General features: G+C 39.2%; 1 protein-coding gene and 2 pseudogenes across 2 annotated transcripts in view; all 3 read left to right on the top strand.

Annotated features, from left to right (window-relative positions):
- Window positions 1-6,127, top strand: part of LOC110295247 (UDP-glucuronosyltransferase 2B1-like) — an 8,555-nt pseudogene extending 2,428 nt beyond the window's left edge. The window contains exons 3-5 of the transcript XR_015046949.1: window positions 3,069-3,156; window positions 3,292-3,511; window positions 4,901-6,127. The product of XR_015046949.1 is annotated as a UDP-glucuronosyltransferase 2B1-like (transcript). The remainder of the gene's footprint in view (window positions 1-3,068; window positions 3,157-3,291; window positions 3,512-4,900) is intronic.
- A 5,588-nt stretch (window positions 6,128-11,715) lies between these two features.
- On the top strand, window positions 11,716-27,495 carry LOC110295246 (UDP-glucuronosyltransferase 2B31-like). Its single transcript, XM_021163732.3, has 6 exons — window positions 11,716-12,493; window positions 14,290-14,438; window positions 17,413-17,544; window positions 23,742-23,829; window positions 24,600-24,819; window positions 25,827-27,495. The coding sequence occupies exons 1-6, from the start codon at window positions 11,764-11,766 to the stop codon at window positions 26,104-26,106; spliced, it is 1,599 nt and encodes a 532-aa protein (XP_021019391.1). The 5' UTR covers window positions 11,716-11,763; the 3' UTR covers window positions 26,107-27,495.
- Window positions 27,496-41,625: 14,130 nt separating this feature from the next.
- On the top strand, window positions 41,626-66,380 carry LOC110288414 (UDP-glucuronosyltransferase 2B31-like; annotated as a pseudogene).
- Window positions 66,381-72,089: the final 5,709 nt, after the last annotated feature.

The raw sequence follows: 72,089 nt of genomic DNA, 5'->3' as shown, positions 1-72,089 counted from the left end.
GTCCTAGAATCCTTGTGAAGTTAAAATGACCTGGCCAATGTACGGGATTAGATTAATAAATGAAAAGAAAAGAGATAGAAAAACAGAAAACTGAAAGAACCATTGAAAGAACTACAGACTTAGATAAGCAGGACGATGACATGGCAGGCAGGCTGTTTTGGACAGCTTCATGTATGCATGTTCCACACATGGCTCTCTTTTAACCTTTCCACTTCCTTTTAGTCTTTCTACACTTAGGTTCTGCAGGGATTTTGTTTTTGTCTTTGTAGTTTCCACATACAAAAGAAAACAACACTTATCTTTCTGTTTCTGACTTATTGATTAATCTCCTGTTCTCTAAACTATAGCTATTTTCCTAAATTATTTAATAATAATAATATTTTTCTATCTGAGTAAAACACAATTCTGTATGTTTACCAACACTTTGATACACACTGATCAGTTGAAGAATATCTAAGCTAATTCTCTATAGGGGGAATTTTGAATAGTGATGTAATAAACATTATTATGTAGATTTTTTCACTTGCAATTATTTCCCTCAGATATCACCAAAGAGTGGCATAGGTTAACTGTATGTAACATATTAATGTTATTTATATGAACAAGCTTATTTATGTATTTTATCTCATTTTATATTTCCAAATATGATAAATGCATAAATGTTCAATATCCATATTATCTGAAGGAGCATTTTTATATTAGATAAATTTTTGTGACATTTGTGATAAGTGGATTATGATGGAATATTGATATATTTTGAATTGATTTTTTCTAATAGCTGAAATTATTGAAAGATTTTTCAGATAATTATAAGCTATTTGCATCTGAGGGAACAACTACTTTGGATCATTTGCCTAAGTTAATTGAATTCTTATATCTTGTGATGTTAGAGGTTTTTCTTAAATTAGTACACTCTCTTAAAAATTTACAAATATTACACAACTCTTTAGAGAGTCTCTTCATTTTGATAAAATTTTTGTTCTTCATAAGCTTTTGCTATAAGGTACTCCTATTTTTCAATTCCCAAGTTACTCCCAAGGCTACTGTGGTTATTTTCAGTACATTACTGCATTTTATTCTATGTCATGGAGTTTTCTCTTCTTTTTTTTTTCCTTTTTTTTTTTAATGCAGTAGAAACACATTACTTTTATTTAGAATGTACTAAAGATAATTTCTTTTTTTCAAGGTGAGAATACATAATTTTTTCAATTAATTTATTTATTTATGCCCCAGATGTTGCCTACATCGTGGTCCCCCTCTAAAGTTCTTCTCTATCTCTCATCTCCGTCTCTCGCTCCTTCCCTACCTTTCTTCTTTTTTACGTCCTCCTTGGCTGCTCTTCCCTCTCATTTCTCTCAAAGAAATCACAAAAAAAGAAAATCAAAGAAATGAACTTAAAAACAATAAGACCAAAAATATTTGAGCAAAACAAAAGGAAAGAAAAAGCACACAAAAGAATTAATATAAATAAATAAATAAATAAATAAATAAATAAATAAATAAAAGCATGGCATTCCTGGGCTTGGGGCCTAACTGGTGTATGATTGGTTTACCCAGTCACTCTCTACTGGGGGGAAGCTGATTTTCCCCTTTGTTTACAGATATCACTTGCAAATAGCTTCTTAGTTAGAAGTGGAAGTCCATGAACATTTTCTACTCTGTGCGCTGGAACTTCATCTGCCTTGAACCTGGGCAGGTCTTAGACATGCTGCTACAGTCTCTGTGAGTTTATATGAGCATCATTCTTATTATACCTGGTAGACCCTGGGATGTCATTCATCCCCTCTGGATCTTATAAACTTTCTCCCTCCTCTTCATGTTGTTTTGAAAATACCTTCTAATGAAACTCTAAATTTCAATAACTCTACTGACAATAATGTTTTTAATAATTTTTATTGGGTATTTTTCTCAATTACATTTCCAATGCTATCCCAAAAGTCCCCCATACCCTCCCACCCACTCCCCTACCCACCCACTCCCACTTTTTGGCCCTGGCATTCCCCTGTACTGGGGCATATAAAGTTTGCAAGTCCAATGGGCCTCTCTTTCCAGTGATGGCCGACTAGGCCATCTTTTGATACATATGCAGCTAGAGTCAAGAGCTCTGGGGAACTGGTAAGTTCATAACGTTGTTCCACCTATACGGTTGCAGATCCCTTTAGCTCCTTGGGTACTTTCTCTAGCTCCTCCACTGGGGGCCCTGTGATCCATCCAGACGTCTTTTGATGTTTGTAAACTACATTTACTCTATTACTTGATACTGATATCGCCTATTGTGGAGATTTTTTTTTTATTTTACAAAACACAAAGCATACAGAAAGTAAAGACTGACAGTTATTATTCCAGTTTGTGAAACTTTCTTGTACTTTAGAACTCAGTTTGATACTAGACATGAAATGTATTCAGGACAATTCAAAGCATATTTTCAATTTTCCTATTGACAATTATTTCTTTTTTTTGTTTTTTCTTTTTTTGAGACAATTTTTCATGGACAGTCCTTAATAAACTTTATCTGAACTGAAGTATAGTTGCTAGTAAGAAAGAAATTATTTTTAGAAATGGGAAATTATATCATGATATATTATGAATCAAAATAAACCTAATTATAATGAATAGCTGAAAGAACACAAAAATATAGGTAAAACTAAGTGGCTAAGATTTTAAAAGATGTAATATTGAGATTATATATAACATTTACATATATCCTATGTATAGGGTTATATATGAAATATACATAATCATAAACTATTACTAATTTAACACTTTTCCCAATAAGGATTATAACTCTCTAAAAATGTCATGTATACAAGAATTTGTCATTAATTATCAGATATATAAAAATAGTATAATTAAATGTCATGCTCAAGTTATTAGGAAGCCATGTATAGAAAATGTATTATTTATTTCAGTCTTTTAATATCTCTTACTAGTTTAGATTTCCCTTCTCTTAAATTTTATAGTCCATCATCTGAATAATGTTCAACTGAGTAATCTCAATTCTCTAGAATCAAAATATGCCAAAGCCTTGGATTTCTTTAATTAAATAAGGTAATGTCTGTGTGTAACAGGTTCTGTGGAGATTTGATGGTAAGAAACCAGACACCTTAGGATCCAATACTCGGCTCTACAAGTGGATCCCCCAGAATGACCTTCTTGGTAAGGCAAAGTTCCACTACAGGTTTGGGGCTATAGTAATATACTTATTTGAGAACAGCCTCCTTCTGAGTCTTCATATTTCCCCTCTCTTTAATATTATGATCAATAATTATGTAAAACTTCTTCTCACTGCAGGTCATCCAAAAACCAAAGCTTTTATAGCTCATGGTGGAACCAATGGCATCTATGAGGCGATCTACCATGGCATTCCTATTGTTGGTATTCCCTTGTTTGGGGACCAACATGATAATATTAATCACATAGTAGCCAAGGGAGCAGCTGTTAGAGTGGACTTCAACACAATGTCAACTACAGACCTTCTCACTGCCTTGAAGATTGTCATTAATGACCCTTCGTGAGTCTATTTGTTGTTTGTTTCCTTGTGTGAAGTTGTTTTTTTAAGGTTTTTCTTCTTTTCTTTTTTGTTTTGTACTATGTAACCACAAGACCAGCCATGAACTGATATAGGTCTGCCTGCTTCTGCCTCCTGAGTGCTGGAATTGAAAATATGTGCATTCACGCTTGGTGGTGAATAACTATTCCTTTAAAATTATTGATAGATGCACAACATCAGATTGATTTTTATCCTATTTGAAGGAGAACAATTTTGAATAACTTTGTGATATTGCATGTCATAAATATGTGCTTATTTTAACAACAAAGTTACCCTGAATTTAAATTTCAATGAATGAGACATGATAAGTCTTAAAGTATTCTATATACATAAATAATATCACAAATATATATCTATTGGTAACAAGGTCACTATTTCAAAATATAATAGAATGTACATAGTAATCACAAACCATAATATTAATGAAAGATTAAACATTTACCCATATTTTCTGAAGTTATAAAACTTTTGGTAAAACTTTGATTTCTATAATGATATGTGATATTGCATAACCAGTACTGAAGAAATGAGAGACAGTATTAAATTATTACCATACCCAGAGAACACTGTTGGTAGTTTCAAGGTTTTCCAATAGACAAATGTACCTAATGAGAATATCCAGAGGCAAAATAACAGAAAGTGCACCTGGTTCTTCCATACACAGTCTCCTAGTCCAGGAACAGATTTGCATTGCTTTCCATCCAGTCAGAAGTCTGCTGTAAATTCTGTTCAAGGAAGAATGATGACTTAACAAGTGTTTTCAAAACATGAATCTGATTATAAAAAGAAATTAAGAAACAGAGATAGAAGAGAAGAGGAGAAACCAAAACTAGAGAGGAGATATCCAGCATGACATATGACCCTGTAGAGTTTAAAAGAATTCAGTCTCCACTACTTGTTCTTAAATCTTACACACACACACTCACACATACACACTTTCTCTTGCCAATGTTTGAAATGTTGCTCAACTTCAAAATTCAAATTAAAAGTAAGTATTCTATGGGGAATAAAGCAAAAATAAGCCAACATGTGTAACTCAGGTACAGGTAGACACTGGTAAGCTCATTAGTTGGAGGTAAATACAGGACTTCATTAAGTACTTCAAGACCAGTGTCAACTAGTCTTGTTGACACCACCAAGTTCAGAAAAAAAAAACTGTACTAAACAAGACTGTTTCACTGACTTCCCTGTCACTCAACTGTCCTCCCTATCACCTCATAAAACATAGTACGGGAAGTTTATGCCATTCATTTTGGGTCTCTTGTGGGACTTTTCCCCAAACCAATAAATGTTAGGTAAGTCGGCAAATTAGCTCCTCTTTCATTTTAGTTGTATGCATTGTCCTTTCAGCTATAAAGAGAATGCCATGAGATTATCCAGAATCCACCATGACCAGCCAATGAAGCCCTTGGACCGAGCTGTCTTCTGGATCGAGTATGTCATGCGCAATAAAGGAGCCAAGCACCTTCGTCCAGCTCTGCATGACCTTACCTGGTTCCAGTACCACTCTCTGGATGTGATTGGGTTCCTATTGGTCTGTGTGGTAGCTGTGGTATTCATAATCACAAAATGTTGCCTCTTTTGTTGCCATAAGACTGCTAACATGGGAAAGAAGAAAAAAGAGTAGCTTCATGAAGGCTGAAGCAGAGAGTCCTGAGAGATGAGCTTCTGCCAGCTGCTTCCAGCAGGAACCTGTTGTCAGTCCCAGGTGTCTTCTCTCTGAAACAAGACAGGGTCAGGACTTCATTAAAGATGGCTCTCATAGATGCACTATATGTTGAAGGCATGCAAAGATTTATGCAAGATATACACTCAGGGCTCTAGAAGCAAAATTGTGTGTTCAGTTTAGAATGTTTTAATGTAACTGAGGAACTATACCCAACAACAATCACTGAGGTTACTGTAGTTCACAAAAAATTGCATAAGCATAAAGCCTTTGAAAAACCTCTCTAAGTATTAGTTAATTTTTTATGCTCTGTCTTCATTTAATGGACTTATTTTTCTTCCCTTCCTTTTTACTTCTCTTTCATCTTTTTTGTATTGCTCATAAATAATAGCGTTCAGGTACGGAACTTTTGAAATAGACTCACTTTTCCACCAATATAAGGAAAGCCATTGTTTCTGGTTATTTTTGGGTACAGCAAACTTCCAACAAATATTCCCTAAAGGGCCTGTGGTGGAGGCTACCCTCCTTCAATCAGAAGCCTTTTTCAAACAGTAATTTTCAAGCATTTATTCTTACTGCTCCTGACATAAATTCCAGTACTTGGGAGTTCTTAGGCTTGGCAAGATTATTAATTTACTTTCCTTCTTATCTCTTACTCACAACTGACCTAAACACTGTCATTCTCATTCTGCCTTTTGAAGTGGATTTAAGTTGCCAAATGTTCCATTCTCTCTCACTTTGAAAGTACACATCCAAGAGAAGATCATCTTTTTAAGTCATACCATCACCTAGCTCATGTTATATTTCGTATCTGAAATATCCCCCACAGACACACAATGTACTTTGCTGATTTTGTTTAATTCATTCATACAGAATTTCTTACCTTGATTCAATAAAATGTTAAAATCTTTCCTTATGATCACCTTTCTGCTTCCCACTGGCCTCATCCAATATGATTATAAGATACTTTGTGTCCTGTTATTTAAGTCCAGCTAGAAAATGTTTGTAATCCACCTGGGTTAGATTCAGTTGCTAACTTGACAAATCTTGAGTCATCTGAGAGGAAAGTCTGGCCTGTGGTCAAGTTTCCTGGAATAATTTAAATAATGTGGAGTGGAGAAGGCAGGGGTTGCTGGGTCGGGGTTTTGGGGTGAGGGGTGGCTTGGCATGCTGTGGACAGGATCATCCCTAGTAGATGGGTCCTGGATTGAACAAGAAAGCTAAATAAGGATTTGGCTCAGAGTCACCTGACAAAGAGGAGCTCTCCCCAACAACAATTATTGAGCTGAACTGTGGTTCACAAACTTTGCATAGGCATAAAGCCTTTGCAAAACACGTCTATCACTTACCTTTACAAATGCCAGGCCTGCTCTGACTTCATTTGGTGGACTGTTTTTCTCCCTTACTTGCTTTTTTTTTCCTTTTACTACTCATAAATAATAATGTTCATATGTCACACTTTTGAAATAGACTCACTTTTCCATCTGTATAAGGAAAGTCATTGTTTCTGGTTATTTTACGGAACTCAGACCTCACTCAATTCCAACTTTATATGCCAGTTATAACAGTTACTGCTCTTATGTAGCCAACGTATTTCATTTCTGTTCATGTTGGTAAAAATCCCAGATTCCTGTACATCAGAAATAAAACACCAAATGACATAGTGAGTGGTTAGAACCCTCATTTGCCCCTTCACTGACAGCTTATATCTCACTATATTAAGTTTCTCCTGGAAAGATACCATGCCTTAGTCATCTTTATTATTTCACTCCTTAAAGCAATGTTATACTTGGGGAACTTTTTTTTAATGAACCCATAAATCTAGTTCTATAATCCTGGTGTGCATTTTGAGCTGTTCATGGGTAGGATACAATTCTCAATATAAAATCAGATCTGTTCTAATCTGATATCCTAGCTAATTCAGACATAGCGTGATAGTGCTATTCTAGAAACTGGGAGAAAGATTCTAGACACAGTGTGATTTCTTCATGCTGACAAAATGCGTTTATTAAAAACAACAAACAAACAAACAAGTATTCTATCTCATGATCCTGAGTTGACATGATCACATGATGTAGATAACCTTTATGATGCCAAAATAAGAAAGAGAGCTGAAGCTGGCCAAGAGTTCTGTGGATTTAGAAACAGATTATGTCAAAATTCCAGGTACAGGACCTTGCTATAAAGGCAACACTGGCCAAACAAGAACTCTGCAATGAAAAGTCAACAGAATACTTTTTTCAAAGGGAGTAACTTAAGTTACAACAGAAGCAGGCTCTGGCTTTTACCAATACTTGGATATAAAACAATCCTGAGCTGAAACCAAAGTTCACCTTTTCTGAGATCAAATGGGCCTGCTGATGGGCCCTTTCCAAGGTTCACTTTAACCACCCACTTTCTGCCTTAATTAGTGTTTAATTCAAGGCTCCACTTATCTGGAATTTAAAGGCATATTGCCACTCATTTCCATACAGTAGTTTCTATTCTAAACAAATACCTTCATAAGAGATCCTAGTCCTCCAAGGCTCCTTGCACAGATTTACATTGGAGATACCAATTTTTAAATCTTATTAATGTTCTCACAACCTGTGTGTGTGTGTGTGTGTGTGTGTGTGTCTGTGTGTGTCTGTGTGTGTCTGTGTGTCTGTGTGTGTACTATATGCATGCTTGGTACGTAGAATATGGCACAGGATACCCTTGAACTGGGGTTATAGATGTCTATGAATCCTGGGAATCTAACTGAGTCCTATGGAAAGGCAGCCAGTGCTCTTGTCTGTTGACTGTTGAGTCAACACTCCAGACTCAGGGTTTGAAAGAAAACTTGTTTATTTAACTCTTTCTTTTCTTTCATTTGTACATCTTTGTGTTTGTTGACTTATATATTTGAAATAGAATCTCATTAGTGTTCTAGCTGTCATCAAACTCTCCCTGTAAGCCAGGCTAGCCTTGAACCCATAGAAATCTACTTGCATCTGCCTCCTGAGTGCTGGTATCAAAGATGAGTGCCATCTTATCTGGCTGACTTAAACTTCTTTTTTAAAATTTTTATGTAAAAAAATACAAATAAAATAAAACAGCAGCCAGGCACGGTGGCATATACCTTTAATCCCAGCACTCCAGAGGCAGAGATCTCTGAGTCCCAGGCCAGCCTGGCCTACCAAGGAAGTTCCAGGATAGCCAGAACTATACAGAAAATTCCTGCCTCAAAAACAATAAAAATAAAATAAATAATTGTATGTTATGTATGTACATATATGCACATGTATATATATATGAGTGACAAATTTTATATGTGTGTGTGTGTGTGTGTGTGTGTGTGTGTGTGTGCATGTGTGTGTATTTATATATTGAGTATTTTATATATAATATGTCTCTACACCACCTGTATCTCTGGTGCCCATGAGGTCTGAACTAGAGTGAACATACATGTAGGGAATTGAATTCCTATTCTCCGGAAATGCAGCCAGTGCTCTTACCCACTGAGTCCTCTCTTCAGCACTGAGTTGGGAAATTTGCATAATATAGTTTGATTATATTTAACTCTTCAGCCAACTTCTCCCAGATCCATCTCCATTCCCTAGGGACTGAACATTGTGTTCTTTTTTTCATATCAACCATGTTCAATGTTTACTACCCATATACCATGAATATGTGGCCTTGCACAAGAGTAGGATAGAGTTACTACAGGTAATATTTTTTAAAACAAAAAAATCTGACTCTCCTTCTCCCAGCAATACCAATTGCTAATCGCTCCCCAGCTAGGGCTCTAGCTCTAACTCTGTGGTCACCTGTTCTCTCCATTCTGAGATTTTCTCCATCTTGTACTTGTATGGGGATTTTACATGCTGTCACAGTCCCTAGGAGTCGATATGTGCAGATGATGCAGTAGTAAATATTTAATCTCAATCAAGGTTTTACCCTGCCTTTGATCATTCAGTTCCCAGTTAAAATACAAGCAACATTCATGTTTATAATAAGCCTTAATAATCTCTAAAGCTGGGCAGATATCTACCATCTAAGCTATTAGCATCTACTTCCCTATCCATAACACTGAGTTATATCTCACCATGATCCATCTGGGATGTTCTTAACTTCACTTAGCCATTCCTCTTGGCCATGTTTTGATGACTGACCTACCCCATGATATCTGCTCTTTTCTCCATCTTCTCTCTTCCTTCTAACCTGGGAACTAAAAATTCCACCTATCTCTCTTTTGTCCAGCTATAGGATGGAGGTATCTTTATTCACCAAATAGTAATAACTTGAATAACAAGGTTACATGGTTATATGGGGCGACGTGCTGATTCTCTCATCCCTGGGGGCAACCTTGGGATGCTAGTATATAGCATTACATACATAGCAAAAGACAAATCCTCAACAGAGACTGTTGAATATGAAAGAAATATCTTGCTTGTAGTTATTCACCACCTCTGTCTCTTACAAGCTTTCTAAAGAAATGACCCGAGGCTTGGAAGGATACCATGTGATATACATGTCCCATTTATGGCTTAGTGTTTCTTATGCTCTGCACCTTGGACATTTATGGGTTTCTATGCCAATAACTATCCACTGCAAAATGTTCTCTGATGACAGTTGAGAGATGCTTTAATGTTTGGGTATAAGTCATTAAGAGTCCATTTCATACAATGTTCATGTAACAGAAAATAGCAATAGGGTCTCATCTACATTGTATATACTGTTTGACACAAATTTATGACACAACATTGGTATCAGGCATCAGCTTCTCTTCTGAATCAAAAGAAGGGATAATTCCTAAGAGCCAATTACTTCAGAATCTACCCAGTGACCATTTGGACAATACAAATCATACATTTTATTTGGTGAATGTTAGAGTCCTTTTTTTTTTTTTACATATTTTCCTCAATTACATTTCCAATGCTAGCCCAAAAGTCCCCCATGCCCTCCCCCCCACTCCCCTACCCACCCATTCCCACTTTTTGGCCCTGGCATTCCCCTGTACTTGGGCATATAAAGTTTGCGTGTCCAATGGGCCTCTCTTTCCAGTGATAGCCGACTAGGCCAATGTTAGAGTCCTTTTAAAGAAAATTATACTTCATAGACCTAGTGTTGAGAGGTTGAATGTAAAATATACATTGAAGCAGCTGAATAAGCTGATCTATGTTATTTGGTTATTTATTATTGTTCATTTAAATACTGAAGCTTCTCTGTCAAAGAAAATTGTTTTTATATAACTTAGTTAACATTTAACTATTTTTTAATGTTATACAGCCATCAAGTTCAAAACTTGGAAAAGAAAATCCTGGTTTTTCTTAATTAAAAAAAAAAAACATTTAAATAACCACTGTCCTCAATATTTAAAAATCACACTATGCCTTGAGACGCTCTTCCCATTTCTAGTATGGCACTATCACGTTCTCTCTAAAATAGCTATGATAACAGAGGACAGTCCCGTTTTTACATTTAGAATTATATGCTACTTGTAAGCAGAATTAGAGAACTAGATTTTTTGATTCATTCAAAAACCATTTACTAAGTATTACTTTGTTCTATATAAAGATGACTAAGGCATGGTCACTGCAGGAAAAACAATATAGGGGAGTGTAAGCTGTCACTTCCAAACAAACCTAGTTCAATAAGTCCACAAAAGAGCGAAGTTAATAGTGAAATGCAGAAGGAAAATATATTCAGTGTCATCACTTTAGGAAGAGAGACAAAAGGAGCCAGTCACCCTTAACTCCATCTTTGGGATTCTTACAAGACATATGCATAGCTAAGCTTTCCCGGAATGGCATGGGACCTTGCCCACCATTAACTTGGCTCCTAGTCTCCAGAAATGTTAGCCTGCCCTAACTTGTAAATTGCCCTCCTGGATACAAATTCCTCCTCTGGGTGTCCCCAGAGATCAAACATTTCTTCTCCTAGCAGAAAGTTACTGGGGAAAGTCTTTCAATAGTCTGAGAGTCAAAGAGAAAAACACAAATGTCTCCATATCTCTTTACTCTTGCCAGGCTGACTTAAGCAGGTTCTTGATAGGATAGAGCTGGAGCTAATGGGAAGTCTAAAAGAACGGGGCTTATCTAGATTACAATATGCTCTAAATGTAAGTGCAGTGTGTTTAATTCTGAGATTACACTATAGACCTCTGAGCCATATACTTAAAATCACTAAGTAGTATGGTAACTGGTCGGTGTTGCCAATATTCATATGACAAAACACTGACCTATGGTATTTATATGACTGGACAGTTATGCCTTTACTTCAGGTTCTTTATCAAAGAAACTCCATTAGGAGAAAGAGAGAGTGAAAGGAAGAGAGAGAGAGAGATCTTACTTTTCACTGTTCTCCAAATACAGTATACATTCAAGATCACTGAGAATCCAGAGTCATTTCCCACTTTCACGTCTGCATCCAGGTTTTGGCACTTGCCCTCCAGAGGCTGTGACTATCCCATTTCTATTTGCTTTGGTGTGTAAAAGTTACACTTTAACTGACTGATTATTACTCTTTCTATATCTGCTAGAGCTGAGCAATCATCCTTTGGAAGGCAGGTCTGAAGTTAACCAAGATGCCTGTGAAAATGACAGCAGCCCTGCTCCTGCTCCTGCTCCAGCTGAGTGGCTTCTTTGGATCTGGGACTGGTGGGAAGGTGCTGGTGTGGCCAATGGAGTTCAGCCATTGGCTCAACTTAAAGACAATCCTAGACGAGCTTCTGAAAAAGGGTCATGAAGTGATGGTTCTGAGACCTTCAGCATCCTTATCTTATGAGGTTGACAACACATCTGCTATTGAATTTGAGACTTATCCTACATCATACTCCTTATCTGAGTTAGAGGAAATTTTCTGGGAATCACTCAGAAAATATATTTATGAGCTGCCAAAGCAGTCATTTTGGGGATATTTCTTAATGTTCCAAGAAATGATTTGGGTAGATACAAAATATTTTGAAAGTCTCTGTAAAGATGTAGTTTTTAACAAAGAACTCATGACAAAGCTACAAAAATCAAGGTTTGATGTGATCCTGGCAGATCCCTTCATACCCTGTGGTGATCTGCTGGCTGAGGTTCTCAAGATCCCCCTTGTGTACAGTCTCCGCTTCTTTCCTGGCTCCACTTATGAGAAGTACAGTGGTGGACTCCCACTGCCTCCTTCCTATGTGCCTGTTGTTATGTCAGAATTGAGTGATAGAATGACTTTCATGGAGAGGGTGAGAAATGTCATCTATATGCTGTGTTTTGACTTTTGGTTCCAATCATTTAATGAGAAGAACTGGAATCAGCTTTATACTGAAGTATTAGGTAAGTGCCCTGTTCAGTTGGGATTGCTGGATTCTCAATTTGCTGTGTCATTGAATGTGAATGTCAAAGAACAGGATCGACAGAGGAATGATTTGTCTCTCCTAAATAAAATGATGGAAAAACTAGAAAATTAGCTGTCAAATTCAAGCATTGTAAAGAACTTTATATTCCAGTGTCAGTTGCAAAACCTTGTCTATGAATTGTCAGCACACACCCACATAACAAAACTTTGATTATTTCTCTAAGAAATTACATAGGCCCAAGACATTTTTCCTTGTGTTTTAAAGCAACACTTTTACCTGACTGGTGCCTTCATTGTCATTACTATCTTTGTCATTTTATTGTATTCATGGCTATTATTATCATGTGTATGAACATGCACACTTGAGTCATGGGAGAGGGGGATTGTGCTCTGTGTTGCTTATGTAGAGGCCAGATTAAACTTTGAAGAGTTTTTATTTCTACCTCTGTGTATGTTCTTGGGATCAATTTAGGTGTTTAGGCTTGTATAGGGATTGAACTCAAGTCTTTAGCTTGCATGGAATACCTTTACCTTCTAATGCATTACACCGGCCTCTAAAACATATGCTTTAAACAAAGGCAAAGTCTTCATGACTTATAAAATACACTGAAGATTATACATACTTCTAGCATAGGTAAATATCTATCTATCATCTTTCTATTTACAATCAAAGGAGGACTTTTATATAAATTAATTTTTTCATTTATGATTTAAAAGATCTTCCCCTTTAACCTACTAAACTTCTGCACAGCTGTGAATATGCTATCTCTGCTCTATACAGAGGAAATATGTGAATGCAAAACATGGGGGAATCTAATTGATTTATTGGAGTCAGTTGAAATTGTGTTCAAACATAGAATCTTGAAATGTAGACATATTGGGTATTACTTAGCGTTTTACTGAACATACATGTCTCTATCCATAATTTAAGGCATATATGCATATTATCTGTAAACACATTTATACATACCAAATTATTAAACAATCAGTCATGAATCAAGAGCAAAATCAAAGAACTCAGGCATAATAAAAATTTCTCTATGAGGACAACCAGGGTAACATAGTAAAACACTGTCTCAATGAAATGCTGAAGCAGAATCCCCTTAAATGTTTGCACTGGGCTGAGATGTACACATCTTCCATCTCTGCAGTTGAAGTGAGGAGGAAGAGGATCTAGCATTCAGGGTGCACTGTAGCTTCATTGGTGACTGAGGAACCACTCTAGGCTGCATCCAACTGTCTCAAAACCAGACAGCACAAAATTCTCAGTTCATTTATAGGAGCACACATCAAGGTTCTAGCTGCTACATAGAACAAATTACATCTAGAGTTAAAGGGAAAAGTGTTTCCCTAAGTTAGGATTCCTAAATAATGGTATTTGACTGTATTTCAATGACATATCTTGATACTTATTGATCATAAATTAACAAGGTTACAATTGTGGTAACTTTTCACAGATACTCGTACAATGAATTTATATATCTCTAAGCATACCTATGAGAAGCATATATATTACAAATTTGTTTTCAAACATTACACACATACAAACACACCTATATACATACATACATACATACATTCATACATACATACATACATATACATACACAAACATACACACACACACATACATATTTTTTTCATACAAAGTACCATACTTGTAAACATCTCTGGCTGCATAAACAAAAGTGCTTCTAAAAGACTACCTGGCATAGTCATATTCACCTGATATTTTGTTATATCTTATATCTTCATTGCTCTGACTCCTCTTCAGGAAGACCCACAACACTCTCAGAGACTATGGCAAAAGCAGACATATGGCTCATTAGAACCTACTGGGATTTGGAATTTCCTCATCCTGTCTTACCAAATTTTGATTTTGTTGGTGGCCTCCACTGCAGACCTGCCAAGCCCCTTCCTAAGGTAAATATATTCCCGTTTTCTTACTTCTGGTGCCTTGCATTTGCAACATGAGTGATTATATTGTATTCCTTCAGAGTCTTTGTGTCAAACTCAGAACATCACAGAAATTTAGGTAAAAACAACAGCCAGTAGAGAGGCCTATTTCTGTTCCATCACAAGAGTCTACATTTCTTTTATGAACCCTGTGGATATCCAAGGGCAGGGACAATTAGAATCCTATTCAGCAAAGAGAAAATATAAGTGATTCAAGCAGAACACACAGATAACTAACAAGTACAACCCAGAGGTTGTACAACACAAAGAGCATACAGGGAAACAAGAGTGTGCACAGGCTTACCTAGAAACACCAACAGTTCTACTTTGAAGTTTTACTGTGAAGAAGAAACAGAATAGTGTAAATGTTACAGTGAGGGAAGGCCAAGTTGTCTGGCAGTAAAAGAGGAGTCCGTATATGGGACAAAATAAGGCACATAGTTTTGCTCATTTAACAAGGCTCAGTATCTCCTTGGTCTCTAAAACTGCTCTTAGATAATGTCTATAAATGAACTGTATATGCACCCTGCAGGTACAAAGGAATGTGATGTGATTTTAACTCACACTAACACTTCACGATGCAAAGAAAGTGAAATTTTTTTCTACTCTAGGAAGAGATGTCTCTGAAGGATCCTCCTTTAGTTATACAATGATGATGTTACATAAAAGATGACATGGCTGTTTTAAAATATAATTGGGATATATACAGTTATTGAGAACTCTAAAAAAAGAAAAGAGAAAGTAAAAGAAAAGAAGAAAAGAAAGAGAAGAGGAGAGGAGAGGAGAGGAGAGGAGAGGAGAGGAGAGGAGAGGAGAGGAGAGGAGAGGAGAGGAGAGGGGAGGGGAGGGGAGGGGAGGGGAGGGGAGGGCAGGGGAGGGGAGGGCAGGGGAGGGGAGGGGAGGGGAGGGGAGGGGAGGGGAGGGGAGGGGAGGGGAGGGAAGGGAAGGGAAGGGAAGGGAAGGGAAGGGAAGGGAAGGGAAGGGAAGGGAAGGGAAGGGAAGGGAAGGGAAGGGAAGGGAAAGAAAAGAAAAGAAAAGAAAAGAAAAGAAAAGAAAAGAAAAGAAAAGAAAAGAAAAGAAAAGAAAAGAAAAGAAAAGAGAAAAGGAAAAGAAAAGATTCCTAAATTTTATGCAGGCCAGCAGTGTTTACAGGAGATTGTCTTTACAGTAAGGGAATGGCAATGCCAACAGAAAAGACAGAGAGAGGTACAGAGTGAGGGTATGAAAGGTGTGCTGAGGCTGAGGTCAGTAGGGAGAGCTGGCCCAACATGCCCAGTGCTGCTGAAATGCAAACAGAAAAGAGGGGCCAGAGGGAAGTCTATGCATGATAACTGGGAATAATGGCCAGTGGATTGATGCTGCAGAAACAAATTTTCAACCATAGTCAACAACTTTTGATTCTTTTTCTTCTTTGTGGTGGGAATTGTTGTTCCTATAAACCAACTGCTTCATACTATTAGATACTTCTGTGCAGTTCAATACATATTTGACAAAGTACATCGGGAATGGAAAATATCTACACTTTTAAAATTTGTTGTGTATTTCAGAAGAGGAGAATTATGTTGCATTTTCAAAATAAAGAACTGATAATCATTTAAGTGGGTAAATACACAATTTACCTTGATTTGATACTCCAAGAAAAATAAAAACAAATCTCTTGAACTTATTAAGTGCATGAGAATGGACTACTCCTACGAAAATTAAAAATAGATTTAAGGTCCATGAATTCCACCCTTGAGCATGCATGTAGAACAACTGAATGAAGGGTCTCAATGAGACAGTAATGCAAGGATGATCAGAACATCACTCTTCCTCAAGGGAGAGGGGTCATTTGCATGAGAAGGGCCCCCAGAGGTTCATATTTGAATGCTTGGTTCCCAGCTGGTGAACTACTTAAGAAGGATTAGGAGGTGTGGCTTTATTGGAGAAAATATGTCACTGGAGATGGACTTTGAGGTTTCAGAAGCCTAAGCCGTGCCTGGTCTCTTTCTCTCTATCTGCAATATATGAATTAGGTTGAGATCTGGGCTTTTATTCCACTGACATGCCTGCCTGACTGCTAACCAATAATAAGTTAGTATATTAAACCCCTAAAACTGGAAGCAAACCCACAATTAAATATTTTCTTTAATAGATTGGTTAAATTATGCTATTTTCACCCAATATTAAAACAGTGGCTACAAAAGAGGGAAGCAACCTAGATATCACTAGAAATGTTGATAAATAAATATATATAAATAAATATGTATGCTTATATACTAAGAACCGTAACTAAGAGAGAAGCAACTTAGATATCACTAGAAATGTTGATGAATGTATATAAATATATGTATGCATATATATATGTATGTATTTACATGTTTACATGTTTATTTATGTACATCTACATAAATATATCTACACATTGCATATTTACAAATGCATAAATATATACATATATAGTGTGTCTATGTATGTGTGTATGTGTGTGTGTACAAATACAAAGAAATATCCAAACCTTTAAAATCTATGATACAGAAAAGCATAGCATGACTTTAATAACAGTACACTAAATTAACTGAGCTAGTATAAAAAAAAGAAAGAAAATAAGAAAATCTAATATAAACTATGTACACCAGTTGAAGTTCTATAAAGAGAAAGCAGATGTTTAATAGCCAAAGGAACAAGGAGGGAAGAGAACTTTGGATTTAATTTCTAAAAAACTTGTTTTTCAAGATGAAAATAACCCAGGGCTATTTGTATAACTAAGAGAAATGTAGCCTGTGTACAGTTGGTTACAAGTGTACATCTTATATATGGATATGTAGAGTTTTAAAGGACTTGCTATTCTGATCACTTCTGAGATTCCTCAATTTCCACCCATGAATGTTGGTGTCTTTTTTTTGTGTGCAAGTTGTTTGGTGCTGATGCTCTTTGTGACAGTCTAATATTTCATTAACAGGACATAGAAGACTTTGTCCAGTCATCTGGAGAACATGGTGTTGTGGTGTTTTCCCTGGGGTCCATGGTAGGTAGCCTAACCGAAGAAAGGGCCAATGTGATTGCAGCAGGCCTTGCCCAGATTCCACAGAAGGTGAGTTACAGTGATGTATCAGAGATACAGCCTCACTGAGATGGTCATATGCTCTTCTCCATCTGCTTGCAGATTCCTCCCGTGTGAAACTAAAGTTTCCTGATAGCTCTAGTTCATCCCTGATGTTACATAAGACACAGAGCTACAGAGGATAAATGTCAAATAGTAGATGATATTTTTGATTAATAACTCTTTCCTAACATTGGATCAGTAAGAGAAACACTTAGCAAGTGTTTGTGAATTTTGTGTTAGGGAGGTATTATAGGCAGGTACAAAAATCTGCTTTGTTACTTCTATTTCCTTGGAAGATAACTGAGAAGCCTCAGTGTATTCAGATCACTTTTCAGTTGTAACTAGGCACTGCATTGCCCCAGGAACAATGAACTATCTCCCAAAATAAGCGGTTGTCTGACAGGACAAGTGGCTTGTCTTTTAGGGCATGTGTTCCTCACCTAGAGGACCTGAACTTCGTTCTGAGCTCCTATGTCTGGCAGCTCATTTCTGCCTATAGCTTCATGCCATGGGATCCAAAGCACTCTCCTGGCATCAATTCTGGCACCAATATACATTTCCCATGCATATGTACATACTTGCACACAGACACACACAGAGACACACAGAGACACACTCCCTAACTTACACATAAATAAAATTAGTTCCCTTATCTTCAAAATGAGAATTGTGCTATTCTAGTTTATTTGCTATTCTTTTTTTAATAGATATTTTCTTCATTTACATTTCAAGTGCTATCCCGAAAGTCCCCTATACCCTCCCCCTGCCCTGCTTCCCAACCCACCCACTCCTGCTTCCTGACCCTGGCATTCCCCTCTACTGGGGCATATAATCTTCTCAAGACCAAAGGCCTTTCCTCCACTGATGGCTTAACAGACCATCCTCTGCTATATATGCAACTAGAGACACAATTGTGGGGAGTACTGGTTAGTTCATATTGTTGATCCTCCTATAGGGTTACAGTCCTCTTTAGCTCCTTGGGTACGTTCTCTAGCTCCGTCATTAGGGGCCCTGTGTTCCATCCAATAGATGACTGTGAACATCCACTTCTGTATTTGCCAGGTACTGGCATAGCCTTACAAGAGATAGCAATATCAGGGTCCTGTCAGCAAAAGCTTTCTGGCATATGCAATAGTGTCTGGGTTTGGTGGTTGTATATGGATGGATCCCTGGGTGGGGTAATCTCTGGTTGGTTCTTTCTTTCGTCTCAGCTCTGAACTTCGTCTCTGTAACTCCTTCCATGGGTATTTTGTTCCCCATTCTAAGAAGGAACAAAGTATCCACACTTTGGTCTTACTTCTTCTTGAGTTTCATGTGTTTTGCTAATTGTATCGTGGATAGTCTAGGTTCTTTAATCATATTATTATCGTTATTATTATTATTATTACTATTATTATTATTATTTAGATGCCTGTTATTTCTAAGCAAATAGAGAAAAAGAAAGAATATAGATTTGGATGGAAAGAGAGGGAAGTAAAGCAGTAGCTAGAGATGATTTGCAGGGGGAAAGCGCATAATAAGAACATACTGCATTAAAAATCTTTTTTCAGAGAAATAAAAAGAGAAAAGAGAAAAAAACATGTAAATTTTTACTATGGAGTTGTATCATTGGTTCATGCTCATTTGGGGTTTGTTTTGTTTTGTTTTTGTTTTTCTTAATCTTTTTTGTTTGTTTTTATTTTTAATTTTATTTTTTATTAATCATTGCATTCATTTACATCTCAAATAATCTCCCATTTCACTGTTACCCCTCTGAGAATCCCCCCACCCTATCCTCCTCCCTTTTGCCTCTAAGAGGGTGCTCCCCTACCCACCCACTCCTGCCTCACCCCTCTAGCTTTCCTTTTCTGGGGCATCAAGCCTCCACAGGTCCTGATGCCAGATGAGGCCATCCTCTGCTGGATATGAAGGTGGAGCCATGAACCAGCCCATGTATAATCTTTGCTTGGTAGTTTAGTCCCTGGAAGCTCTGACGGGTCAGGGTAATTGATACTATTGTTCTTCCTATGGGGTTGGAATCCCCTTCAGCTCCTTCAGCCCTTCCCTTAACACTTATTGGGGTCCTCAGGTCAGTCCAATGGTTGGCTGTTAGTATTTGCACCTGTCTTAGGTGCTGGCAGAGCCTCTCAAACCAGGCTCCTGTCTGCAAGTACATCTTGGCATCAGCAATAGTGACTGGGTTTGGTGCCTGCAGATGGAATGGATCTCACGGTGGGGTGGTCTCTGGATGGCCTTTCCTGCAAACTCTGCTCCAATTTTGTCCCTGCATTTTCTTTAGACAGGGACAATTCTAGGTTAAAAAAATTTTAGCAGGGTGGGTGGCCCCATCTCTCCACTGGTGCCATGTCTATCTGCTAGAGGTAGTCTCTTCAGGTTCTATCTGCCTGCTGTTGGGTATTTTAGCTGTTGTTATCCCCAGTGGGTCCTGGGAGACTCTCACAACCCTGGCATCTGGGACTATCTAGTGGTTCCACAAGTTTCCGAACCTCCTGCACCCCACTGTTACTTATTTCTATTCATTTTCATGGCACTCTGGACTTCTCTCCTATCTCTTCCTATACCTGATCCTGTTCCCCTTTTCCCTCCTCCCTTCTCTCACCCAGCTCCCTACTCTTGTGATTATTTTGTTACCCCTTTTAACTGGAATTGAAGTATCCACAAATAGTTTAATCTTGACTTCTTCCTTTCCAATTTGTATCCCTTTGACCTACTTTTGTTGTCTAATTGCTCTGGCTAGAAATCTGAGTACTATACTGAATAGATAAGGAAAGAGTGGGCAGCCTTATCTTGTCCCTGATTTTAATAGGATTGCTTCAAGTTTCTCTCCATTTATTTTGATGTTGGCTGTTGGTTTGCTGTATATTGCTTTTATTATGTTTAGATGCGGGCATTGAATTCCTGATCTTTCCAAAACTTTTAACATGAAGGGGTGTTGGATTTTGTCAAAGATTTTTTTTCAGCATCCAATGAGGTGATTGTGTGGGGTTTTTTATTTTGAGTTTTTTATATAGTGGATTACATTGATGGATTTCTATATATTGAGCCATCCCTGCATCCCTGGGATGAAACCTACTTGAAATGTTCTTGGATTCCATTTGCAAGAATTCTTTTAGTATTTTTGCATCAATATTCATGAGGAAAATTGGTCTGAAGTTCTACTTCTTTGTTGGGTCTTTTTGTGGTTTAGGTAACAGTGTAACTGTGGCTCCATAGAAAGAATTTGGTAGTGTTCCTTCTGTTTCTATTTTATGGAATAGTTTGAGGAGTTTGGTATTAGATCTTCTTTGAGGTCTGATAGAGTTCTGCACTAAAACCATCTGGCCCAGGGCTTTCCTTGACTGTGTGTGAGACTTTAAATGACTGCTTCTATTCCCTTAGGGGTTTTGAGACAGTTTAGATAGTTTATCTGGTCTTGATTTAACTTTGGTACCTAGTATCTGTCTAAAAAATGATCCATTTCATCTAGATTTTCCAGTTTTGTTGAATATAGACTTTTGTAATAGGATCTGATATTTGTTTTTTCAGTTTCTGTTGTTATGTCTCCTTTTTCTTCTCTGATTTTGTTAATTTTGAAACTGGATCAGAGCCCTTTAGATAGTTTGGCTAAGGGTTTATCTATCTTCTTGATTTTCTCGAAGAACAAGCTCTTAGTTTTGTTGATTCTTTGTATCATTCTCTTTGTTTCTAAATGGTTGATTTCAGCTCTGAGTTGGATTATTTCCTACAATCTGCTACTCTTGTGTGTGTTTCCTTTTTTCTGTTTAGAGCTTTCAGATGTTCTGTTAAATTGCTAGTGTAGGATCCCTCCAATTTCTATATGAAGTTACTCAGTACTATGAATTTTTCTCTTAGCACTGCTTTCAATGTGTTCCATAATTTTGGGTATGCTATCCCTTTGTTTTCGTTAAATTCTAGAAATTCTTTAATTTCTTTCTTTATTTCCTCCCTGAAGAAGTTATCATTGAGTAGAGATGTATTCAATTTCCATGTGTATGTGGGCTTTCTGTTGTTTTTGTTGTTATTAAAGATGGGCCTTAGTCTGTGGTAATCTGATAGGTTGCATAGGATTATTTCAATCTTCTAGTATCTGTTGAGGTTTATTTTGTGATCATTTATATGGTCAGTTTTGTAGAAGGTACCATGAGGTGCTGAAAAGAAGGTGTATTCTTTTGTTTAGGGTGAAATGTTCTGTAGATATCTGTTAAATCCATTTGGTTCATAACTTCTTTTAGTTTTACTGTGTCTGTTTAGTTTCTGTTTCCATGAACTGTCCATTGGTGAGAGTGGGGTGTTGGAGTCTCCCACTAATTTTGTGTGAAGATCAATTTGTGCTTTGAGGTTTAGTAATGTTTCTTTTACAAATGTGGGTTCCCTAGTATTTGGGGCATAGCTGTTCAGAATAGATTAGTGTGAAGTGTCCTTCCCCATCTCTTTTGATAATTTTTGGTTAAAAAAAAGGTCTATTTTATTGAATATTAGAATGGCTACTGCTGTTGCTGGAAATAATAAAAAGAACAGCAAGTTCCCATGCTATACCCATGCTCTGCCCCAACAACCCCACCACTTTAATGGCTAGCTGCATGCAGCAACCAATCTCAGTCTTCCCAGCTCGGATTCACTTGCCTCAGAGCCACTAGTTCCTTCTCAGTCATATACCCACTTTGGTCAGTGGTTCTTCATTGTAGGGACCCAGTAAATCAAACTCCTGAAGCTTATAGTTAGATTTATATAGCAGTAAATTCTCAATTTACAAGATGCCCACACAATAATTTCAGAGCCAGATGATACCAGCTGCCCACCTAGATTAGACAAATTATCCCAATCAGTCTATCCTTTATGATATTTATAGTTACCTGTGGCAGAGATGAACCCTATCTGCTGGGACTCACGGGGGGGGGGGTCCCAGTTAGGTCAGGTATTAGGCACGGCTGTTTCACCTGTGACCCAGGTTAGGTCGTCGCTCCTGAGTCAAGGTGTCTTAGGGTGTGGGAAGGGTCTGGAGCGATGGCTCTGGCCCTGCCAAGTTGTGGGCCAGAAGGAAGATGTGTCTCTGACAGTGCAGGGCAGATAAAAGCCTGCCTCCACTGGGCACCATGGGAGTCCCTGATAGGTCAGGTATTGGGGTAGGGGATGTCTCACCTGTGAGCAAAGTTGTGTCTGCGCTCCTTGGAGTCAAGCTGATTCTGAATGTTAGAGAGGTTTTGGAATGCCAGCTCTGCCCAGGGCTGATCATGTTCATTTGTAATCTTGGACAAATGTGACAACCTACCTAGAAACTTGGCCTTTACAAGTATGATTCACTTACTAATACAAAATAAAGGTTAGAAAAAATATCTTTTATTTACTAGCTGTATTTGTCATCTCAGAGGCTTACTGCTGAATAAGCTCAACCTTTCTAGTTCTTTCTGAAATCTGGCTGGTTGGTTGAACTCAGCTGTTCTGACTCAAACTCCTCACCAAGCTGACTGATTCAATCTGACTTCTCTTGGTTTCTGACTGAATTGCTCTGCTTGGCCTCAGACTCACTTGGTATCTCGTTCTCACATTCTAGCTCCTTCTTATTCTCTGTTTTCAGCTGTTTCTGTTGACCTGCACTCAACTGAATGAACTCAACTCCACAGCAATACACTCACTGCACCGGCTTACAATTTACTTATTATATATCCATGCTTTGCCTTTAAATAGCTTCTGATACAAATACAAATGAAGATGTTACCATCATACAAATTCCATTTTTTAATTTACATATTTTTCTTTTCTATTTTGCTTCTTTGAAAAGAGATTTTTTTAATGCAATATATTCTGATTATGGTTACCCCTCCCCAAATACCTCTCTAAAACCTCCTCTCCTCCTCTCTATCTTTATTTAAATATCTTCCTTCTTAAAACAGCACAGCTCTTTCCTATGCTGTTCTCCTGAGAGTTAGGTGTATCCTATCTCTGACTCATTCTTTCAAAACTTTCTGATTTGTCAATATTTGTCATTTTATCTGCCCTCAATTAGATCTCCCTGTCAAACATAGCTGCTTCCTTCCACAATCTAGTTTTACCTTAAAGATGTGTACTAAAGATGTGCAGGTATACCAGTCAAATCATACAGATCTTGTGATATGATGATCCCTTTACCTGAGCAGTAATGTTTGCTGCCTTAAAATTCATTTTAAAAGCTAGCTTTACCTTAACAGGTTCTGTGGAGATTTGAAGGCAAGAAGCCAGAGACATTGGGCTCCAACACTCGTCTGTACAAATGGATCCCCCAGAATGACCTTCTAGGTAAGCATCAGGACACAACTGCAACATGAGAAAAGGACAGCTGGGAAGGTAAATATCAGCACTAGTGCATTTATGACATATGTGGTATAAACCTGATAATAGTTTGAAAAGAACTGAATGACTATTCTGTTAACTTTCGAGATGGGAAGAAACCATTTTGATTTCTGCTGTAATTAGGTTTCAGGTATAGTTAAGTCACTTCTTCATGTTTCTCTCTACCTCCTATTTCTCTAAGATTATATCTACCCTTTCCCCTACTGTAGGGTAATTTCAAATGCCAAGTGAAATGGCATTCTTCCATAACTGACTCTTCATTTACAAGGTTCACCTAAAAATTCCACATAGAGAAATGGTACCTCACGTAATGAACTGTGCTGAGTCTGATTCCTTTACCATGAGCACACAAACCTTACTGCTTGGCAAAATCCACCAGGGGCAGAGACTCCACTGATTCTTTAGGAGAACATATTCGCCTGAACCATAGCCTGAGACTGCACTTACTCTTTGCTCCATTTGAGAGTTGTGCCTTATTTGCCCATTGCAAAAAATCATTCTACTTCTCCACCCTATCTCCTATATGTGGCCTTCACTTTAAGTTCTATGGACTTGGAGGACTCCTTGCCCTAAAACTACATAGGAACAGGAAAATCACTTAGTTATGGTAATGTCATTTAGAACACATTTTATCAAGTCTTACCTTTATTTTCTGCCTCTCAATTTCTTTCTCAGACTTATGGTTAATACTTTCCCTTCATTTTTACTCTTTCTAGGCCATCCCAAAACCAGAGTGTTTGTGACTCATGGTGGCACCAATGGCATCTATGAGGCGATCTACCATGGGATTCCAGTGGTTGGCATTCCTTTGTTTGGAGACCAATATGACAATATTGTTCACTTGAAGGCCAAAGGAGCAGCTGTTAGACTGGACTTTCTCACAATGTCTAGTACAGATTTGCACACTGCACTGAAGACAGTCACTAATGACCCTTCGTGAGTACTATGCTTTAGTGAAATTAGTATTAGTAAGATAGGTTCTCTCAAAGGTAATACTAGCTTTCCTCTGATCTTTGGTCTAATGGTGAAAAAAACAGTTGAGTATTTATTCAACAATGTTTTCATACCACATTTAACTCATCCATCATCCAACAATGGGCATCTCAGTTCCTCTTTCTATCATGACTAGAGCTTCATAAACTATGGACATTAAGGTATATTTTGATATGTTGTTTACTCTTAATTTAAATAGATCCATATCATAGGAATGCTAAATGCTGGGGTAATTCTGTTTCCAATATGTTCAGCAAATCCATGCTCATTTTTAGTTGCTGTATTAAATTGCACTATAGCATTTGTTTATGGTAATAATAATTCTGCCCCCTGATGTCATTGGTCAGCCTGACATCTTGGTGTCAATCTGGTTGTACATTCTAAAATCAGAGAATAGATGCACACAAATTTTCCTCTGACCTCCACACATGCTACATGGGTCATAACAATGTCTCAAAGGCACTCACAGACACAATTTGAATAGATAAGCAGAAAATAGATAGGTATGTGTTGAGTTCAGGCCTTTGAGAATTCTAGGCAAATTATCAAATAGCTGCATTCCATTCATTTCTCTTCAGTTTCCAATTTTTAACCATTAATACTAATTTTACTGTAATTTCAAAGTTTGACACCTTTTCATCTCAAGGTCATCAATGCAATCATCTTCAAATGACATTGAACCACCTCATTTGCAGTGTTTAGAACACCTCACAAACATATTCTCTACTGAAAATTTTTGCTTCCTGAAATTTGTTTCCCATTTCCCATTTGGAAAGAATTCCTTTGAAAATGTCATCCAACATGCAAACTTTCAAGCAAACACCAATCAAATCCATACCACACCTAGTGCTCTACTACTGAATTGGTAGAGTCTCATGATACTTTCCTTGAAACTATCATGGGCCATATGCACTACGAAATTAATTGGTCTTCAATGTTGGTGTCTTTAGCTATAAGGAGAATGCCATGCGGTTATCAAGAATTCACCATGATCAGCCAGTGAAGCCCCTGGACAGAGCAGTCTTCTGGATTGAGTTTGTCATGCGTCACAAAGGAGCCAAGCATCTTCGTGTGGCAGCTCATGACCTCAGCTGGGTCCAATACCACTCTCTGGATGTGCTTGGGTTCCTGCTGGCCTGTGTGCTGACTGTGATGTTCATCCTCAAAAAGTGTTGCCTCTTTTGTTACCAGAAGTTGACTAAAGCTGGAAGGAAGAAGAAAGGGGAGTAGCTGAACTAAGGAAGACTGACACATGGACCTTTCCAGTGCATCACAGTAAGGGAGGCAATGATGGTAGGGTCCTTCATCCTATTACAAGATAGTTTTTCAATAATTACTTATCAAGTCAGAAGATAGTTTTTTCTGAGAGATTTAATAATTTTTTTTCAGCCAAAGATAAAATTGAAAGGGAAACACAGTAAAAATTAACACCATCAACATGAAACAGAAACAACAGAAATTTTACAAATTCATTTCTGCAACATAAAAGTTAAACCAAAGAATGTTACAGCTGAAGAGCTAGCTCCATGGTCTAACCATTTATCAGGCATGACTTGATTTTTGAGGAACTCATAAAAAAATCCATACCCAGTAGCATCTATAACTCTAGTATGAGAAAACCAAGAGATATGAAACAGAGCCAGGAGAATTACCTGAAGCGCTCAGGCCAACTAGCCTGGTCTTCAGCAAGAAATAGCCTGCCTCATAGAATGTGGAAGGGAAACTAACACTGAAAGCTGTGCTTTGACATCTGAACATTTGTGCCATGGCATAGGTAAGACCCACTCACAAATTCATAAGCATAAGGATATAATTATACACATGTGTGCAGGCTTTATATAAACACACACACATAGACAACACACCACTTATAACTCATATTTTGTTTGTGGATATATCATGAGTAAGAAGTCCACAATTTCTACATGGTTTTGCAAGTATTGAGCAAGCTTTAACTTTATTTATTGCAGACTTTACAGGATGAATATCTAGGTAACATGTTCAGGATTGAAGCAGTCTGAAACATGTAACCCTACATTTGTCTTTAGAACACTTGTACTGTGATGCAGTAAGCCTCTGAATGACCTCTTCCTTAAAGGACCTACCAAGATTGAACTTGGGGTTGGGGAGATGGCTCAGCAGTTACTAACTAGCTCTTCTTCTAGAGAACCCATATTCCATTCCTATCACCCATATGGTGATGATTCAGGACCAGTAGTAACTCAAGTGTTACTATGGGATCTTTCATCTTCTGGCCTCTCTTGGTACTGCAGAGACACATGCAAAGGAAGCTCACATACACATAAAATAAAATTTAGGATTAAAGACAATTTTTCGTTTCATGAAATGAATTCTATTTCCATTCAACCCTTGGCAAAAAAATAATGAAATTCCTTCCTTTTTATAATTAGCCTTTGGGAACAGATGTAATATTTTAATTTATGGCTTGATAACACAGAATAAAGACTCTAAATAAGTTATTCTCACACAAGTGCAGGATGTGTGTATGTGTGTGATGCATGTCCCTTTTTATGAAACAGAATGTATTTTACCTATGCCCTTTATATTTATGCTGTGACTTCAATATTTCTATAAGAAATAAATGTTTTGAAATTATAATGATGGTTCTAAATGGCTGAGGGGTTAAGAGTGCTTGCTCTTCCAGAATGAGAACTGGGATAAAATTTCATTGTAAGTGTAGAAACGAAGCATGATTAGAAATGACCGTGCCATAAGTTCTGGGTGGGAGATAAAGACAGGTGGAGAAAAACTTTAGGTTTTAGGTAGCCTAAGAGAAGTGTTAAGTTCAGGTTCAGTGATATGTCCTTCCTCAAGTAAATATGATAGAGTATGAGAAAGCAGGTAAGACACTGGGCACACCCTGCCTTCTACACTCAGGTGCATTACTACACACTCACATATACATAATGCTCTCTCAAAGTCACACATATAACATATACAGGAATAACATATATGGACCCACATTCACAGAGAGAATATGAGAGATAATGACCATATCCATATCTATCATTATCAAATAAAATGTCGATTTATATAATTATATCTATAATATACATAGTAGATCAATAATTATTATATTATATACTATATTTAAAATATATTATTAAAAATGTCATGAGAGCAGGATAGACAAGCTGATAGAGGCACATTCCACCAGCCCTGATCACATAAGATAAATTCCTGGAATGACATGCAGTAAGAAGATTATGTAATTCCACATTTGCCCTACTCTCCTAAAGAATGATGTAGCAAGTCCAAACACATACAAATGTGTGTGCATACACACACACACACACACACACACACACACACACACACACACACCATTTTTAAAGCTCTTAAAGGGAGGTAATTCCCTCTAGTTATCCTTATGAACTCTTTTAATCATTTCTCCTAGCCCATAATCATTCTTTTGTGAATTCCCATATTCCTGCAGAAATATTCTTTAAGTGGGACTCCACACATGCAGCACATTTGTCTTGGATCCAGGTAGACGACCTAGCCCAGCCCTGATCCATTAAGGACTTTTCAAAGTATTTTCAGACTTGATCTGCCTACTTCCTAGCAACTCTTCCAGTACCATTTCTACCCTGTACAACTCACTGCCATTCTTAGCCAAAACCAGGATAACCACTGTTTCTTCCTCTGTGGCCCTTTATAGAACCTGCCTCCCAATCATGATTCAGAGAAATTAATCATCAATTCCTTTCCCCTTCTCATAGTCTGTCACACACATCATGGAGTTGGCCCGGTCTAGCTACTTTGAGAGGCATCCTTCAAAGGTTTACATGTCAGAGTCCAAGGCTCCTGGGTTACTGTGCCTTCCAGTTCCTAAGAAACTAAGGCCCTCACTCAGGCAGTGAAGAAGTCAGGCCTCCTTGTATTTCTCTGTATTTCTTAGAAGTCAGTGAAACATATAAACTGGACAGGATACATTTGTCTTTGGACATTAATCTTCTCTATCCTGTATAGCTTGCAAATATCATTGTGTCCTGACAACTGCTATTATAGTTAACCTAGTAGTCAGCATTATATACTATTTCTGATAAAGGTATAAAAAGTCTGAGTGCTCAAATAAATTTGTCTCAGCCAAACTCTTCCTGAGACCCCTCCACTCAGATCTGGTTAAGATTTATGTCTCATCAACCGTATCAGGTAACCTGGCCTGGTAAGTAAGAGCTGGTACTTACACTGTGCCCCACCTACTTCATCTGAGACTGCTTGGTCCTAAAGCAGAGATTCAACCAGAACTTGAGATCCAATTCATAATTCAGTCTATGAAACCTAAAACACAGAGTAACTCCAAGATGGAAATCAAGCATGGTTCATGGGGCCTACACCTAGTCATGTTGGGATACCAGAAACTCAATACCTGAGTTCCCATTCACCAAAAGTTTGACCAGATATTTATAACAAGAAACTGCAAACATCACAACACCAGATGTCTAGAGCACAGCACAGAAACTTACAGACACTAACTTCCAAAGCAACTTCTCCAAAAGTCATCAAACCTCTCAAAATATACCCTGAGGAAACAGTTAACTGAATCACAAGACTGGGACTTCTAATAGCAACTATGAATATGTCTAAAAATCTTAATGGGGATGTGAAAAAAGACCTTGAGGAAAGACTGTGAAAACACAAACAGTCGAATGAAATTAGGAAAATTGCTAAGGACTAGCTTCAGTCATTTGGGGGTTCTCAAGAATGGGAGGTTAAGATTGGCACGAAATCAAAATCTCAGGTAACAATACAGGTGCAAGCTGATAGCCAACCCACTGCTGTTCTGAAGCTGTGTTCTGAGACAGCTTGCAGTCTCTCTCTCTCTCTCTCTCTCTCTCTCTCTCTCTCTCTCACACACACACACACACACACACACACACACATACACACACGCACACACATACACACACACATTTTTTTCTCTCTGAATTCACCTCAGTCTTTTATTATACACTTCCTTGTTATACATAATGAAAATCCTTTCTATAATTTTCCTCAAGCCCATTATTTCCCTGAAAAACCCATGTAACTAACTATACCACCAGAAATTACAAAGCACACACAAAGTCACAGTATAGTGTCTAATAAATCAGGTAATACATTAACTTTTAACTCTGAGAATAACCTCCATATCACTGGGTGTAAACTTGTCGTTTCAGCTTTACCATAAAAACATAAAAGTGCTAAACAAGTCAGGATGATATTTATAATTTTGGCTTCTCTAAATTTTCAGAACCTCTTTGAGATTTAAGCTCATCTGAATATCTATTTATACAATGCTTTTCTAACTCTTTTCCATGCAATATTAATTACTCATGCAAGCTCCCCCAGAACTCCTTCACAAGCCCAAATTCTATCTCTTAAAACTTGTATCCTAAATTCCTTAGGCAAACCATGTCGGGGATGTAAATCAGTATCTTCCACTCTTTCCAGTTCATTAATCCAATGGACCCCTCACAGGGTCCAAGCTCTACTCCATCTTTATCGTTTTTGTTACAAACATATCTTTTGATGTTACCAACAAGATTTCTAGATCAAACTTTCCATTATGAAAGATCTCCCCCTTGTGGGAGTTCTTATTGTTGCTCACCAATCCATTAGATGCAGGTATTTCTTCCTCTATCTTGTCCCTTGTATTTTCAATGGAGTTCACTGTCCTTAATGACCTATGCCCGGTAATCCTTTTCCGTGGGGGTCTTCGATTTTCTTAACTACTAAATCTTTAGGTTTCTCAAAAGCATTTCCTGCTTCAAATATTTCCTAGTACAACTTAATCATCATGAGTTGACTAAAATTTCTCATAGAACAATTAAGGCAGTCAGCCTCCACATCCAAAACTTGTTATGCCTGGGTTGACTGCTTGAATGTCCAGGTCCAGAGCAGTTGGTTGCTATAAGATTCAGAGCCATTATCCTTCTCTAGTAATGCCCTCAATCCCTTTCCCAGAAACGTTTACCAAAGTTATAGTTGAGGACAAACATGGTATCAAGAAAGGCAAAACAGACAAGAATACAAGAAAGAACAACACCATCTGTATACTAGGAAAGTAGAGATGCATTATTCAGGTTTACAGTGCTCCTGAAGCCAGAACTGTGTCATGCAGCCATGCTGGCAACCATGTCACACCTGACAGAAAATATTTCACGATCTTAAAGTAGAATTTCACAAAGAAATAGAATAACTAAAGAAGTCAAACTAATTGTTATATCCAGATCTTGAAGTTCCTACAGACCACCAATCGCCACCAGGAATCCAACTCGTATGCAAAAGCAAAGAGTCTTTATTCAAACTCAAGTACAGATCCTTCAACCTCTCCAATAGTGTCCAGGGGTGTGGAAGGCACTGAGCTGGTGAAGCCTTGACTTTTATTACAGTTAAAGCAGGGTAAGGGACTTTCCAACTTGGAGGTTACATGATTGGTTGACATTTGAAAATTGCAGCATTTCTATTGGCTAGTAATAATTTCAGCTTTGTATGATCAATAGTAGCTAGAAGAGAAGATGGAAGAAATCAATATATTCATTCATTAAAAAAAAATGACAAATCTAAAAGGTTTCTAACACCGAACATCCAGGTAATTTGGGGCATTATGAAAACAGCAACCTAAGAATAAAAAAGATAGAAGAAAAAGATTCCCATAAAACAAGCCTTAAAAGATAGAAGATACAAATAACTCCTTACATCTGATAAGATTACCGTGGATTAAAGCTAGACATCAACAACAACACAAACAATAGGAAGCCTACATCATGGAAACTGAACAATACTCTGAAATGACCACTGGGTCAAGGAAAAAATAAACTACAATAAAAATAATTCTAGAGTTTCTAGAATTAATGAAAATGAAGGCAAAATATACCCAAACTTATGGGATACAATGAAAGCAGTGCTAAGAGGAAAAGTCATACTAATGCATGCCTTCATAAAGAAATTGGAGAGTTCTCATACTAGCAGCATACCTGAAAGCACAAGAACAAAAAGAAGCAAACACACCTAGGAGAGTAGATGGCAGGAATAATCAAACTCAAGGACTGAAATCAATCAAGTAGAAACAAAGAGAACAATTTCAGGGGGGGGGGCAATGAAAGCAATGAAACAAATAGCTGGTTCTTTGAGAAAATCAACAAATTAGACAAACCTTTAGCCAACTAACTAGAAGGCAGACAGACAATATCCAAATTAACAAAATCAGAAGTAAAAAGGGAATCATGCTAAGATATAATGAGATAGCTCAAAGAATCATGAGGTGTTACTTCAACAGTCTGTGCTCAACTAATTGAAAAATCTATATGAAATAGATGATTTTTAGTTAGATACCACTTAACAAATTTAAATCAAGATCAGGTAAACTAGTTAAATAGTCCTATAACTGTAACAAAATAGAAGCAGTCATTACAAATCCCCTAACCAAAAAAAAAAAAAAAGCCAGAGCCACATGGTTTTACTGCAGAATTCTACCAGACTTTCAGAGATCTAACACCAATAATCCCCAAACTAGCCCACAAAATAGAAACAGGAGGAATATTGCCAAACGTATTCTGTAAGGCCACAGTCAACCTGTTACCTAAACCACACAAAGACACTACAAAGAACCAATTTCCATTATGAACATTGATGAAAAACACACAGTCAAATACTCACAAACCAAATTCAAGAGCACATCAAAAACATCATCCACCATGATCAAGTAGGCTTCATCTCAGGGATGCAGGCTGGTTCAATATACAAAAGTCCATGAAAGTAATCTAGCATATAAACCAACTGGGGTACTTCTTAAGATACATAGAGATATGAATGAAAAGTAAGTAGAATCGCCAAATAATTAGGGAAACTAGACATGTTTCAGCACAAAGAGAAACTTCCAGTCCTATGAATAAATGACATAAAATTGAATTGTTAGCCAAAAAGGGCCCATAGAAGTCCCCAAATAATCCTGAATATTGCTAAGGCTATCAGTTGCTCCCCATGAACTGATAGAAAAGCACTATTGCTGAAGATTATAGGTTTAACACATTGAACACACAAAAGTTGAGCAACCTAGAACCTTCATATCTACTGATTAGTGTTCATGGTACTGGAAGGTACTCTGTATACTATCAGAGGAAAAATGTAACCACCAGCTTAGATGAAAACTCTTAAAACTACAGAAGTGAAAGGCCTGCATGATAACCCTTCTGATTGGAATTATAGCCCACTTCATAAGATAGAGCCCATGCCTAACAATATTCCAGTATCAAGAACCTGAGACTAGATAAGCTGTGAGCCTAAGTAAAAAAAAAAAAAAAAGATATTATAGTACTGCACAAGGAACATTGGAATAAAATGACTCCTAATGACATTTTGCAATACCAATAGATCAGTGCCTCCCTCTTTATTAAGAATGGGAGCTAATACAGAGACCCACAAGTGGACAGTGTGCAGAGAGTAAAAGACTTAGAACACTCCATCCTAAGTGTAATAATTCTGTAATTCACCAAGGAAACAGTGCCTCCCAGACACAACAGAAATTGTGCACATATGAACTTATAGAGGCTATATCAGCATGCACAGGGCAGGCATAGACTCAAGCCAAAGAGGATATCAGTGTGGAGAGAAAAAAAAGTGTGTGTGTGCTCCTATCTCTAACCATGAAGCTATATCAAAATGACAAATTCTCTGAAAGAAAGAAATTAGTGTTCTTCATTAGGAGCCCACTGGATAGATAAACCACAATTAAAGGTGTGCCCCATTCCCAGGAGTATATGGCCACCACAATAAGAGCTCATTGATATTTTGACAGAATATTTTTTCATATTGCTTTGTTTAGGCATTTTTCTTATCTTACTGGTTTTTGCTTGCATATTTTTGGTTCTGATTTTTGCATTTTTATGTAGTGTGTGTGTGTGTGTGTGTGTGTGTGTGTGTGTTCTTCTTGTGCTTTTTCTTTCTTTGTTTATTTTTAATTGTGGTTTGTTCCTTTGTTACTTACCTAATTGTATTCTAAAAAGAGAAAAAAAGGCATGGATATGGATGGGTGAAAGGGGTAAGAGGATAAGAGTAAAAACATGATATTGTTTGAAATATATCTCATAAAATATATGAAAAAATTCTTCTCAATAAAATATCATCTACATTTCTAGTATTTGAATGTAGCAGAACAATAAAAAATTTAGAATTCAGACATGAATAAAGAAGTGTGGTCATATTATATTACACAATGGGATATGATGATGACACAGAACTAATTCACATGCCTACAGTAATAAGAAGAGTCCTCAAATTTTGAAAATATTGAAGCCAATCACAAAATACCACAATACTATGATTTAAATTATATGCTCAATGTGAGGAAACCATAATGTAAGTAAGTAGATAAGGATTTGGAAAGATGAATAAACTGAAAAGAATAAAAAAGAAGGTAGTTGGCTCGACCAGTGGCATGGGTTCCTTCCAGTCTGGGCTGGTGCCCTGAGCAGAAGTTGGGCACTAACTCCACAGTCAGTCCCACAACACTCAGAAAAAAATCCACACTCAGATGCTCTAACATACCCATGTACACAGGCTCACAGGATCACGGGATCACAGGAACTTGGTCACACCAGAATCTCAGGATCTGGGAGGCAGCTTGAATACTCAAAGCTCTGATACACCCAGGATCTCATGATCACAGGATCACAGAATCACAGGATCACAGAGACAGTTGTACTCTGAGGAGTTCTTACACAACCAGGATCACAGGAAGGACAGGATCCAGCCGGACATAGCCAGGGCAGATAGCACTAAAGAAAATCAGATGGCAGAAGGGAAGCATAAGAACATACTCAACAGAAACCAAGGTTACTCAGCATCATTAGAACCTAATTCTTCCAACATAGCAAGTCCTGGATACACCATCACACCATAAAAGCAAGACTCCAATCTAAAATCACTTCTCATGATGATGATAAAGGAATTTAAGAAGGACCAAAATAACTCCCTTAAGGAAATACAGGAGAAGCCAAGCATGGTGGCACACACCTTTAATCCCAGCACTCTGGAGGCAGAATCTGGCAGATATCTGAGCTCAAGGCCAGCCTGGTATACAAAGTGAGTTCCAGGACAGCCAGGGCTATACAGAGAAATCCTGTCTCAAAAAACAAAAACAAAAGCAAAACAAAATACAGGAGAACACAGGTAAACAGGTAGAAGCCCTTAAAGAGGAAATACAAAAATCCCTTAAGGAATTACAGGAAAATACAATCAAACAGGTGAAAAAAATGAACAAAACCATCGAAGATCTAAAAATGGAAATAGCAACAATAAAGAAATCACAAAGGGAGACAACCCTGCAGTTAGAAAACCTAGGAAAAAGATCAGGAGTCATAGATGCAAGCATTACCAACAGAATACAAGAGATAGAAGTGAGAATCTCAGGTGCAAAAGATTTCATAGAAATCATTGACACAATCTAAGTGGATTAAGGAACTCCACATAAAACCAGAGACACTGAAACTTATATAGGAGAAAGTAGGGAAAAACCTCGAAGATATGGGTACAGGGGAAAAATTCCTGAATAGAACAGCAAAGGCTTGTGCTGTAAGATCGAGAATCGATAAATGGGACCTCACAAAGTTGCAAAGCTTCTGCAAGGCAAAAGACACCATCAATAAGACAAAAAGACCACCAACAGATTGGGAAAGGATCTTTACCTATCCTAAATCAGATAGGGGACTAATATCCATTATGTATAAAGAACTCAAGAAGGTGGACTCCAGAAAATCAAATAACCCCGTTAAAAAATGGGGCTCAGAGCTGAACAAAGAATTCACACCTGAGGAATACCGAATGGCAGAGAAGCACCTGAAAAAATGTTCAACATCCTTAATCATCAGGGAAATGCAAATCAAAACAACCCTGAGATTCCACCTCACACCAGTCAGAATGGCTAAGATCAAAAATTCAGGTGACAGCAGATGCTGTCGAGGATGTGGAGAAAGAGGAACACTCCTCCATTGTTGGTGGGATTGCAAGCTGGTACAACCACTCTGGAAATCAGTCTGGCGGTTCCTCAGAAAATTGGACATAGTACTACCGGAGGATCCAGCAATACCTCTCCTGGGCATATATCCAGAAGATGTTCCAACCGGTAAAAAGGACACATGTTCCACTATGTTCATAGCAGCCTTATTTATAATAGCCAGAAGCTGGAAAGAACCCAGATGCCCCTCAACAGAGGAATGGATACAGAAAATGTGGTACATTTACACAATGGAGTACTACTCAGCTATTAAAAGGAATGAATTTATGAAATTCCTAGGCAAATGGATGGACCTGGAGGGCATCATCCTGAGTGAGGTAACATATTCACAAAGGAACTCACACAATATGTACTCACTGATAAGTGGATGTTAGCCCAAAAACTTAGGATACCCAAGATATAAGATACAATTTGTTAAACGCATGAAACTCAAGAAGAACAAAGACCAAAGTGTGGACACTGTGCCCCTTCTTGGAATTGGGAACAAAACACCCATGGAAAGAGTTACAGAGATAAAGTTTGGAGCTGTGAAGAAAGGATGGACCATCTAAAGACTGCCATATCCAGGGATCCATCCCATAATCAGCTTCCAAACGCTGACACCATTGCATACACTAGCAAGATTTTGCTGAAAGGACCCAGATATAGCTGTCTCTTGTGAGACAATGCTGGGGCCTAGCAAACACAGAAGTGGATGCTCACAGTCAGCTGTTGGATGGATCACAGGGTCCCCAATGGAGGAGCTAGAGAAAGTACCCAAGGAGCTAAAGGGAACTGCAACCCCATAGGTGGAACATTATTATGAACTAACCAGTACCCCAGAGCTCTTGACTCTAGCTGCATTTGTATCAAAAGATGGCCTAGTCGGCCATCACTGGAAAGAGAGGCCTATTGGACTTGCCAACTTTATATGCCCCAGTACAGGGGAATGCCAGGGCCAAGGGGTGGGGGTGGGTGGGTGGGGGACTGGGGGGGGAGTGTATTGGGGAGTTTTTGGATAGCATTGGAAATGTAATTGAGGAAAATACCTAATTAAAAAAAAAGAAAAGAAAAGAAAAAAGAAGGAAAACATGGTTGAAAATACTAACTTCAAAAATTTCAAGTTCTGCTTGAAGATCAGCCTTAGTCCATGGTGATCTGATAGGATGCATGGGACAATTTCAATATTTTTGTATCTGTTGAGGCCTGTTTTGTGACCAATACGTGGTCAATTTTGGAGAAGGTACCATGAGGTGCTGAGAAGAAGGTATATCCTTTTGTTTTAGGGTAAAATGTTCTGTAGATATCTGCCACATCCATTTGATCCATAACTTCTGTTAGTTTCACTGTGTCCCTGTTTAGTTTCTGTTTCCATGATCTGTCCATTGGTGAAAGTGGTGTGTTGAAGTCTCCCACTATTATTGTATGAGGTGCAATGTGTGCTTTGAGATTTACTAAAGTTTCTTTAATGAATGAGGCTGCCTTTGTATTTGGAGCATAGATATTCAGGATTGATGAGTATGAAGTGCCCCTCCCTGTCTTTTTTAATGACTTTGGGTTGGAAGTCAATCTTATCAGGTATTAGAATGGCTACTCCAGCTTGTTTCTTCATACCATTTGCTTGGAAAATTGTTTTCCAGGCTTTCATTCTGAGGTAGTGTCTATCTTTTTCTCTGAGATGAGTTTCCTGTAAGCAGCAAAATGTTGGGTCTTGTTTGTGTAGCCAGTTTGTTAGTCTATGTCTTTTTATCGGGGATTTGAGTCCATTGATATTAAGAGATATTAAGGAAAAGTAATTGTTGTTTCCTGTTATTTTTGTTGTTAAAGTTGGCATTCTGTTCTTGTGGCTGTCTTCTTTTAGGTTTGTTGAGGGATTACCTTCTTGTTGTTTCTAGGGCGTGGTTCCTGTCCTTGTATTGGTTTTTTTCTGTTATTATCCTTTGAAGGGCTGGTTTCGTGGAGAGATAATGTGTGAATTTGGTTTTGTCGTGGAATACTTTGGTTTCTCCATCTATGTTAATTGAGAGTTTGGCTGGGTATAGTAGCCTGGGCTGGAGTTTGTGTTCTTTTAGTGTCTGTATAACATCCGTCCAGGATCTTCTGGCTTTCATAGTCTCTGGTGAGAAATCTGGTGTAATTCTGATAGGCTTGCCTTTATATGTTACTTGGCCTTTTTCTCTTACTGCTTTTAGTATTCTGTCTTTATTTAGAGCATTTGTTGTTCTGATTATTATGTGTCGGGAGGTATTTCTTTTCTGGTCCTGTCTATTTGGAGTTCTGTAGGCTTCTTGTATGTTCATGGGCATCTCTTTCTTTAGATTTGGGAAGTTTTCTTCTATAATTTTGTTGAAGATGTTTGCTGGTCCTTTGAGTTGAAAATCTTCATTCTCATCCACTCCTATTATCCATAGGTTTGGTCTTCTCATTGTGTCCTGTATTTTTTGGATGTTTTGAGTTAGGATCTTTATGCATTTTACATTTTCCTTGATTATTGTGCCAATGTTCTCTATGGAATCTTCTGCACCTGAGATTCTCTCTTCCATCTCTTGTATTCTGTTGCTGATGCTGGTATCTATGGTTCCAGATTTCTTTCCTAGGGTTTCTATCTCCAGTGTTGCCTCATTTTGGGTTTTCTTTATTGTGTCTACTTCCCTTTTTAGGTCTAGTATGGTTTTGTTCATTTCCATCATCTGTTTGGATTTGTTTTCCTGTTTTTCTGTAAGGACTTCTACCCGTTTGATTATGTTATCCTGTTTTTCTTTAAGGATTTGTAACTCTTTAGCAGTGTTCTCCTGCAATTCTTTAAGGGATTTTTGTGCTTCCTATTTATTGTCTTCTACCTGTTTACCAGTGTTCCTTTGTATTTCTTTAAGTGTGTTATTAAAGTCCTTCTTGAAGTCCTCTACCATCATCATGAGATATGCTTTTAGATCCGTGTCTAGCTTTTCCGGTGTGTTGGGGTGCCCTGGACTGGGTGAAGTGGGAGTGCTGGGTTCTGATGATGGTGAGTGGTCTTGGTTTCTGTTAGTAAGATTATTACGTTTACCTTTCGCCATCTGGTAATCTCTGGGGTTAGTTGTTGTCGTTGTCACTGTTTAAAGATTGGAGCAGAAGCTGTGTTCCACTCACCAGCAGTCTCAAAATCTTGTGGCGGGTGTCGTGGGTAGCTGGCGGGTGTCAGCCGACCCTGCGCTCTAGCTATCCCGGTGCTGGTCTGGCCGGAAGAGGCCTGTGGTCCTACTCAGGCCGGTTTTCTGCTTCCCTAACTAATGCAGTCTCAGGTCCTGCGCGCAATTGGATTGGAGCAGAAGCTGTGTTCCACTCACCAGAAGTCTTAAGATCCTGTGGCGGGTGTTGTGGGTAACTGGCGAGTGTCAGCTGACCCTGCGCCCTAGCTACCCCGGCGCTTTTCTGACCGGAGAGGCTTGTGGCCCTACTGAGGCCGGATTTCTGCCTCCCCAACCAAAGCAGTCTCAGGTCCCGCATGATTGGATTGGAGCAGAAGCTGTGTTCCACTCACCAGCAGTCTCAAAATCCTGTGGCAGGGGTCGTGGGTAGCTGGCGGGTGTCAGCCGACCCTGTGCTCTAGCTACCCCGGTGCTTTTCTGACCGGAGAGCATGTACAACATTCTTAATCATCAGGGAAATGCAAATCAAAACAACCCTGAGATTCCACCTCACACCAGTCAAAATGGCTAAGATCAAAAATTCAGGTGACAGCAGATGAGGCAAGGATGTGGAGAAAGAGAAACACTCCTCCACTGCTGGTGGGATTGTTAGCTTGTACAACCACTCTGGAAATCAGTCTGGTGGTTCCTCAGAAAATTGAACATAATACTACCAGAAGATCCAGCAAGACCTCTCCTGGGCATATACCCAGAAGAAGTTCCAACTGGTAATAAGAACACATGCTCCACTATGTTCATAGCAGCCTTATTTATAATACCCAGAAGCTGGAAGGAACCCAGATGTCCCTCAACAGAAGAATTGATACAGAAAATGTGGTACATTTACACAATGGAGTACTACTCAGCTATTAAAAACAATGAATTTATGAAATTCTTGGAAAAATGCATTTATCTGGAGGGCATCATCCTTAGTGAGGTAACCCAATCACTAAAGAAGTCATTAGATATGCACTCACTGATAAGTGGATATTAGCCCAGAAACACAAAACACCTAAGATACAATGTACAAAACACAAGAAAATCAAGAAGAGGGAAGACCAATGGATGGATACTATGTTCCTCCTTAGAATAGGGAACAAAATACCCATGAAAGGAGTAACAGAGACAAAGTTTGGAGCTAAGAAGAAAAAATGGACTATACAGAGACTACCCTACCCAGGGATCCAACCCATAATCAGCCACCAAACCCAGACACTATTGCATATGCCAGCAAGATTTTGCTGAAGGGAACCTGGTATAGCTGTCTCATATGAGTGCCTGGCATATACAGAAGTAGATGCTCACAGTCATCTATAAGATGGAACACAAGGCCCCCAATGGAGAAGCTAGAGGAAAGCACCCTGGGGGTGAATGGATCTGCAATCCTATAGGTGGAACAACAATATGAACTAACCAGTACTCCCAGAGCTTGTGTCTCTAGCTGTGTATGTGCAGAAGATGGCCTAGTCGGCCATCACTGGGAAGAGAGGTCCCTTGGAATTGCAAACTTTATATGCCCCAGGACAGGGGAATGCCAGGTCCAAGAAGCAGGAGTGGGTGGGTAGGGGAGCAGGGCGGAGGGAGGGTATAGGGAACTTTCAGGATAGCATTTGAAATTTTAAATGTATAAAGAAAATATCTAATTAAAAATATAGACATATGCATAGCTAAGCTTTCCAGGAATGGCATGGGACCATACCCACCATTAACTTAGCTCCTAAGCTCCAGAATTGTTAGCTTCCCCTAGCTTGTAAATGGGCCTCCTGGAAACAAATTCCTCCAATGGGTGTCCCCAGAAAGCAAACAGTTCTTTTCCCAGCAGACCATCAATGGGAAAATGTTGTCATAATCTGACAGCCAAAGAGGGAAACAGAAGTGTTCCTTATCTCTTCACTCCTACCAGGCTGTCTGGTTACAAGGAAGCATATTCACTTTAGAGTAGACCTGGATACAATGGAAAGGCTAAATGAACAATCATGTCCAACAATAATTACACTGTGTCTAATTCGGAGATTATACTATTGACCTCTGAGCTATATATTTAAATCTTTAATAGGTATAGTAACTGAATGATGTGCTAATATTCATATTACAGAACAATGCATTATGATGTTTGGAAAATGTGACACTAAAGTTATGGCTTAAATTCAGGTTCTTTATCAAGGAGCTTACATTAGAAGGAGACAATGAGCTACAGTAAGAGCAAGAATAAGCCAAAGACAAACCTAGAGCCACCTAGACAGAGACAAAGACAGAAATAGAGAAAGACTGAGGTAGAGAGACAGAAAGGGAGAGTAGGAGGGAGGGAGGGAGAGAGAGGCAAGGGAGGAGAGAGAGAAAAGGAGAGATCTTACTTCCCAGTGTTATTAAGTACATGACACATCCAAGGTCACCGAGAATAATGGGTCATTACCAACAATCACATCTGGTTTTGATACTTGCCACCCAGAGGCTGTGACTATATCATGTCCATTTGTTGAAAAGTACAAGTTACAGTTTAACTAATTGAATATCAATTACTCTTTCTATTTCTTCAAGACCTGAGAGATCATACTTTGAGAGGAAGCTATGAAGTTAACCGAGATGCCTCTGAAAATGGCAGCAGCCTTGATCCTGATGCAGCTGAGCATCTACTTTGGTTCTGGGACTGGTGGGAAGATGCTGGTGTGGCCAGTGAAGTTCAGCCACTGGATCAACTTAAAGATAATCCAAATGAGCTTGTGAAGAAGGGTCATAAAGTGGCTGTACTGAGACCTTCAGTTTCCTTTTCTTATGAGATTGAAAATACATCTGCTATTGAGTTTGAGACATACCCTGGATCATATTCCAGGGCTGATATAGAGGATCTTTTCATGGACTCCATAACTAAGAGCATTTACGAGCTGCCAAAGCAGTCATTTTGGGGATATTTTTTTATGTTGCAAAAATTTTGGTAACATATTCAAAATATTCTGAGAGTCTCTGCAAAGATATTGATTTTTTTTTTTTTTTTTTTTTTGGTTTTTCGAGACAGGGTTTCTCTGTATAGCCCTGGCTGTCCTGGAACTCACTTTGTAGACCAGGCTGGCCTCGAACTCAGAAATCCGCCTGTCTCTGCCTCCCGAGTGCTGGGATTAAAGGCGTGCGCCACCACGCCCGGCTAAAGATATTGATTTTAATGAAGAACTTATGACAAAGATTATTACAAAACTTATGATGTCATCCTGGCAGATCCCTTCATGCCCTGTGGTGACCTGCTGGCCGAGATCCTCAAGATCCCCCTTTTGTACAGTCTGCACTTATTTCCTGGCTCCATTTATGAGAAGTACAGTGGGGGACTCCCACTGCCTCCTTCCTATGTGCCGGCTGCCATGTCAGAACTGAGCGACAGGATGACTTTCATGGAGAGGCTGAGAAATGTCATCTATGTGCTCTGTTTAGACTTTTGGTTTCAAATGTTTAATGAGAAGTGGAATCAGCTTTACATTGAAGTATTAGTTGGTGCCCTGTTCTGTTGGCATTTTTGCATGCTCATTTTGCTGTCATTGAAGCTTACCTTGACAGAACAGGATTGACAACAGAGGATTTGTCTCTCCAAATTAAAATAGTGGCAACCCTGTGAAATTACCTGCCAAATTCAAAGAATTGCAGAAAGGTTTATGTCGCAATGTCAATTGCAAAGCCTTATCTTTTACTTGTAAAAGACACTTCTGAAAGGCACATGCTCACAAAACAAAGCTTTGAGAACTTTTTTAAGAAATTAGTATGCACAACACATTTTCCCTCATGCTTTCCAACAGCAGTCTTACCTGGCAGGTGTCATCACCATCAGCATCACCATCACCATCACCATCATCAACACCATCATCACCATCATCATTATTTTTACTGCCTTTGCTATTATTGTCACAGTATGCACGGGAACAATAGAGTGATACATGGGAGGCTAGTGCTCTGTGTTGCATATGTGGAAGTAAGATTGAACTTTGAAGAGTTTTTCCTTCCACCTCTGTGTGACTGAACTTGACTCCTTAAGGTCACATGGTAAACACTTTTTACCTTCTAATCCATTGTACAAGCCCCTAAAATAGTGGCTTTAAACAACCGCACAGTCTTCATGACTTTCATACTACACAGAGGACTGTACATATTTTTACCATATGTCACGCACTCTGGTGGAGTCATCTTGACAGGCGAAAGCTTGGAAGCTATCTCATGAGGAAAAGAGTTTCACAGAAGTTCCCTCCTGGAGTCTGGCGAAAGCAACACTCTCCAGTTGGGTCAGTTTGACAAGTGGAAGCTTGGAAGCTGCCCACGAGGAAAAGAGTTTTACGGAAATTCCCTCCTGGAGTCTGGCGTTCCCTCTAAACCATAAATTAAATTTCCACTCCCGAGTTAGTCTAGTGTATGGTTCCACGTGCCCTCTATTAAGCATTATAAGTGCCTTTTAAGATTGAATTCTGACATAGCTAAAGCCTCCCCCAGTGTTCCAAGATCCCAGATTACAGCAAGTAGTTTAACCTATTCAGTAACTAATTAAGCATTACAATAGACAGAGCTATTAGCTCAACAGGTCTGCAGAAAGAGCTTGGGAATCTCACTGAGATAGAAATCTTTACTACAGGCTACATTCCATGCCAAGAGCAAGTTGATATACTCTCCTGATAAATGGGGATTCTCCAGACAAGATAAGATTTAACAAGGCTTAGGAATTTAGGGGTCCGTGATACTACATTATTCTTGAGGCCTGCCAAGAGTAAAAACCCCCTGGTGCTATTAACACTAAAGTGTGAAATTCTTGCCTTGCACTAGGCTGATCCTAGGCAGGGCTGCTAATCTCTATGGTAAACATTTATCTAGTTCCTACAAATTCCTTTCGCAGGCATACTCTTGTATCTGGAAAACTTCAATGTACCTTGCCTGATGTGAATTGCAATTCCTGGTATTTTCTATGCTATAAAAAAATCCGATGCTCAACTTGACATTACATTCAGATTCAACACCTCTCCTGTGTGCGTCTGTTTGTCAATTTAATCCTAAGCTTTGCCCACCTGCTCAAGAGACCCGTTCCACGCAGACACAGGAACCCAGAGGGTCTGCGGCAACCATATGTATAAACACATTGAGGACTTTTTATATAAATAAATTTTCTCATTTATGGTTTAAAAGATCTTCCCTTTTAACCTACTAAATTTGTGCATAGCTGTGCATATGCTATCTCTTCTCTATATATAGAAAATATGTGAATTCAAACAGTGGGAGAATCTAGTTTACTTATTGAAGTGGGTTGAAATTGTGTTTTAGATGGATACCTTTGAAATATAGACACTTTGGAGACTACCTGCAATGTTTTCAAATGTGCATAATGAACACACATGTCTCTAACCACATTTTAAGGCATGTGTCCTTATAATCAGTAAATAAATTTTTATGTTTATGAATATTGCACATTCAGTCATGAATCAAGAGTAATATCAAAGAACTTAGGCATAGTCAAACTTCTCTTTGGGGCCCGCCAGGGTTACATAGTAAGACACTGTCTCCCTAAAATCCTGAAACAGAAAGCCCTTAAATGTTTGCACTGGGATAGGGTGCACATACCTTCCATCTCTGCAGTTGAGATGAGGAGGAAGAGGATCTAGCATTCAGCGTCCACTGTAACTTCATTCGTATATGAGGAACCACTCTAGGCTGCATCCAACTGTCTCAAAACCAGACAGCACCACATACTCAGTTCATCAATAGGAGCACACATCAGGGTTCCAGCTGTTTCATAGGACATATTACATCTAGAGTTAAAGGGAAAGGTGTTTCCCTGAGTTAGGATTCTGAGATAATAGCATTTGATCGTATTTCAATGGCATATCTCAATATTTAGTGATCATGAATTACCAAGGTGGTGTCTTCTCACAGCAACTCCCACAGTAACTTTATATTAATCTATGCATAAATATAAGAAAAACACATATTACAAATTTTTCAACACACACTTTTTGATATATATCTAAGCCACAAACTGCTAAGTGTCTCTGACTACATTACCAAATGTCTTCCAGAAAGCTACTGGCATAGTCACGTTCACATGACATTTGTTACATCTGCTCTGATTTCTCTTCAGGAAGACCCACAACACTCTTAGAGACTATGGCAAAGGCAGACATATGGCTCATTTGGACATACTGGGATTTGGAATTTCCTCATCCTGTCTTACCAAATTTTGATTTTGGTGGCGGCCTCCACTGCAGACCTGCGAAGCCCCTGCCTAAGGCAAATATATTCCCATTTTCTTGCTTCTGGTGCCTTGCATTTGCAACATGAGTAATTATATTTTATTCCTTCAGATTCTTTGTGTCACACTCAGAATGTCACAGGAATTTAGGTAAATACAACAACCAGCAGAAAGGCCTGAATCTGTTCCATTACAGGAGTCTGCATGTCCTTTAAGGACCCTGTGGACTTTTAAGGACAGGGACAGATAAGACTACTAGTGAACACAGAGAAACTATCAGTGATTCAAGCAGCCCATACAGGAAGTAACAGGTCCACCCTGTGGATAAGCACACAGAGAGTATACAGGGAAACACAGTGTGCACATGCTCACACAGGAGAACCAAGTGTTCTACCTTCAAGAGTTGCTATGAGCAAATAACAGGACTATTTGAATGTTACAGTGAGGCAAGACCATTTTGAGTTGCAGTAAAATAGGAGTCAAGATATGGAGCAAGATCAGATGCACAGCTTTGCTCATTTAAGAAAGCTCATTATCTCCCTGGTTTCTAAAACCAGCTTGTAGTTAAAGTCTGCAAATGAGTTCTGTAAGTACACAAGAGGCATTTCCCTGCAGGAACAGAGGCATGTGATATGATTTTAATTAACATGACACTTCATGATGCAAGGCAAGTGAAACATTTTTCTACTCTAGTAAGGGAGTCCTCTGGAGAACCCACCTTTACTTCTACAATGACAGCAATATCATATTATGTTACACAAAAGATGACATGCCTTTTTCTAATCCAGTTGGCATGTGTATAGTTACAGAGATCTTGAAAATCACAGGGATAATTCCTAAGTTCTTTCAGGCCAGCAGTGTTTACAGGAGACTCCATTTTTACTGTAAGGGAATGGCAATGCCAACAGGAGAGGGAGAAGGGAGATACAGAGTGAGGACATGAAGGATATGCAGAGACTGAGGTCAGTAGGGGAGAGTTGGCAAAACATGCCCGGTGCTGTTGAAAGAAAACAGAAGGAAGGGTGTGGGAGGGAAGCCATGTGATATTTAGAATTAATGAAGAGTGGATTGAGGTTACAGAAACAAGTTTTCAGCCCTAGTCAATAACTGTTGATTCCTTTTGTCCTTTGTAGTGGGAATTGTTGTTACTCAGAACCAACTGTTTCATATTATTAGATATTAAAATAGTTCTGTGCAATAAAAACAATACATGTTTGACAAAGTATATCAACCATACACAAAAAAATGCACATGTTTAAATTGACTGTGTATTTGAGAAAGGCATAAAGAGAAATATGGAGTGTTCTGAAACTAAAGAACTGATAACTCTTCAATACATGGAATGTGTTGTTTACCTTGATTTGACCATCCATCATGAAAATGAAAACAAATTTCATGAACTTATTTGATGTCTGAGAGGATGAAATTCTTTTAAAAATTAGAATTAATTTTGAGGTCCATGAATTCCATTCCTGATTATGCATGTAGAGGAACTAAATGAAGGTTCTCAATGGTACACAGTAATTTAAGGATGATCAGAGCATCACTCTTCCTCAAGGAAGAAGAGTGGATTGCATGAGAAGGAACCTCATAAGCCCAGATTTAAATGCTTGGTTCCCAGTTGGTGAACTACTTAATAAGGATTAGGAGATATAGCTTTGTTGGAGATAATGTGTCACTGGAGATGGACTTTGAGGTTTCAAAAGCCTAAGCCATGCCTGGTCTCTTTTTCTCTACCTGCACATGTGAATTAGGTTGAGATCTGAGCTATGATTCCAGTGACATGCCTGCCTACCTGCCTGCCTGCCATGGTACTAGCCAACCATATGTTAGTAGATTAAACCTCTGATACAGCGAGCAAGCCTCCAATTAAATACTTTCTTTTATAGGTTACTTCAATTATGCTGTTTTGACCCAGTGCTAGAAGAGTAAATAAGAAACAGGGAAGCAAAATTGCTATAACTAGAAATGTTAATAAATAAATATGTAACTGTATATGTGTGTTTCTATATGTATATATTTAAATATTTACATATTCATTCATGCACATATACATATATTTGCATACAGTCCATTTAATATGTGTAAATATACATATGTATGTGTATATATGTATTTAGATAGATAGAGATAGATATATGTAGTGTATATATGTATATGTGTGTGTACAAGCACAAAGGAGTATCCAAACCTTTAAAACCAAGGGTTTACCTAATAATTCCACCACAGAACTCCTAAACCTGATAAACAGCTTCAGTGAAGTAGCTGGATATAAAATTAACTCAAACAAGTCAATGACCTTTCTCTACCCAAAAAACAAACAAGCTGAGAAAGAAATTAGGGAAACAACAAATTTCTCAATAGTCACAAATATTATAAAATACCTTGGCATGACTCTAACTAAGGAAGTGAAAGATCTGTATGATAAAAACTTCAAGTCTCTGAAGAAAGAAATTAAAGAAGATATCAGAAGATGGAATGATCTCCCATGCTCATGGATTGGCAGGATCAACATTGTAAAAATGGCTATCTTGCCAAAAGCAATCTACAGATTCAATGCAATCCCCATCAAAATTCCAACTCAATTCTTCAACGAATTAGAAAGAGCAATTTGCAAATTCATTTGAAATAACAAAAAACCTAAAATAGCAAAAAATATTCTCAAGGATAAAAAAACCTCTGGTGGAATCACCATGCCGGACCTAAAGCTTTACTACAGAGCAATTGTGATTAAAAAAGGGGGGGGGGGCATGGTACTGGTATAGCGACAGACAAGTAGACCAATGGAATAGAATTGAAGACCCAGAAATGAACCCACACACCTATGGTCACTTGATCTTCGACAAGGGAGCTAAAACCATCCAGTGGAAGAAAGACAGCATTTTCAACAAGTGGTGCTGGCACAACTGGTGGTTATCATGTAGAAGAATGTGAATTGATCCATTCCTATCTCCTTGTACTAAGGTCAAATCTAAGTGGATCAAGGAGCTCCACATAAAACCAGAGACACTGAAACTTATAGAGGAGAAAGTGGGGGAAAGCCTCGAAGATATGGGCACAGGGAAAAAATTCCTAAATAGAACAGCAATGGCTTGTGCTGTAAGATCGAGAAAAGACAAATGGGACCTCATGAAACTGCAAAGCTTCTGTAAGGCAAAAGACACTGTCAATAAGACAAAAAGGCCACCAAAATATTGGGAAAGGATCTTTACCTCTCCTAAATCAGATAGGGGATTAATATCCAATATATATAAAGAACTCAAGAAGGTGGACTCCAGAAAACCAAATAATCCCATTAAAAAATGGGGCTCAGAGCTAAACAAAGAATTCTTACCTGAGGAATACCGAATGGCTGAAGAACACCTAAAAAAATGTTCAGCATCCTTAATCATCAGGGAAATGCAAATCAAAACAACCCTGAGATTCCACCTCACACCAGTCAGAATGGCTAAGATCAAAAATTCAGGTGACAGCAGATACTGGCGAGGATGTGGAGAAAGAGAAACACTCCTCCATTGTTGGTGGGATTGCAAGCTGGTACAACCACTCTGGAAATCAGTCTGGCGGTTCCTCAAAAAATTGGACATAGTACTACCAGAGGATCCTGCAATACCTCTCCTGGGCATAAATCCAGAAGATGTTCCAACCGGTAAGAAGGACACATGCTCCACTATGTTCATAGCAGCCTTTTTTATAATAGCCAGAAGCTGGAAAGAACCCAGATGCCCCTCAACAGAGGAATGGATACAGAAAATGTGGTACATTTACACAATGGAGTACTACTCAGCTATGAAAAAGGATGAATTTATGAAATTCCTAGGCAAATGGTTGGACCTGGAGGACATTATCCTGAGTGAGGTAACCCAATCACAAAAGAACTCAGATGATATGTACTCACTGATAAGTGGATATTAGTCCAGAAACTTAGAATACCCAAGATATAAGTTACAATTTGCAAAACACATGAATCTCAAGGAGAACAAAAACCAAATGTGGACACTTTGCCCCTTCTTAGAATTGGGAACAAAACACCCATGGAAGGAGTTACAGAGACAAAGTTTGGAGCTGAGACAAAAGGATGGACCATCTAGAGACTGCCATATCCAGGGTTCCATCCCATAATCAGCTTCCAAACGATGACACCATTGAATACACTAGCAAGATTTTGCTGAAAATACCCTGATATAGCTGTCTCTTGTGAGACTATGTGTGGAGAGCCGTGCTGCGAGCAATCACCATTATAAGATGGTGCTGTCCTCCACTGTGCCTAACTAGTAAACAAGCCTTGTACACAGGTGCGAGAGTGAACTCACGCCTAGTAACTGCCCATCTCAGAGTGTAGTAATGGGGTGATAGGCGAGCAACAAATCAGGAGCTAACACGCCACATCAGGTGCTGAAACGTCATGGCTGAGGGCTATATAAGCAACGCCATTTTCTGGGGTCTGGGTCTTCCCTCATGAAGAAGCAATAAAGCTTTCTGCTGTAGAAGATTCCGGTTGTCCAAGTGTGTTCTTGCCGGCAAGAACGATAGCTCAGGACATGTGGTGCCAAGGAACCCAGGAACTTGATACCATCACACCAGTGCAAGGGAGATCCCCCGTTCACGGGGCAGAATCAGAACCGCAGGACATTAAGGCTTTGTAAGGTACGTACAGTCTTGAAATTTCTCCAGAGTTAGATGCCCTTTTGATTGTTTTCACAGTGATTGTTCCTTACCTTTTGGTTTTGTTTTGCTTCCACCGCTAGAACTGCTGACTGGTTCTCAGTCGAGGTCAGGCCTAGACAGTGACCAGTATTGCTGACTGGTTCTCAATTGCAGTCAAGCCTGGACAGTGACCAGTATGGGAATCTCCCACTCTGTAGTAACGGCCTTACAGTCGGTCTTGAAGCAGTGTGGCCTGAAAATTGCCACTAAGGCTAGAGGGATTTGTCAGGTAGATAGACCGTGTGGCACCATGGTATGCTTGCTCAGGGTCATTAACTGTAGCCTCATGGGACAAACTGAAAGGAGATCTAGTTAGGGAACAGCAGAACGGCAAACTTAAAGCAGGGACCATGCCATTGTGGAAACTGGTAAGATCGTGCTTATCAGACAAGGATTGTCAGCAAATGGTTGAAGCAGGGCAGAAAGTTTTGGACGAAATTCAAGACAGTCTATCAGAGACAGAGTGGGGAGAGAGAGTAAGAGTTGAGAGGAAACAAGGTGCACTGAAGAATAAAGGCCTTTCCACGGGCCTTGAGCCTGAGGAAATGAAATATAAGGGGAAAAAATGCCCTGGGAGAGCTTAGAAAAAGGGATGGAAAGGGAGAGAAGAAGAGAGATCGAGCTGGGGAGGCACATAAGGAAAGGAGCCTCTACCCGCCATTAGATGAGTTCAAGGCACTAGCTGTCAGTAGCTCAGAATCGGATAAGGAACTTAGCTCCTCTGAGGAAACAGACTTAGAGGAAGAAGTGGCAGGCTATGAGGGAGAAAGATACCAGCCAGATGAAAGATGAGTTAATCAGTTACAGAATAACATGAAAGCAGCTAGAGACAAATGTCAAATCGCTGTGCAATCTCCAGGCCCTCAACCTCTGAGTCCTAGTGCACCTCCGCCCTATGTGCAGAGGTATCATTCAGACTCATTCATTCCAAATAATGCTTCCCCTGCAAAAATCATTGAGTGGTATCCTAATGCATTTGCTCAACTTGCACTTCAGGGGATAAAAGTAGCCATTACTCATTTTGGGAAAGAACCTCATATGCTAATTATACCTTATACCTCTGCTCAAGTTCAAACCCTGGCAGCAACAACTAATGATTGGGCAGTCTTGGTTGCCTCCTATTCAGGACAATTTGATAATCATTATCCAAAACATCCAATTTTAAAGTTTGCCTTAAGCCAAGACATAGCGTTTCCAGTAGTAACAGCCAAACACCCACTTCCGGATGGGGTAGTAGTGTATACAGATGGATCCAAATCTGGTATAGCTGCATATGTAGTAAATGGCCAAGTAACATCTAAACAATATAATGAGACATCACCCCAAGTTGTAGAGTGTTTGGTAGTTCTAGAGGTCCTTGAAACTTTTCTGGGACCGCTCAATATTGTATCTGATTCCTTATATGTGGTTAATGCAGTTAATACGCTTGAAGTTGCTGGCTTAATTAGACCCTCTAGCAAGCTTGCTCACATTTTTCAGCAAATTCAGTCAGCCCTGTTACATAGAAGACATCTTGTGTTTAGTACTCATGTTAGGGCTCATTCTGGCCTTCCTGGCCCCATGTCTCATGGAAATGACTTGGCAGACAAAGCCACTAGAATTGTGGCTACTGCTCTATCCTCGCACGCAGAGGCTGCAAGGGAGTTTCATAAACGCTTCCACGTGACAGCTGAAATATTATGCCGCCGTTTCACTTTAACCAGGAAGGAAGCTCATGACATTGTCACCCAATGTCAAAACTGTTGTCAATTTCTGCCTACTCCTCATGTAGGGGTAAACCCCCGAGGCATCAGGCCATTACAGGTCTGGCAAATGGATGTCACTCATATTTCCTCCTTTGGAAGAAATCAATATTTATATGTTTCCATTGACACCTGCTCTGGTGTTATGTTTGCTATACCTTTAACAGGTGAGAAAGCCTCTCATGTTATACAGCACTGTTTAGAAGCTTAGAGTGCTTGGGGCAAGCCCACAATCCTTAAAACTGATAATGGGCCAGCATATACCTCTACTAAATTTCAGCAATTTTGTCATCAAATGGATGTCACTCACCTGACTGGCCTTCCTTATAATCCTCAAGGACAAGGCATTGTGGAACTCAAGTCTTATTTTATAAAACAAAAGGGGGGAGTTGATGAGATTCTGCCCTCAGTGCCAAGAGTAGCTGTATCTATGGCACACTTTACACTTAATTTTTTGAATCTTGATGAGCAAGGTCGCTCTGCAGCCGATCAACATAGCTCAGACCCTGATAGACCAAAAGAAATGGTGAAATGGAAGGATGTCTTATCTGGTCTGTGGAAAGGCCCGGATCCTATTTTGATAAGATCCAGGGGAGCTGTTTGTGTTTTTCCACAGAGTGAAGACAACCCATTTTGGCTGCCGTAATGACTCACTCGCAAGACAGTAATCAAGGATGGTGTGGAAGATGCTGACCTCCCGAGGACTGCTCCTGATCCTGACAATGCTGAACTTGTCTCAGGTTCCTAGTACGATGGGCGAACAGAGATGGGCCATTCTCTCGATTTTCCCTAAACCAATGCCAGTTAGCCATGATGCTATAGTTTTTCCAAAATTCTTTACTACTAATAAAACATTAGATTTACCATATCTACCCTATGATCCTACCCGAGCACCATTAGGAGAAAATCGCTCTTTATTAGAACACGGTTCTTTATGTTTTCAAATTAATGGACCAGGAAAATGTATTAACCTCACAGCCTGAGCTTTGGGGATGTTTAATGAGCACCGAGGAGGTTGGGTGAGCACAACCCAAGATACTTCCAATGCAGATATAACCTTTACAAATCGGACCTTCTGGCAGGAGGCAATTTGGGTTAATGGTACATTTCTACCACCTAACTTTTCAGACAAAGAACGTCCCCCCAACCAAAAATAGCCCCTCATTGTAGCTTGGAAGATGAAGGGCTGATCCTGTCTTGGTCTGATTGTCAATCCTCCATCACTCGTTGGGCAGATCAGAGTAAAACCTTTTCCTTTTCTCCCAACATGATGGCTGACCCAGAGAAGGAATTTGTTATGAAAAAGGGACTTTTCATACAGGACTTTAGAATGCATCCCTTTCACAAGTGGGTGCTTTGTGGAGTCAATGGCAGTTGTACAGAACTTAATCCTTTGATCTTTATCCAGGGAGGAGCAGTTGGAAAGGCTTCTTTTACTGGCATCTCAAGATTTGCTCAGTATTGGGGAATACATGCTGCCTCCCTGGACTCTTATGGATATACAAATACCAGTGTAGAGATCACTGGGTTCAATAAAACTTTGGTAAACCAGATAAATTATCCACCTACCTCAGTCTGTGTTTACCCCCCTTTCTTGTTTATTCTTTCAAATGATTCATTTGAAGTCTGTTTCAATGATTCTTGTTGGATTTATCAATGTTGGGATGTAACAAAGGACACCCGTGCCATGGTGGCACGGATCCCACGTTGAATCCCTGTTCCAGTGGAAACATCCTCCACCTTATCCCTGTTTCGACAAAAAAGAGATTTTGGCATTACTGCTGCCTTAATCATAGCAATTTCAGCCAGTGCAGCTGCTGCTACAGCTGCAGGGTACACTATGGCTAGTACGGTTCAATCAGGCACAAAATTAAATCAGCTTTCAGCAGATCTGACTGATGCCATCACTGTCCAAACCTCTGCTAGTACCAAGTTAAAGGGATTTTAAATTAAATTTAAATTAAAGGGATTTTGAATCAGCACCTTGACCTGGCAGAGGAACAGATAGGCGTCCTATACCAGATGGCCCAGTTGGTTTGTGAAAGAAAATTGGGCACTCTGTGTATTACCAGTGTACAATATGAAAATTTTACTCATGCAGCTAATCTGTCTAGACAGCTTTCCTTGTATCTTGCAGGAAATTGGTCCGAGGGGTTTGATGAGACTCTTGAGGCCCTGAGGATGGCAGTTTTAAAGATCAACTCAACACGAGTGGACCTGTCATTGACAGAGGGCCTCTCCTCCTGGATTTCATCTGCATTTTATTATTTTAAGGAATGGGTGGGGGTAGGTTTATTTGGTGTTGCCACCTGCTGTGGACTTGTGTTCATGCTCTGATTGGTTTGCAAGCTCAAAACCCAACAAACAAATGACAAGGTTGTGATAGCTCAAGCACTTGCTGCCATTGAGCAAGGGGCCTCCCCCGAAATCTGGCTATCTATGCTCAAGAATTAGTTGATATTGGTGGCTTGCCTCTTTTGTAGAGTTCGACCCTAGGTCATTTAGTAGTTACTGTCACATAGCACTGCGGTATCCAGGGACGGCAACTTTCCTCATTCACAGATCAACCTAAGATACGGGGCCCAGTGGCGATAGGGTTACCCTATGACAGGAAAGGCTGTGACATTAGAGGAACGACCTAAGACAGGAGCCACAATGGATGGGCATAATTACACAGATCTAGTCCAGCCTCATTTTAATAAAATAAAAAGGGGGAGATGTGGAGAGCCGTGCCGTGAGCAATCGCCATTATAAGATGGTGCTGGCCTCCACTGTGCCTAACTAGTAAACAAGCCTTGTACGCAGGTGCGAGAATGAACTCATGCCTAGTCACTGCCAATCTCGGAGCATAGTAATGGGGTGATGGGCGAGCAACGAATCAGGAGCTGACACGCCACATCAGGTACTGAAACGCCATGGCTGAGGGCTATATAAGCAACGCCATTTTCCAGGGTCTGGGTCTTCCCTCCTGAAGAAGCAATAAAGCTTTTTGCTGCAGAAGATTCCGGTTGTCCGAGTGTGTTCTTGCCGGCAGAACGATAGCTCGGGACAACTATGCCGGGGCCTAGCAAACACATAAGTGGATGCTCACAGTCAGCTATTGAATGGATCACAGGGCCCCCAATGGAGGAGCTAGAGAAAGTACCCAAGGAGATAAAGGGATCTGCAACCCTATAGGTGGAACAACATTATGAACTAACCAGTACCCCAGAGCTCTTGACTCTAGCTGCATATGTATAAAAAGATGGCCTACTCGGCCATCACTGGAAAGAGAGGCCCATTGGACTTGCAAACTTTATATACCCAGTACAGGGGTACGCCAGGGCCAAAAAGTGGAAGTGGGGGGGAGGGTATGCAGTAATTTTGGGATAGCATTGGAAATGTAAATGAGGAAAATACCATATATATATATATATATATATATATATATATATATATATATATATATATATAAAACCTAGAGTCTACAGACACATGGCATGACCTTAATAAGTGTACACTAAGTAAACTGACCTACCAAGCAAAAAAGAAAGAAAATAAGAATATCTTATGTAAAAAACGTACACTAGTTGAAATTATGGAAAGAAAAAGCAAACGTTTGGTTGCCATACTAAAAAGGAAGGAGGAGAAGAACTTTGGAATTAATTTCTAAAACTCTTGTCTTTCAAGATGAAAACAACCCAAGGCAATCTTATGACTATGAGAACTGTAACGTGTGTACAATTGGTTACAAGTGTACATCTTATACATGGATGTGACACTCTTATGAACATTTCTGAAAGTCTGTGGTATGTTTCTTTCGATGTAGAAGTCTGTTTCTATGCAAGACGTTTGGTGGTGCTGCTCTTTGTGATGGTATGATACTTCATTAACAGGACATAGAAGATTTCATCCAGTTATCTACAGAACATGGTGTTGTGGTTTTTTCCCTGAGGTCCATGGTGGGTAGCATAACAGAAGAAAGGGCCAATGTGATTGCAGCAGGCCTTGCTCAGATTCCACAGAAGGTGAGTTACAGTGATGCATCAGTGATACAGCCTCACTGAGATGGTCATATGCTCTTCTAGATCTGATTTCAGATGCCTCCCGTGTGAAACTGAACTTGTCCTGATGACACAAATACACATTTACAATACATATGAACAGACACACATACACATACACATACACATACACATACACATACACAAATACATATATGCAGGGAGAGGGGGAGGTCTTTTGGGGTTTGTGGAGGAGAAACTAGAAAAGAGGATAACATTTGAAATGTAAATGAATAAAATAACCAATAAAAAATGAAAAAAATAAGTTTAAACAAATGAAGTAAACTAAACAAATATTGTATGAGCCTGTTTTTAGGTTTCTACTCTGTCATTTCAGGAAATTTAACCCAGAATTCTCGAGGAACCCACGTTCAAAGAAATTGAGTTGTTTTGTAAAACTTATATTGGTGTGCCCACCTCGGCCAGCAAGGAAGACACAACACAGTAGAATTCTTCTTAAGAGCCTTTATTGCAGGAACGCCTCGATGCTGCTACGGGGGACCCCAGACACCCAGGGAGCACTGCTTATATGCACCCCAGCACAGGAGAAGGTTCCGTGGCCCCCTAGGATTGGTCAGTCTGCCGGCACCTAATTTGAATGCACCCGCTCAGGAGGGGTTGGCGCCAGATTCGGACTAGCGCCTGCACAGTGGTGTTGTTTACCACAAAGGCACGCCAGAAACCAGTGCTATCCTAGAGTTGGCTTCCTACATCTCCCTCTTTTTTGTTTAATAAAATGAGGCTGGTCTAGGCCTGGGCAAATATGTCCATCTGCCATGGCTCCTGTCTTAGGTCCATCCTCTAGCATCACAGCCTTACCCATCATAAGGTTACCCTATCGCCTCCAGGCCCCTTGTCGTAGGTTGGTCTGTGCATGAGGAAAGTTGCCTGTCTCTGGATACGGTGGATCTGTGTGACTACAACTGCCAAATGACCTAGGGTGAACTCTTAACATTTAAAGAGGCCAGCCAAGTATTGGGAGATGTGCCATCTTCAATTGCCAACAAAGCCTGGTAGACCACTGCTTTATGCTGAGCATGCTCTCTTTTTAGTCGACACAATAGCCAGATGCAGAAGACACACCCCAGGAGGACCACTGCTCCCCAGGCCAACATTCCTGCCCACTCCTTAAAAAAGAAGAAGTCATTGGTGATCCAGGAGGTGAATCTCCCAGGGTGACAGGGTCGAGTCTAGTGCCGTTGAGTTTGGCAATCTGGAGGAGCAACTTTCTGGACAGCTGCTCTGCCTTGACTGACCAATTTCCTTTAAGATAAGCAATTTTCGTGTCAGCCTTTCTGGTACCCAAATCGCATGTTCTTTATCCTGTGGAAAAACACAAACAGCTCCCCTAGATCTCGAAATAACAGGATCTGGGCCATACCATTTACCAGTTAAGACATCTTTCCATTTTACATCATGTTGAATTACAGGCGAGGTCATGGCATGCCTGTCTGCAGCCGAGCGACCATGATCATCCAAAATTTAAAAATTTAAGGTAAATAAAGCTAAAGATAATTGTTCTTTGGGTGCTCGTCTGTAGGCAATTCCCTCTTTTTGTTTTTGTAACAGTTCTTTCAAGGTGCGGTGTGCTCTTTCCACAATACCTTGGCCTTGTGGGTTATAGGGAAGGCTGGTGGTATGACTAACTTGCATAGTTTCGCAGAAGACTTGGAAGGATGTTGATGTATATGCAGGTCCATTATCAGTTTTTAAATTAGCTGGTTTTCCCCAAGCTGCCCATGCGTCTAAGCAATGGCTAATAACATTGCGGGGTTTTTTTTTCACCAGACATAGGGGAGGCATACATGATACCTGAACAGGTGTCCATAGAAACATGGACATATTTTACTTTTCCAAAAGCTGGAACATGTGTAACATCCATTTGCCATATTTTTAAAGGGATCAATCCACGAGGGTTAATCCCAACATGGGGAGGGTGATGAAACTGCACGCATTGTGGGCATTGCAATAAAACAGTTCGGGCTGAGGCCCGGAAAATATTAAATTTTTGCTGCAATGTGGCAGCGGGGACATGATACAATTGATGAAAACCTTTTGCAAGCTCTAATGGAGTAACATGAAAAATGAATTCCATACGAGTACTTGCATCTACCAGGGCATTCCTTTCAGTCATAGGGCCTGGCAGAGTAGAATGAGCCCGAATATGCTGAATAAAAAATTTACTTTTCCTATTCCAAATCAAGTTTTGTAATTCTAACAAAATGGCACATATGGGGCTGGTAGATTTGATGGGTCCTGCAACTTCCAATGCTTTTACTGCATTCACTACATATGCTAAATCAGACACTAAATTAAAGGAAATTTCAAACCTCTTAAATACTTCTAATACTATTTTACATTCAACTATTTGTGGGGTGCCAGGATCATATTGAAATAAAACAGGGTTTTGAAAATTAACCACATAAGGGCCAACACCTGTTTTAGAACCATCTGTATAAATATCCAATGCACCTGGTATGGGTTTAGATGCCGTAACCTTTGGAAAAATCACTGGATGTTCAGTAAAAAATTGTAATAAAGGATCTTGAGGATAATGATTATCTAATTCCCCATCATAACTACAACGCAACAGAGCCCATTCATCAACTAAAGAGCTCAGGGTCTGTATTTAGTTAGCATTATATGGTGTAATAATTTTTTGAGGGGGGGGGCTCCAAAATGTTGAATGCATGACTTAACGTCCAAGATTGCTAAATGGGCTACACAGCGGTGAGATAATATTCAAGAGTTTTATTAGGAGACACATGAGGATAAATCCACAATAGTGGACCTGATTGCCACAATACTCCTGTCGGTTGGCGAAACGTCTTCAGGACGCAAAAATATATGTCTTCTCCTTCTTTCCATCTACATAATTTAGCTTTTACTAAGCACCTCTCTACCTTTCCTAAGGCAACTCAGGTCTCAGAAGTGAGGGCACGGGGGGGGGGGGGGGTGACAATTGAGGGTCACCTTTCAGCATATCAAAGAGTGGAGTTAATTCAGAATTGGGTAGCCTCATATATGGGCGTATCCAATTTATATCACCTAACAATTTCTGGAAATCATTTAATGTTTTTAAATGATCTTTGCACAATTCTACCTTTTGAGGTGTGATGGAATGTGGAGTAACTCGGGTGCCCAAGAATTCTCCTAATTTTCCCATTTGAACTTTACCAGGTGCTACAAACAATTGTTTTGATTCTAATTCTTTTACTAACTTTATATAAGCTTTATCTAAACTCTCCTTATTCTTGGAGGCAAGGAGGATATCATGCATATAATGCACTCTCCTCAATTTTGGAAATGCATCACGGACAGGCTGTAAGGCTTCTCCTACAAAAAGTCGACACATAATAGGACTATTGGCCATGCCTTGAGGTAAAACGACCCACTGATACCGTTTATCAGGCTCTTCATTATTTACAGAAGGGAGAGTAAAAGCAAAGCGCTCGCTATCACACAATGCAAGGGGAATAGAAAAAGAAATCCTTAATATCAATTATTATTATAGGCCAATCAGCAGGCAGGCTAGAGAGCAGGGGCAGGCCTCTTTGTATTGGGCCCATAATTTGCATTTGATTATTAATAGCTCTAAGATCACGTAAAAGCTTCCATTTACCTGATTTTTTCTTGATTATAAATATAGGGGTATTCCATGGTGACTGGGAGGGTTTAATATGTCCTAATTCCAATTGTTCCCTTACTAATTCCCTGACTGCTGCCAATTTTTCAGAGGAAAGAGGACATTGAGGAACCCAAAGAGTTTTCCAAGTAATAGGTATACTGCCCTCAATCGCCCCTAGGAAAAACCCAGTACTTTTTTATCTAGTTTAAACTTGGTTGGTACTGGCATAGTACTGCCTTGTAATGACTTTCCCAATCCTTTACCTGGAGTATAGCCCATACTAGACATAATTTCTCGGGTTTGTGGGTAATACTCATTAGTTAATCTAAGATCCATCTTGGTTAAGACATCCCTGCCCCATAGGGTCACAGGTATGTCCACAATGTAGGGGAAGAATTTTCCCGACTTACCTTCCTCATTTTTCCATGTCAATGCCTTAGTACTAATAAGAGGGACAGTCTCATAACCCAGACCATGCAGGCTTTGAGATGATGTCTGCAAGGGCCATTTTGACCGCCAATCATGAGTGGAGATAATACTGCGATATGCACCAGTGTCTAATAATCCTAAAAAGGATCGTCCTTCAACCTCTAAAGCTAACATGGGGCAATCTAATTCCATTGATAAGAAAGTGAACCGAAAACCTGTAGAACCTAGTCTGCTCTCTCCTCTTATTTTATTATTTGCTGGGAAATATTTATGTAAACTAGGTAATAGCAACAATTGAGCAATTCTATCTCCTGGGGAGATAGCTGAGATGCCAGCAAGGGAGGCTACCAAAACCTTTACAACTCCAGTATAGTCAGGATCAATCACTCCAGGGGTTATCTGTAATCATTTTAAAGCAGAAGATGAGTGGCCAAGCAATAGTCCTACAGTATCTTTGGGAAGGGGGCCTTTAAAATCAGTATCTATGGGCTGTACCCCCATCTGTGAGGTTAATATGAGTCTGGTGGTGGAGTGGAGGTCCAATCCTGCAGAGCCAGTAGTGGCTCTCCGTGGTCTCTCAGATGAAGGAGAGACAGCCAAGGTTTCTTCTGGTCTTTCTGAAGAGCCCCATATATTTGAGGGGCCTAGGGACGTGGGCCCCATTGTCCGTTTTTTGGCCTGGTGCCACCATATCCTGCTTGTAATGGTCAGCCTTCTATATCCTTTGTAGATCTGCATTCATTAGCCCAATGTTTTCCCTTACAACATTTATGGCATAAGCCTGGCTGTCTAGGTTTATCTAATGTGGCCTGTTTTTCATTTTCAGGGCAGTTTCTTCTAAAATGTCCTCTTTGGCCACACTTATAACAAGTATCATTATTAGATCTACCCAAATGTACTACAGCTGCCGCCAGTCCTGCATTGGGCCCCCTAGTTCTCTGCAAACCTTCATCCATACTTCTAAACCTTTATGTTTATAGGGTGTAATGGCTGCTCTGCATTCCTTAGTGCATTGTTCATATACTAGCTGTTTGACTAAAGGCATAGCTGTATCAGGGTCTCCAAAGATTCTAGTAGCTGCCTCAATGAGGTGTGTTACAAAGTCTGAGATTGTTTCTGTGGGACCCTGCAAGATTTTTGTAAGATTGCCTGAGACTGCGCCTTTGTTCAGCAATGCCTTTCAGGCGTTGGTAGCTACCTCATTTATTTGGGCGTAGACAGCTTCAGGATAATTTGTTTGATCTAAAGCAAAACGTCCTAAACCCAGAAGCATGTCTGCATCCCAATGTCTCTAAGGATCTTGTCCTGTGGCTAAATTGGCAGCTGCCTGACTATTTGCATATTCATAAATCAAGGACTTCCAGTCTAAATATTTCCTGGACGACAAACAAGCCTGAGCCACATTATTCCAGTCCCCAGGGGTGAGGTAATATCTGGCAAGCGCCTCAATTTGTGCAACCACAAAAGCTGCACCCACCCCATAAGTACGGACTGATTCTGCCAGTTGCTTAATTGTTTTGAAATCCACTGGCTCATGATACTGTTGCCCTTGGCCATCAGCAAAAACAGGGAAACTTAGACCAACTTTTTTCCAAACCACCGGACAGAATGAGGTACCTGGTTTAGCAGCCCTGGCGGGCTCCTTTTTCTCTGTATAATTAGGATTGAAAGGCGGAGCTGTTGGCACTTTCGGTTTTATTCTTTTTTTCACCGATACTCCCTTTTTCAATGGGTTGGCTCTATATGGCCAATCTGATTCATACCGATCCCTCTCATACCGAGCTGCCTCTTCTTCTAGGTCAGCTTCATCATCCTCACTAAGCTCCGAGCTACTGGAGTCAGAACTTGATAGACTTAGCAATAAGTCTTTTAAAGAGGGATATATTTTTGCTATTTCCTTTTCTTTATCACTGTTTCCTTTTCCTTTTGTATTTGTCTTTTCTCCCTTCTCTTTTCCTTTTTCCTTTTCACCCCTTTTCCTTCCTTTGCTCATACGTTCCTTATCTTCCTCTAACATGCTTTCTTGGTGTTCCATAAGAATTTTCTTATCTGCCTTAACTGCTTCTATCAAACAAAAGCAGAGGCCATAAATTACAAAAAATGAAACAACAACGATAAGAGCTACCCACACTGGGTCCACGGGCGAGAAAAACATATCCCCCCTTTTAACAGGGGATCAATTTGGGAGACTTACCTGTACCACTGTTCCCTGGCTAAAAAGTTCTGAATCCACATTGCCCTAGGGTCCCCTTATGAGACTCCAGTTGTTGCGCCCACTTCGGCCAGCAAGGAAGACACAACACGGTCGGATTCTTCTTAACAGCCTTTATTGCAGGAATGCCTCGATGCTGCTACAGGGGACACCGAGCACCCAGGGAGCACTACTTATATGCACCCTAGCATAGAAGAAGGCTCCGTGGCCCCCTGGGGTTGGTCAGTCTGCTGGCACCTAATTTGCATGCACCCGCTAGGGAGGGGTTGGCGCCAGATTGGGGCTGGCGCCTGCGCAGTGGTGTTGTTTACCACAAAGGCACACCAGAAACCAGCGCCATCCTAGAGTTGGCTTCCTACATTATATGAATCTCCCTGAAGCATTACCTTTTGTTTATGGTATAATCGTATTCTTATCCTTTTTTCCTAATCTATCGTGTCAGGAAATTTAACCCAGAATTTCTGTGGAGCCCACATTTGAAGAAACAGAGTTCTCTTTCAGGACTTTTTCAAACCTGCCCCCCCCCTAATATTATTTTTATGTTGTATCTAACCTGTATCTGCCATTGGAGGCAGAAGCCTTTCTTTCTGCCTCCCTCCAGTACATAGCAGCAGACTCCATCCATAAGCTGAGGCTCCCGATTTTTTTGTTTAAGGTTCTCCTGCTTTAGGCAACACATAACTCCTCCTCTCACAGAGAAACTGCATTTCACCTCATTCCTCCTGACACACACACAACACACACAATGCATACTCCTGCACACACACACAAAACCTCAATACCTTGTATGTAAATAAAAGTAATTCCTTATGTTAAAATGGAATTTCTAATATAGTCATTTGATTGTTATTCTTTTATCTTATATTGTTTACTCATTATTATTATTATTACTATTATTAAAGATGCCAGTTCATTTTTCTCAGTAAAGCAGAGAGAAAGGATGTGAACTTTGATGCAAGAGTAGGGTAGCAAGACCTAGGAAGGGATTTGGGAGAGCAAACCACAGTCAGAATTTATTACATTAAAATTGTCTTTCTAAAGAGGCAAAAAGAAAAGAGAAAATATGTATATTTCAAAAATGGGGTGGGGTCCTGCAGAAGTGTGAAGAATATTTGCATCCTTGCTGTAGTAGTTCTTCATGGTTCCTATCAATCATCCTCAGGCCTGGCTCCTTCACAATGGGCTTTGCTCTCCACTGTGTCTTGATCTCTTGTGAATTCTAGCATGAATAACTTGACATTTGCCCAAAGGAATAAGAGGCTAGCTTCTCCTTAACAGGTTCTGTGGAGATTTGAAGGCAAGAAGCCAGAAACCTTGGGCTCCAACACTCGTCTGTACAGATGGATCACCCAGAATGACATTCTAGGTAAGTATCAGGTCACAACTGCAATATGAGGAGTGGCCTGTCAGGAAGGTAAAAGTCAGCACTAAAGCATTTATGACAAATGTGATATAGTCTTCTCAAAAATGGATAAAGCGTTGAATGACTATTCTGTTAACTTTCAAGATGTTGAGAAACCATTTTGATTTCTGCTGTAATTATCTTTCAGGTATATTTAAATCACTTCATGTTTTACTCTCTCTCCTATTTCTATAACTTTACATCTGCCCTTTTCTCTACTGTAGGGTAATTTTAAATGCCAAGGAGATTGGATTTTTTCCATAATTGAGTCTTCATTTATTATGCTCACCCAAAACTGCACAGAAAGAGATGCTGCCTCATGTGACAAAATGTGCTCACTCTCATTGCTTTACCCTGAGCACACAAACCCTACTGCTTGGTCAAAGCCATCTGGGACAGTGACTTCACTGTTTCTTTAGGAGAGCATAGTCTCCTGAACCACAGCCTGAGCTTGCACCCCATGTTTTTCTCCACTGGAGGAGCTCTGCCTGATTTTTGTCCATCACAAAAAAATCCCACTTCCACTCTCCTCCCCATCTATGTGGACTTCACTTGAAGCTCTCCAAACTTGCCTTAAATTCTCACAGGAACAGTAATGTTATCTAGAGTACATTTTACCAAGTCTTGTCTTTATCCTCTGCCTCTCGTTTTGCTTCTCAGACCTACAGTTAATGCTTTCCTTTCTTTCCCGCACCTACTAGGTCATCCTAAAACCAGAGCTCTCATAACTCATGGTGGCACCAATGGCATCTATGAGGCGATCTACCATGGGATTACTGTGGTTGGCATTCCTTTGTTTGGAGACCAATTTGATAACATTGTTTGCTTGAAGACCAAAGGAGCAGATTAGACTGGATTTTCTCACAATGTCTGATATAGACTTGCATACTGCACTGAAGACAGTCACAAATGACCCTTCGTGAGTACTGTGATTTTGTGAAATTATTAGTAATCAAGAAAGGTTCTCTCAAAGGTAATAATACCTTTCCTCTACTCTTTAGTCTGATGGTGAAAAAAAAAAACAAAAACAAAACAAAACAGTAAGACTAAATGTAAAACTTATTTAACCATTATGGAAAGGGCTTAAAATATCAATTAAGACTGCAAACTACATCCATGACTTAATGAAGGAGAAGTTAGTTTAGTATACTTTGATGCTGGGAATTTTCTTCTCTTGCTAAATGAAAGGACACAATTTCCACAAGTAGGTTCAAATCAAGAAAAACTCAATATTTTTAAAACTCTTACTGTTTCTTTAAATAATCCTCACTTACTGCCCAAAGTAGAATTATATATATATATACATATATCAATATATTATGTTATTGTCAAATATGAATACATACAACTTACAGCTCTTTGAACATTTATAATGTCATTTTTATCAATGCTGATAAAATAGTCTTCTATTACAATAAACGATGTAACTTGAAACTCAGTCATTCACTTTCTATACAGAACTATCCTGCTGTCCAGTGGCAGGTTGCATAGGTTAGCTGACCTATCTGCTCCAACTCACTCTCTTCCCAGACACCAGTTACTGGTGGTCTGGCCCAGAACTTGTATAAAATCAAGCTCTGGTAGTTTCCACACAGTGGTGAGAAGGTGCAGTTCTTTCCTTTAAGGCAAAGTTTATGTGATTTAGTATAAATCCTTGAGGTTGTAAAGAAAGGATTTCATTCTTTATCATGGTTGAATAAATAAATATTCAATGATGTTTCCATACCACACTTTAGCTCATCTGTCTTCCAACAATGGACATTGAAGTCTGTTCCTCTACTTCTCATGGCCAGAGCTTCATAGACCATGAACACTAAGATATCTTTTGATATGTTGTTTACTCACTTTACAGAAGATAAACACTGTAGGGTAATTCTGTTTCCAATACGTTCAGCAAATCCATGTTCTTTTTGTAAATGGCCATGTTAAATTTCACTAAAACATCTGCTTATGTAAATAATAAATGCAACCCTTGAATATTGATCACACTGACATCCTGACATCAATCTGGGTTTACATTCTTTAATCAAACAATCGATGCTCACAGATTTTTTTAGTCTGACCTCTACACATACTACATGGGACATGCCATTCCACCCCCACCCAGAACCACAAGCAGATATAATTTGAAAAAAACAGGGGGAAAAAAAGGAGGTGATGAATTCCATTTTTTCCTCTCCCTTATCTTTACTATACTGGTGCCTCTGTAAGAACAATGTGTTGGATTTAGGCCATTGAGTATACTGGGCAAATTATAAAATAGCTGCAACCGAAGCTTATGTCATTTTTTTGAAGAAAATGTCCATTTCTCTTCGCTTACCATTTTTTATGCATTGATAATAGTTTATTTAGATTTCAAAGAAGTTTAACACCATTTCTTCTCAAGGGCATCGACATAATCACCTTCAAATGGCATTGAACGACCTCACTTGCAGTGCTTGGAATGCCTTATGAATACTTCCTATCCTAGAAAGAGTTATTTTCCCAAATGAGTTCTCATTTCCACTTGGATAGAAGTTCTCAAAAATGCCAACCTTCATGCAAACTTGCAAACATACACCAATCAAATCTACACTGCACCTAGTGCGCTACTACTGAATTTATAGAGTCTCATGATACTTTTCTCGAAACAATCATGGGATATATGCACTAAGAAATTAATTGATTTTCAGTGTTGGTGTCTTTAGCTATAAGGAGAATGCCATGCAGTTATCAAGAATTCACCATGATCAGCCAGTGAAGCCCCTGGACAGAACAGTCTTCTCGATTGAGTTTATCATGCATCACAAAGGAGCCAAACATCTGCGTGTGGCAGCCCATGACCTCAGCTGGGTCCAATACCACTCTCTGGATGTGCTTGGGTTCCTGCTAGCCTGTGTGCTGACTGTGATATTTATCCTCAAAAAGCATTGCCTCTTTTGTTGTCAGAGGTTGACTAAAGCTGGAAGGAAGAAGAAAGGGGAGTAGCTGACCTTGGGAAGACTGACACATGGACCTCTCCAGTGCATCACAATAAGGGAGGCAATGATGGTAGGGTCTGTCATCTTGTTACAAGATACTTTTTCAATAATTATGTATCAATCAAGATAGTTTTCACTCCCAGACATTTAACAAGTCTCTTGGAATTAGCACTTCAGCTAAAGATAAAACTGGAAAGGAAAAATAAATAAATAAAGTTAACACAATCAACAAGAGTACATCCAAAAATTATACAAATTCATTTCTGCAACATAAAAGTTAAACCAAAGAATGTTATGACTGAAGGGTTGGCTCCATGGTCTAACCATTTGTCAGACAAGACTTGCTCCTTGATTTGGGATGCCAGGAACTCATATGACAGCCATATCCAGTACCATCTGGTACTGCAGTATAAGAAAACCAAGAGATGTGAAACAGAGCCAGGACAATTATCTGAAGCTCTCAGGTCAACCAGCTGGATTTTCAGCAAGAAATATGTCAGAATGTGGAATTGAACTGAGCATGATGGCACATGTCTTTAATCCCAGCACTTGGGAGGTAGAGGCAGGTGGATTTCTGAGTTCGAGGCCAGCCTGGTCTACAGAGTGAGTTCCAGGACAGCCAGGGCTACACAGAGAAACCCTGCCTCAAAAAAGTAAAAAAAAAAAAAAAAAAAACAAACAAACAAAAAGCCCAGAATGTGGAATTGAAACATCACACTGGAGGGGGTGGTCTGACATCCCATATGTGTGCCATGGCATAACTGTGTCCCACTCACATATTAATAACCACAAGCATGTAAATATACACATATACATAGGATTTAAATACACACACACACCAAATATTTCCAGTGACTAACAGATTGTAGTTATGAGGTTACTGAAAAGCACACTCATATCTTTATGGTTTTGCAAGTACAGAACAAGATATAACTTCATTTATTGCAAACTTTACAGGGTGAATTTCTAGGTTACACTGTTCAGTACTGGAGCTGTGTGAAACCCCTAGGAGACCAACACTGTTGCAGTCTCATGTTGTACACTGAGCTTCTGAATGACCTCTTCCATAAAAGACCTACCAAGATTGTACTTGGAGATGGAGAGATAGCTCCACGGTTACTAACTCTAGCTCCCCTTCCAGAGAACTCTTATTATATTCCCACCCCCACATGGTGATGACTCAGGACTACCAGTAACTCAAGTGTCTTAGGATCTTCCACCCTATTCTGGCCTCTGTTGGTCCTGCATTCATGTGGTCAAGAGACACATGCAAAAGAAGACCACATACACATGAAACAAAATTAAGGATTAAACAAAATTTTTGATTCTGTTAAATGAGTTCTGTTTCCTTTCAACCCTTTAGAAAGAATAATGAGATTCCTTCATTCTTATAGTTAGCCATTGCAAACAGATCTAAGATTTCAATTTGTTTTGATAATACAGAACAAAGAGTCTAAGTAAGTAGTTCTTGCACAATTGCAAGGTGTCTGTGTGTCATGTGTGCTCCTTTTACAAAAAAAAAAAAATGTAATTTTCCTGTGCTCTTTATGGCTATGCAGTCGCTTTAATATTTCTATAGAAGATGTGTTAACATAATAATTAGGGCTTGTAAGGTGGCTGAGTGTTTGAGACCACTTTCTCCTCCAGAATGAGGACTAAGATCAAGTTTCCATTATAACTGTGGAAACCAAGCATCCTTTTGAATGACTACATCATAAGTTCTGGGGGTGGGCAAGGTAAAAACAGGTTGTACACTGGCTTCTGAATACCCTCTTCCTTAAAGGACCTACCTTAAAGGATTTGGGGCTGGGGAGATGACTCAGAAGTTGCTCACTGGGTCCTCTTTTAAAGAACCAATATTCCATTCGGACTCCTGTATGTGATTACTCAGGACCTGCAGTAACTCACCTGTTACTGTGGGATCTGACTCCTTCATCAGACCTCTGTTGGCACTGCACTCATTTGATGCAGAGACATGAGTAAAAGAAGCCCACATACACATAAAATAAAACTAAGGATTAAAGACAAGATTTGGTTTCAGGAAATGAACTCTTGCTACAGACTGGCCTCAGTCTGGCCCTCGATCCACAGTGGAATCAGGGTTCCGGTACATGTGGGCAGGGAGTTGGTAAAAAGTGTGACAAACAGACACAAAAACAAGGGAGTCTGCTGTATCTGAATGTAATTTCTCAAAAGCAAGCACCAGACTTATAATACAGAAGAAAAACAAGAAAGCTAGGCAAATACATCCGCCGAGGTACATCGAGATTCATAATGATTCTTTACACAAAACAAAGAAAATGCATACATAAAAAGCTAGGAGACGCCAGGCAGTGTTTACAACTGAGATAGGAACAGCCCTTACTTAATATCAGCTAAACATAGAAGCCAGGTGAATGGTCTGATGCAATGCTAGTCTATTGTTAAACCCACCACTAGGGGTCCCTTAGTAAATACTTGATTATGCTATTTCCCTGGGCCTAGTGAAAAACATGCACCAGGGGAATTCCATTCTACTAACCCTTTCATGAATAATACTTCAGTTCCTCCTGAAACCACAACCCACCTTCTTTTTGGCCATTGTAAATTCTTGTGTATGTGAATAACTCAGCTATTGTTCTAAGCACTTACTATATAGACTAGCTCTGAGATTTTTAGCTCTATTCAGGTAAATTGTAATGCCGGATTTGTTTCACTGTCTCTCTTTCAATACTAGAGGTAAATTTGAATGTTACTGAATAGGTAACATTCTTACTGAATTCCAAGCTCAGGGTCCACTCAAGGACTGCCTAGGACATTGGAACACAAGTGGGGGCTAATCTAACTTAGCTATATGTCAAAATCATTCCTTGAAGGCACTTATAATAAAACTATACTGAAAGAAAGCACACAGATCAATACACCTGACTAGCACAGGGACAGGTTTGGAGCATTCGTGCTATGGGAATGCCAAGGTTCCAGAAGGCTAAGTATCCGTGAAATTCTTTACCTCGGGACTACATCCAGGCTTTTAGGCCTGTCACGCTGACTTCACTGGAGTGGATGTGACAAATTCTATTTCCTTTCAACCCTTTAAAAAGAATAATGAGATTCCGTCCTTTTCATAATCAGCCTTTGGGAACAGATGTAAGATTTCAATTTATGTTTTGATAACACAGAATAAAGACTCAAAATAAGTTGTTCGAACACAAGTGCAGTATTGTGTACGTGTGTGGTAAGTGTGTGTTTCTTTTTATAAGACAAAATATACTTTACCTATGTTCTTTACATTTATGCTCTGACTTTAATATTTCATTAGAAGATATTTTGAAATTATAATTATGGCTGGAAAAATGCCTGAGTGATTAACAGTGCTTGATCTGCCAGAATGAGAACTGGGAAAAAAATTTCCATCACAAGTGTAGAAACAAAGTATGATTAGAAGTGATTACTCCATAAGCCCTTGGGGGGAGAGTGAAGAAAGATAGAGCAATAATTTAGGCTGTAAGTATCCTGAGAGAAGTGGCAAAGTTCAGGTTCAGTGATATGTCCTTCCTCATATGAATATGACAGAGTATGAGAAAGCAGGTAGAACAATGGGCACCCTGTGTCTTCTGCATTACTCAAGGGCATTACTCACACATACAAAACAGACTCTCAAAGTCATACATAAAATATACATAGGCATAATATGTATGGAACCACATACACAAAGAGAATGGGAGAGATATAATGTCATTAATCCATAATCTATAATTACCTATAATCATCAAATGTCTGTAACTGTATAATAATTTCATGTATAATTCAATCAATACTTGTTATATTATATAGTATATATTATTATTAAAAAATTGTGGAAAAACAGGATAGACAACACATTTGGCTTGGATCCAGGTAGACTACCTAGCCCAGCCCTGATACATTAAGAAGATCACAGTATATTCTCAGACCTGATCCTCCTACTTCCTAGCAACTCTTCCAGTACCATTTCTACCCTGTACAACTCACTGCCATTCTTAGCCAAAACCAGGATAACCACTGTTTCTTCCTCTGTGGCCCTTTAGAGAACCTGCCTCCCAATCATGATTCAGAGAAATTAATCATCAGTTCCTTTCCCCTTCTCATAGTCTGTCACACACATCATGGAGTTGCCCTGTCTACCTGCCTTGAGAGGCATCCTTCATAGGTTTACATGTCAGAATCCAGGGCTCCTGGGTTACTGTGCCTTCCAGTTCCTAAGAAACTAAGACCCTCACTCAGGCAGTGAAGAATTCAGGCCTCCTTGTATTTCTCTGTATTTCTTAGAAGTCAGTGAAACATATAAACTGGACAGGATACATTTGTCTTTGGACATTAATCTTCTCTATCCTGTATAGCTTGCAAATGTCATTGTGTCCTGACAACTGCTGTTATAGTTAACGTAGTAGTCAACATTATATACTATTTCTGATAAAAGTATAAAAAGTCTGAGTGCTCAAATTTCTCTCAGCCAAAGTCTTCCTGAGTCCCTTCCACTCAGATCTGGTTAAAATTTATGTCTCATCGGTCATATCAGGTACCTATGTCCTGGTAAGTAAGAGCAGGTATTTACAATGCATCCTACCTACTGCATCTCTGGCTGTTTGGTCTTAATGCAAAGATTCCTCCAGAATTAGTGATCCAATTCACAGTTCAGACTATGAACCCTAAAATACAGGGTAACCCCAAGATGGGAATCAAACATGGTTCACCTGGGCTACAACTAGTCTAACTGGGACACCAGAAAGCCAACACCTGAGTTCCCACTCATCAAAAGGATGATAAAACATCTATACCGAGAAACTACACAAACATCATAAGACCAGATATCAAGAGCACAGCACAAAAATTACAAACTCAGACTATCAAGGCAACTTCTCCAAAAGTCAGCAATCTCTCATAACATGCCATAAGGAAACAGTTAACTAAAATACAGGACTGGGATTTCCAAATATCAATTATGGATATGTTCAAGGATCTTAATAGTAATATGAATAAATGAAAGACTGAAAACACAAAAAGTTGAATGAATTGAAAAAAAATTGCTGAGGAACTCTACCTCCTACCATATACAAACATTCATTTAAAATTCTTTATGAAGGAATGGTGAAAATTATAAACAGAAGATGATGATAAAGGTGTGCAAATATGTTTGCTACTAAACTTGAAAATTAGTCTTTGTTTGACTGCAGAAGCAGAAGAAGATATGCAAACCTTCTTACACTGAACTCATAAAACTTAAAAATTCTCTAGAAGCAGTCATTAATAGTCTCCCAACCAAAAAAAGCCCAGGACCAGATGGGTTTAGTGCAGAGTTATGTCAGACCTTCAAAGAAGATCTAATTCCAGTTCTCAAACTATTCCACAAAATAGAAACAGAAGGTACTCTACCCAATTCATTCTATGAAGCCACAATTACTCTGATACCTAAACCACAGAAATAGCCAAAAAAGAAAACTTCAGACCAATTTCCCTTATGAATATCGATGCAAAAATACTCAATAAAATTCTCGCTAACCGAATCCAAGAACACATCAAAACAATCATCCATCCTGACCAAGTAGGTTTCATTCCAGTGATGCAGATATGGTTTAATATATGGAAATCCATCAATGTAATCCATTATACAAACAAACTCAAAGACAAAAACCACATGATCATCTCGTTAGATGCTGAGAAAGCATTTGACAAAATCCAACACCCATTCATGATAAAA

The sequence above is a fragment of the Mus caroli genome, unplaced genomic scaffold, assembly GCF_978045245.1.
Source record: "Mus caroli unplaced genomic scaffold, Mus_caroli_1 scaffold_4, whole genome shotgun sequence".
Lineage (NCBI taxonomy): Eukaryota > Metazoa > Chordata > Mammalia > Rodentia > Muridae > Mus > Mus caroli.
The sequence above is the reverse complement of the archived record's forward strand: the minus strand, read 5'-3'. Positions and strand labels throughout refer to the sequence as shown.

Coding starts and splice junctions, on each gene's coding strand:
- LOC110295246 (XM_021163732.3), top strand. CDS start 11,764: ATGCCTGTGAAAATGACAGCAGCCCTGCTCCTGCTCCTGCTCCAGCTG. Junction 14,439..17,412: donor CTGCCAAGCCCCTTCCTAAG/GTAAATATATTC, acceptor TTTCATTAACAG/GACATAGAAGACTTTGTCCA. Junction 24,820..25,826: donor ACAGTCACTAATGACCCTTC/GTGAGTACTATG, acceptor TGGTGTCTTTAG/CTATAAGGAGAATGCCATGC.